This window comes from Ochotona curzoniae, unplaced genomic scaffold (genome assembly GCF_017591425.1).
Source record: "Ochotona curzoniae isolate NIBS_2020 unplaced genomic scaffold, NIBS_Ocur_1.0 contig_4516, whole genome shotgun sequence".
NCBI lineage: Eukaryota > Metazoa > Chordata > Mammalia > Lagomorpha > Ochotonidae > Ochotona > Ochotona curzoniae.
In genome coordinates, this window is record NW_024466313.1 from 1,076,714 (window position 1) to 1,148,132 (window position 71,419).

General features: G+C 48.3%; 1 protein-coding gene across 1 annotated transcript; it reads left to right on the forward strand.

Moving 5' to 3' along the window:
• The first annotated feature begins 31,972 nt into the window (after positions 1–31,972).
• Positions 31,973–32,902, forward strand: B3GALT5 (beta-1,3-galactosyltransferase 5). The gene has a single exon (XM_040986600.1). The coding sequence runs from the start codon at positions 31,973–31,975 to the stop codon at positions 32,900–32,902; it is 930 nt and encodes a 309-aa protein (XP_040842534.1).
• The last annotated feature ends 38,517 nt before the right edge of the window (positions 32,903–71,419 follow it).

Below are 71,419 nucleotides of genomic sequence, written 5' to 3' on the forward strand. Positions count from 1 at the left end.
TTTACTTGAAAGTCAATATGAGAAAGGGAGAGAGAGAGAGCTAGAGAGAGCAAGCTTTCACTCTCTGGCTAACTGCCCAGGTGTGTATGATGACCACTGCAGGGCTGGTCCAAAACTGGGAGCCAGGAGCTTCTTCCAGGTCTCCTATGTGGGTACAGGGTCCAAAGCCTTGGGTTATACTCTGCTGCTTTCTTAGGCCACAAGTAGGGAGCTGGATGGGAAGTGGAGTAGCCAGAACATGAACCAGCAGCCATATGGGATGCTGGCATCGTAGGTGGAGGTTTAGCAGACTATGTCACTACAATGGCCCAAACTGAGAGACTTTTTCTTTAACTACATAATCTTCTGTGGGATTTGCTCTGTTCTGTTGATATAGATGTAACAAGAGGGGTTTGCCTCTGCACGTTGCACAGACTCTTCCTTGTTGAGCTAGCAAATAGTCCAAAGCAAGTCTGTGGCCTAAGGCCATTTGTGTTAGTGAGTTGAGAGTATTTTTTTTAACTTCTTCTTCTTATTATTATTATTTTATGATATAGTTCTATAGGCTCTGGGATTTCTCTTGCTCCATTTTCAATCCCTTCCACCCTCACTGAGTTTCCTATATTATTACTATGGTATAGTTCTGCATAAACATTCATATGTCCATCATTGCGGATATGGACAATGGCAGAGGATCCAGCATCCTATTGTCAAGATACAGTAAACAGTTTCATTGGAAGTCCATCTTTGATCTGGAAATAGAGATGCATACTGCATTGTATCCTCATATTTGGATACGATAGTCTCCTTCACACAGTTACTATACATTCCCTTAAATGAAAAGCCATAATACAAAATCAACAACAGGAAGACAAATAGAAATTTGCAACACCTTGAAGTTAAATAACATGCTATTGAATGGCTAACATGTAGCTGAAGAAATGAAAATCAAGAAGCTTCTTGAAGAAAATGATGCTTCTGTATGATCTATGAGTCATTGAAGAATTTAATGAGAAGAAAGTGTTTTGAAGAGATGAAACTAACCAAAAAAATCAAAGTCCATGAGATATAGTTTCTGCTGATCTTTGTTGGTGAGATATGTTCCCTGTCGGAAACAAATAGATAGGTTCTGTTATTTTAATCCAGTCTACTAATCTATGTTGTTTGATTGATGAGCTCAAGCCATTTACATTCGGGATTAATAAAAATGTTGGTAAGTTGGTCCTGTTCTTATAACAATGGGTCGTTCGTTGATTTAGTCTTCTGTTGTTATTTTACTGGGATGCTCTTCACATTTGCCTTTGGTTTTGTTTGATGCTATTCCTTTTCTCTGTCAAGAGAACATCTTTAACTATCATTTGTAGGGCAGATTTGGAAGAGGCATATTCTTTTACACATTTCTTGACTGTGGAAGAATTTTACTTCATTTTCAAAGACAAAGAAGCTTTCCTGGGTACATTATTCTGGGCTGACAATTTTTTTCTTTTAGAATCTGGAATATGTCACTCCATTCTCTTCTGGTCTGTAGAGTTTCCTGTGAGAGAGCTCCTGTGAGTTTAATTGGTACTCCTTTATATGTCAATTGATTTTTTTCAAGTGCACATTTAAGGATCTTTTCCTTATGTTTGATTGACACATGATGATCATGTGTCAAGGTGAAGATTGCTTTTGGTCATGCCTGTTGGGAGTTCTGTGCCCCTGCTGGATATTGCTTCCCAATTCTTTGTCCAGATTAGGGAAAATTTCCCTTATCTCATTGAACACAGCTTTAATCCCAGTTTTTCTTTCTGCACCTTCTGGGACTCTATGTTTGGCCTTTTAACAGTGTGTTTCAATTCTTGAATACTTTTTTTTTTTTTTTAGCTTGATCCAGCTCTACTTCCAGCTTTTGTTTGTTTCCCCCTGGTAACAATTAAAATATCTTCTGTCTTCTAATTTTGAGATTCTTTTTTCTGCCTCCTTCATTCTATTTTGAAGACTCTCCACTGTACTTTTAATCTGCTCCACTGTATTGTTCATTTTTGATATGTCAGCTTTCATCTGAGTCATTGCTTCTATTTCCTGTGTAATATATTCCTTAAATTCTTTAAGCTCCTGCTTTATATGTTTTGCCTTGTTGATTAGAAGCTTTATAACAAGTGCTTTGAACTCTGTATCCCCCATTTTCTCAATGTTAATTTTGAGGTTGGCAAAGGGTTTTGCTCCTCTACAGGGGAGTCTTCAGTAATATTCATTGTGCCTTTTTTTTTCTTCTTCTTTTGCTCTTGGTTACTGTACTTCTAGTTATCAGTCTTCTCCTTGGGGTAGGTTTCTAAGCTGTGTCACCCACAGGTCTACAGTTTAGTATTGCTTACTGCGGTTGGTAAAAAGTTCTTTGTTTGCAGTCACTTGTGCCACTCCCTCCAATGAGTTCCAGGTCAGGGTTCTTACATTGAACTTCCACCATAGTTTCTGTAGCCCCATCTCCTGGCTCACCACTCTCCACTTCCTGTGATACAATGCTGAGACTACTGCACCATTGTCTGTGCAACCTTTTTCCGACTTCCGGTTGGAGCAGGTCCCAGGATTAGGGAGACACCAGGAATCCTATATAGCTAGATTGTTGGTGGTACTGATCTCACCAGAACCTATTGGCTATTGGGTCTGGGTGCCACGCGGACCTATTTTGACCCGTATGATGCCATAGTCATTATTATCTTTTGTGTGGAACTAGAGCAATGCACTGAATTTAGTGAATTCTCGCTGAGCTCAGTGCATGCGCAGCTCACTGTTGTCCCTGCAGTCTTAAAGCCTTTGCCACACTATAAAACGGCACTTGATGTGCCTCAACTAGAGTTCTTGATGTGCTGGCCATCAAGTTGGGTCTTCCCTGGCCTATCTTAGGTGGAACCTGTAGGATGCCACATTGTTGCAATTCACTGAGCCAGAAATGAGTTCACTCCCAGCTCAGTGCTTGTGCAATCCTGTCCCATAGCCCTTGACTCCTTAAACAAAATGGCGCCCAATTCAGCTCTAGGGGTGGACTGGGTTGTGAAATCCACCCTGTTCCCGCACTGCGCATCTGGGAGCTACTGCTCTGTCTCTGCTCCTGGTCAAATCGAACAGATCAGCAGGACGAACAGTTCTTTGTCTGGGTCTACCTCCTCAGCTACTCTTGAGCATCTCTTTCCACTTAGTTCCTGGTGCAGTTCTAGCTGCCGCTCTAATTCAGATCATTGCTTGCTGAATGCCGCTGGGATATCGGTCACTGCAACACCACATTGTTGTGTCCGCTGCTTTCCTGTGTTGTCAGTTTCCAGGTACCCCTCTGCTGTTATTCTGTCCTTGTCTGTTTCCTGGAATGCGCCCTCTTTGCTTCACACTGGCTAATGTTTCTCTGTTTATTTCAATATGTCTTTATCCTATTCTGTCGTCTTGATTCTCCTCTGAGTGGAGAGGTTTTATAGGTCTTGGGAATTCAGGCCTGCTATAGGTGTTGGTGACACTAGAGACTTGCAGATGAGTACTCACGACTCCGTCTGTTTAGTCCAGCCTGGACGGCCACCATGGCTCACTGGTTCTGGTCCTGTGGTCAGTTGTTAAGAATGAAAACTGCTCATCTGGCACTGCTTGGCCTGGTGTCCAACACTGTTGTGTTTTACCTTGATTTAGCCACCTTACCCCCTGTGCCCTTTTAGATTGGTTATTGTAACCTACAAGGAGCATAGCTTGTGGAATGCAAAAGCAGCTTTTTGTGGCTGTGTTGTTTGAGTGTAGATGGCCGGTGATGTGTTGGATTTGAGTAATATGATTATTAAGTGGTGTGTCATCTCTAGAGTGCTTTTAAGATGTTGAATCTCTCTCTCTCTTTTTTTGCCTTGCCTTTACTCATTTTTCCCTTGCTCTGTTGGGGCATGCTGATCACATATTGCTGACATATATAATATGAATTTTATTTTCATCAACTCCCCCTGCTGCCTGAGCCAAATATATAAGCATAATCAAAAGCCCTCTCAAACCTGTAGGAAGTTACCTTCCCCCGATGAGAGGTGATCACAGGGGGTGGTAGGGTTGAGGACGGACAGATCTTGTCACGTTATTATTGGTGCCGACCCATTTCAAATCTGAACCTTACACCCCTGAGGCTCAGTGTCTGTTTTAAAGAGAAATGCATTCAGCAATTTGTCAGGTTGGTGGCTGCATTTGCCAAGTGGATGAAAGAGCTGTGCTCAACTTGGTGAATGTGAAAAGCTGAGCCCATCAGTGCCATACACAACATAGGAAAAAGAGCCATCTCGCTGCGTGAATGAAGAGCAGTGCTGCTGGGGTCTGTTTATTGGCTGTCTCATCAGAGGGGTTTGCTACTCCCAGGTTTACTGCTCTTTCCAGGACTGCCACTGTTGTTGGTGATCTTGCCAGCGGAGGACCCTGATCTTGGCTGATTTTTCAGATCCTTCTGCTTTGAAAAGAAATATAAGATCTTTAATGGGCTCACAGGTGTAGTTGTCTGGGTGAGTTGTTTTGTCTGGATCTGGCTCTTGGTGTTTATGTCTATGTCTGTGGTTTTAACTGTGAGTGGTGGACAGGATCATGGTAGATGGTCCCTTCCAGATGGGTTCTGAAGAAGAGGGGAGAGGGCGAAGCCTTGACCGGTATGTTATCTCCTGGGTTACACAGTGGGTTTCCCTCTTTTCAGGGTTGAGAGTTAGACAATTGTTAGGCTGTTGGAATGTGATTAGGGAAACAGTGTCAGGGAGCAGAGCAGATGCTTCTTACTTGATGAGGTTGTAGGCAAGGAAAGGCGTCTCCTAAGGGCTTAACCCTGTCTCTGGGAAGTATTTCTAATTCTAATCAAACCATGGGAAGGAGAGGGCAGTCCAAGGAAGGTGTCTTCTGGGTTAAATTTTTGAGGTGTCTCTTCAGGATGCTGTGAGGACTGTGGCCTCCACGGTCAGTGGAAATGGTACAGAGTCCCCAGGACATTAGACACTCCCTGGGTAACAGTAACCTTGAATGAAGAACCATGGACACTCGGTAGAATTCTGGGACATCCAAATCTAGGAATCATGTCATGGGCCAGGGTTTTGAATACCTCTATGGCTTGCTTGGTTTTGCAAGGGGAGACCTCTACCTTGCTAGTGAGGGTGTCTTCCCAACCCAGTAAGAACTGGTATGCTCAGGAATGGGGCATATGGGTGACGGCAAGTTGCCAATCTTCTGGCTTCTCTCCCTTTCTCTGGGACTCAGGGGCAGCTGTTCCTCTGTTAGAGGGGTTGACAGACTTCACAGGCGTGAGCTCTTTATCTGAGGGTTTCTGCTAAGTTAGGGCCAGCAAGTTACCTTGGAGCCAGCTGGTGATTTTGTTTTTCCAGCTCCAAGGTGGAAAGCTCTAAGCATGTTCCTAGAGTCCCTGTTTTTGGGAGACGTGACCTGCCTTCCTCATTTTGCATCCATCTAGAGGACTACAGAGAAGTCCTCTGTTGCTCTGCATCTCTTTCTGTAGCCCACAACGGGGACTCAGCCCTTAGAAAGGCTAGGTCCTCGGGCTCTGGCTAGCTGCCTCTCTGGATTTTCAGTCAGCTCCTCTATCCACTCAGCGACTCCTCATGACCCCTTTAATGTCCCCGACAGTGGATAATGACCTTGGAACAAGGTGACCAACTAGAAGCTGATCGTCATTTTTCCTTATGATATCCAACAGTTGGCCCTGTGACTGTCTTTTCTTCCAAATGGCTGCTGTAGCACCAGAAAAGCAAAGTTACGCAGCGTGGAGGTTTCCTCTCTTGTTTTCAGTGAGCTTGGGAATGTTAGCAAAAGCTGTTCCACCAGCCGAGTTGGTGCCTGCTGGCAGGAAGGGACTTAATAAAATCTCCGAAGGTGTGGTGACCGCATAGCCTGACCTGCGTATCCCTTACCCCACAAAAGAACTGCTGTTAACTCATGAGATTAAGTCAGGGTCGAGGAGTGTAGCCTCTCTAAAGTGTTTTCAAGCTGCAGTAGGTATGCATTACCACCTGTGTACAGTCACACTTCATTATGTCTTTTTCTTCAAGCAAGTAGAATTTAAGGTACAACAGAGTTTAAGGTGGATAACAAGCCCTTTTCACAATAATGCATGGTCCTCTGGTACGTCAGGCTATTATCAGCAAGCCAGAAGCTCCCCCAGGAAGATTTGACAGTTGTGAGGAGTAGGCATCTAAGTCCCTCCTACAAAGCAGTTTGATTGTCTTAGGGTTTAATGTGAGAGTGGTTGCGAAGGACTTTATGTATGCCAGAGGTCCTTTTCCCACAATATTTAATTCTTGACTCAAGTGTGCTGTTGGCTGAAGGTCCTTATGGCTGAGCCAATACTCCCAGAGCTACCCCATTCCTTTCACTTGCATATAGATGAACAGTTTCCCCAGAGGGTAACCCTGAGACCCATGCTTGTAGTAAAACCTGTTTTAAGGAAGTAGAGGCTCAGGGCCACAGATGTTTGGGCATCCCTGATGGATTGACATGATGTTCTTGTGAACTGTCCATAACCTGGAATCCAAACTTCCCCCAAATCTACCAATGCCAAGGAGATCTTGTAGCTGTCCGAAGTTTCCTGGACCTTGGGAAAGAAAGGATGGGTGCTAGACTTTCTCTATCCATGGAGCAGGTCCCCTTGATAAGACTGATGTCTAGGTACTTAACTAGTTTTTGGCTTAATCGAACTTTGGACCTAGATAAATCATATTCCTTGGATGCAAGAAAAATTAAGCAGTGACTGTGTTCCACAGGGAGCCTAGAAGAATGTCATCCATGTGTTGAGTGTCCTTAGTATTAGGACATGGAAAGGGGGCTGGGTCTTTGGATAGAGCCTGTCCAAATAGGTGTGAACTGTTCTGAAAATCCTGTGGCAGGACTGTCCAAGAGACTTGGGAGGACTGGGTGGATGTAGAAACAGGAGTCTTCTGTAAAGAAATATGGAAGAAAGCATCTTTGCCATTTGGGACAGTAAAGCATTGTGATTCCTCGGGGGTTTCAGACAGTAGAGCGGTGATCTGGTCTCCCCAAACTCATTAGACTCTCAGAGTCCCATGATAGGAATATTACAGATGAGTGAAAGGCCTTGATCTTTTACATGTTTTACGGTGACTTCTAGTCCTTGTCTAGCTTTGGATCTTATGGTGGCTGGGTTAATGGATCGGGAGGAGTCTGGCTGGATCCCACTAGGACACATGTGCCCAGGCAGGATAGTGTGTCTCATGGCAACAAGGTGATTGAGCTTTATGGCCTGACCAGAAAAGGAACCTCTCCTCCCACCCCCACCCACAGCAGAGTGGGAAGGTGAAGTGCTGGGTGAGGGACTGACCTGAAGCCCCCTGACCTGTCACTGGGTGGGATGAGAGAAGTCCAGGACATCACAGGAGGGCTGAGGATGTTGCCTGAGGGTCTAAGAGGAAACAAGCTGTTTCCCCTCTGTCCTCTTGTAGATGGTTGTCTGATGGAGGGTGTCTTCAGAGGCCCCTCTTCACCGCAGGGCCCTCTGTCTATGACCTGTGCCCGGGAACCTTCACTTTGTAGATGGTTGTCTGATGGAGGGTGTCTTCAGAGGCCCTTCTTCATCGCAGGGCCATCTGTCTATGACCTGTGCCCGGGAACCTTCACTGCTGGGCACAGTCTGCCTTCCAGTGGTCGGCTTGGCACACAGCCGGGTGGGCAGTCTTTTCCTCTGAGGGCAGTCCTTTTTCGTGCCCTTTCTGCTGCAGAGGTGTGTGCAGGACCTGCTCTCTTTGCTTTTTCTCCTCCCCCACATGGCCTTGCTCACTACTTCTGCAAGGGCAGTGGCTTTCCATGCATTCTTTCATATTTTGATTCTAACCTCCTCTTACTGTAGAAAGTGTCAGTGGTCATATTGAGGAGGTTATCTAGGGTACCCTCTGACCCTGGTGGAAACTTCTGTCAGTTTCCCCTGATATCTTGGGGAGACTGAGTGATGAATTTATCCTTAAGAATCAGTTTGCGGGCCTGGCATGATAGCATAGTGGTTAAAGTCCTTGTTTTGCTCATGCCAGGATCCCATATGGCCGCCGGTTCTAATCCCAGGAACCCGCTTCCCATCCCGCTCCCTGCTCATGGCCTGGGAAAGCAGTCGAGGACGGCCCAAAGCTTTGGGAACCTGCACCCGCATGGGAGACCTGGAAGAGCTTCTGGCTCCTGGCTTTGGATTGGCGAGTACCGGCCGTTGTGGTCAGTTGGGGAATGAATCATCAGACGGGAGATCTTTCTCTCTGTCTCTCCTCTCTGTATATCTGCCTTTCCAATAAAAATAAATACCTCTTAAAAAAAAAAGAATGAGTTTGCTTTTGGAATGTCAGGGTGTGGGTTGGTGTACTGGGATTGAGCTTCTCTGAGCTACTGCAGAAACTCAGCGTGAGTTCCTCATCTCTTTGTTTTATCTGTGACTGTTACGTGTAGTTAACCTGCTCATTGCCTCACGGAGCTCTGCCCCTCTTTAGTTGTAGGGGACCACTCGAGGGCGCTAGTAGGAACTTGCTGGTCCCCAGTGGGGTAAGGGAATTGCGCTGCATGCTCTCAGTCTTCCACCCAATCATTGTCTCCTTCCTTGATTACGGCAGAAGAGTCTGCAGCTGTTGCCGTTCCGCCCATAGCCTGCAGTCAGTGGCTGCAGGGTGGGGTGAGCTTTCTGGGCCATGGCCCATCTGTCCTCCCCTGACACACATAGTCTGTATTGGTAATCTCCATAGTCTCCCTACCACTTCTCAGAGGCCGTCAGAGTCTGATGAAGGAGATGATTGTTTGTTTGCACGTGAGGTCAAGCAGCTGGCCAACTTCCATAGAGACTTCAGTATATTTAAAATATGGGCGATCGGAGACTTTTCCCGTATCTTTCTGGATTTGTTTCAAGTCTTAGAGTGAGGAGGGGTGGTAGACATTGTTTCTGTTGTCCCCTGTGTTAGTGCTTCTGTGCACCTAAGCTCGCTTTGGGATAAAAGCCCTCTTTTCTGCAATAAGCCAAAACACCAGACACAGCGAGGCACCTAGGAGGGCTTTTATTCCAGCAGGGTAGGGACGGGAACAGAGGCAGAGGGAGAGAGAAAGTAGGGGGGCATCTCCTGCCATGGTGGCCGAATGGCGATGCAAGGTAAAGGAGGACAGTGAAGGGCCAGGGAGGGGAAGGGGCAGCATGCCGGAGGAAGACACATGCTGGAGGAGCTTGTGACCAGGAGCAGGCGTTATGGGGCTGTGAGGGATTGCTGAGTAGGATTGTCAGGGCCTCAGGAGATTGGCAGGTGGGCAGGGGTCAGGGGGAGGAGCCACTAAGGGTTGGTGGGGAGGGCTGTCGGGTACAGCATCATGAGGTTACAATGCATTGGTGGGAACAGGGTTACAACGTTACGGTGGATTGACAGACAACAAAGTTTGCACCTGAAGAGCATGTGAATCTTAAGGAAGCTGACCTAGGGGAAGTAGACATTTAAAACAGTACCAAGTCCAACATGGCGGGGGCCTTTAGGGCCGATGTTCAAGTCACTTGTCCTGCTCCTTGAAGGAGAGAAGGGAAGGGGATTCAGGTTGATAAGAAAGTGGCACATTTGGGGTGGCAGCAAGGAAGAGTAGGCTTGTGAACTAAGGAAATAGGGGAAATTTGTTTTTCAGAGTTTCCTAGGGAGTGTCGCGGTTTTTACTTTTTTCCTTGTTTTTGAGCCATTGTCAGGAGCGAAGAGTGTTACAGACAGCACTGGCTTAGTCTCCTTATCCCTTAGTGCAAAGGGAGCCTGAACATATGGGATCCTCCACCCTGCAAAGGGGCAGTAACCTTATACTGCAGACTGAGGCCCATACTGGAAACATCCGATGAATCATGAGTTAGCCCAGTCTCGGGGATGGGGAGTCAGGTCGGGAGGTTTCTTGAGAAGTCAGAGACTTTGTCACAGCAATTAATTTATTTATGTTCAACAGCATTTGAGGTTATTGGGCCTGGTTTGTTGCCAGAAGCCCATGGGTTACAGCAGAGGCAGTGGCAGGCTTGCAAACCTCTCCTTCATCTGGAATTGAAAGCCTCAAAGAAAGTCAGACCCTGGTACCTGAGGAACCGTGGTGTCTGATGAAAGAACAGCCAAGGTGAGGACCCCGTGACGGACTCCTGGAAGAAGTCAGTGCGTGTTGGAGTGTTATGGGGTGATCAGTGCTAAGGATGGAGGCAACTTGGGTTCTTGTCTCATATGAAAGAAAAATTTTCACACAGAATTTTCAGTAAGCAAAGCACGAGTTATTAAAGACAGAAGTGTGCTGCTGCAGTGTGTTGGGGTAGAAAGGCTCGGGCCCCAAGAGAGGAAAGACATGAGGAAATGGTGGAACTGACGTCTTTTAAGCATAATCCAGGTAATAACAGCTGACAATCAGCAAGAGGGCAGGACCAAACCCATCAGTAGGCCAGAACTGTAATCCTGTCTACTTGCTCAAGACAAAGCAAGCAAGACGTCAAGGCTTGTGGCGGGTAACTTCTTCCTTCCATTCTCATGATAAAACCAGACACTCAGAAGGGTGGGGTGGCACTTTCGTGTTGCTAAAAGCACCTTTTGGGCAGCAACAAATACCTTGAACAGTTTTAAAGAGAGACTCCTCCTTTTCTTATTCTTACAGAAATATGGGCCTGACTAGCTGTTAGCTCATCCAGCTGCTGACAGGAGCATATGCTGGGAAATAGAGGCCAGGGGCCATTTAAGAGGCAGAATTCCAAGATGGGAATTCACCAGGGGAGTGAGCAGATGGACTCCCAGAAAGACCATGGGAGTTACTTCAAGGGAAACCTCCACAGATAGGAGGGCCCAGGAATCTCAGCTCTCCTCCTCCAACAAGAGGGAAGTGAAATTCAACGCTGGGATGTCACATTGGGAATTGGCTCGGGGGAGCTTCGGATTCCACCAGCGAGTGGGCTTGGTCTGTCACCATCGGTCCTCCACCAGGGTACCTCCAGTCACATGCATTCACGGTGTCGTTCTGGCAAGGAGGATGGAGGTGAGAGGAAACACCGAGCTGGAGCAGTAAGCTGGCGTGGCCTCTCGAATCCCCAGTAACTCTGCAGGAGGACTGGTGATGGCTCGGGTTCATGTCCTGGTGTTGACGATGAGAGCAAAAGTGGAATTTTGTCTAACTACAAGATAGGCTCTGAGCAATAGCATTAATCAATTGCAGGGCTGCTTGAAACAGACGAGCCACAGGGGCTTCCAATCTAGGGGTGTTTGTGGGTGGTGACCACATTATCTCCAAGGCACAAGGGCAGTGGTTATAGGTTAGTTACTGTGAAGGCCAGAGCACTCTCAAAATAGACCTTCCAAACTTGTTTTTGTTTAAATCTAGATCTTTAACGTCGTTGGTGTTTTGCTAAGTACTAGTGTGCTGGCAAGCAGCTGTAAGATGGAGTTGGTTTTGCTTCTTTCCACTCCTAGGATCCCTCAATAGGTATGACTGTACTCTTAAAATGTCTGGGGTTAGTTAAATTTAACAAGGTTTATTTGAACAAGAAAAAAATCTTAGAACCGGACAGATTTCCAGACCTGATTTTTTCGGCATTCCCTGTCCCACCACATGGGCAAACAAGATGATGCGGCTTCAAAAAAACTCATGGAATTTGTAATTAATAGCTCATGTGTTTATTTCCACATCTTGAAGCCTCTTCCTCCTTGCTTTCCTCTCTCCCTCCTTTCAATCTATTTAAAAAGCAGAATGACACACACACACAGATCTTCCATCTGCTGGTTCATTCCCAAAGTACCCGCAGCAATCAGACCTGAGCCAGGCCCAAGCCACAGGCGCCATCCTGGTCTTCCACGTGGATGGCAGAGACCCAAGCACTTGAGCCATCACCTACTGCACATGAGCATGAAGCTGGTTTTGAACTGGAGCTGGGATTCAAACTTGAGAATTGTGGCATCTCAAACAGCAGTCTCAGTGCTGGGCTACAGTGTTTGCTCCCGAAATCCCTTCTTTATAGCCAGAGAAATGCCAGGTGCCATCAGAGACAACCAGCTGGCCGCTGTGACATTTGCATGCTGTAGTCGTGATGTGCTTAGGCCTTTGAGTCCATAGACATGGTCTGCCTCGTTAGCAGCCTGGGTGTGATGCAGATGTCCTTGCTGGTTTCAAGAGTGTGCTCGTAGAGTTGGATACACATCAAGCTGGATTACAGAGGCTGTTTTGAGCCAGACTAACTCAGTTGATTCTAGATTGTGAGGAACTTATAGTCCTATCCGGCTAGAAGCCAAGATCCCAGACTGTGGACACTTTTCTTTGGATCACAGTGCTGGCTGGGACTTGGTTGTGCATGTGGCACTCCCTGGAATGAAGAGATGGTGGCACCACACTGCAGTTGCACAGAGCCCTTGGTTTTAAGGTTCTAAACTTTACCCAGATTTCAGGTGATTTGCTCCACGAGTAATTGTGCACTGTCAAGTATTTGGGCAGGGAGAGTGTTGTCCTGGCTCATCCAGACAGGAAGTGGCTGTAAGCAGGTGGCTCCCTCTGTTGCAAGGGGCGGGGTGGCGACTGGGGCTTGCTGTGGTTAAATGTCTGGACCATGTTCCTTTTGGAGAATCATGAAAGTAGAAGTGATTGGAGATCGTTTGTCTCCGCTGTGATAATGTGTTCCCGAATTTAATGCGATGGGTGTCATTTACAATACCTGGAAGTACGTGATAGATAACAGAATATGGCTACTTGGGTGTTGGGGTCCGTGCAGTGGGTGTGGGGGACATGAAGGTGTGAAGAGTATTGTTCCATTGCAGGCAGGGCCGCAAGGAACTTCCCGCTGTTTGGCAGGGCCCGGGGATGTCTCTACAACCACCTGAACTTGGCTCCACCTTCCTTTGCGTGGACACTGGACCACCCTGCGGAAGAACTCTAATCCATTCAGGCATTGTTTGCTGCTGTGAGGCTGGCCTTCTACTCAATGTGAGCTGGAGGTCAATGTCAATAATAACGTCTTACAAAAGGGCCTTCTATTATTCCTACTGTCTTGGCTGTCCCCATTGACCTTATGCTAATCAAGGGACCTGTATTTAGGCTTTCATTCTTTCCTTGATCTTTAGGTTCTCCTTTTCTTTGTGATACAAGATTGAGTTGTAGAATAAGAATTGTAACAGAAACTTCTAGAATTTTTTGGTGAAACAAACGGCAGAATTATCCTTGGAAACACCCACTTGAGCATAACATAAAAGTCTGAGGCAGAGTTTGGCTGCTTCTATATAAATAAAGCGGACAGCTTTCTCGCACTGTCCCTTATGATCATGGAATCTTAGTGGTCCATTTCTTTCCTCTTTACGCCTCATCCACGCACCCTTCTCGAACTCGGCTGGAGTTGGACTCAGGCACTTGGGCATCAGAAGTGTTTGTAATCAGCACGGTATTTATACTGACAGGGCAGCTTTGAAATTTATTTCTAGGCTGCTATGCTATAATTTGCTCTCGGAAATGGATGGCAATGATATCTACTACAATCTTTACTTCTTTTTTTTTTTTTTTTGCAAATGAAACAGGAACTTGACAGAGGTCCCAGGTTTCCCTTCCTGTTGACCCCTGATGTTCCTCCTGCTGAGAATGGAGCTTTGAAATCCAGAATGGATCTTTGTTTAAGATAACTATCAACATGTGCTAGCCTCTTCGTGTTTTACAAAGTTCTTTCAGATATGCTTGTCTCATGCTTGTCATTGTTGCCATCCTTCCCTGTTTGAATAAGCGGAGGTTTGGAAATTGAAGAAACATGATCAGAATCAAAAGCCTAGGATGGGGCGTGTGGTGGCGCCCGAGGCCAGGTGTGTGCGTCTTTGTAATAGTTGTGCACGACTGAGTGTGCTGCTCTAATTTTGTATCAGTGTTTCTCATTCTCTTTTGCCCCACAGTAAATCTCTTTCATGGGATGACTCAGACCACACCCATCATCCGTCAGTGTTTACCTTGACCATTCACAGGCTTTCTAATATTTTATTATCTTTAGTTCGGTTTCTTTCTTATCGGTGCTTGGTCTTTTAAAATTAATTTTATGATGCTCTAATGGGTTGTGATGCAATATTTGAGAAAAATTACGTTCACTCCCTTTCCTGAGAAGTCAAGGCGATGGAGGCTGATGGGAAAGGAATGGGGTGTGTGCGTACCTGGGATGGGTCGGAAGGGAAGTGCCGCTTCACAAGCCAAGTCTCCGAGAACTGGTTGCACCTCCTCACGGCGCTGTCGCAGGGTGGGAGAAGACAGAGAGCATACGCAGTACAGAGGGAGTGCCGCCCCGACCTCTCTCCTGTTTGGTCTGCTTTGTGGGCTGCTGTCTGCTGTGGTCTGCCTTGTCCACTCTGGTTGTGAATTCCCTACACCTGTCTACTGCTTTCCAGTAACTGGAGGTCTGAGGTAGGTAGTCTGGGAGGAGTGGGCGAGGCTTCTTGACAACTGTGCTCTTGGTAGGAGTCCTATCTCTCCCCTGTCAATGGGCCTCTGGTTCTTGGCTATGTGTTTGCCTTCCATGTGTTGCTCAGGGCATACCCAGTGCTCTGCCTCAGCCTAGATTACAGTGACCAGCAGCCGTGAAACTTTGCTGTTTCCACTAGAAAAACAACTCAAGGTTACTCCCCAGTCATGTCCCTTTCAGAGTCTTAGTTTTCCAAAAACAGTTAGTGGTAGAGGCCAGGGGAGGCTCTGTAATTGCTGTGGATGAGAAAGTGCAGGTGTCGGCAAGGTCTGTCACCTTGAGATTGAAGTCGCTCAGCATTTACACATGCTGCTGCGGCATTGAGGCCCCTGGAGCCCAGGCTCCGAAGACATCCTCGTCTAAGACAGAGGGTGGTAGCTGCAGTCAACAGCCACTGCTTGGCGACGGTGCCTGCTGGCACGGGCGAGAGGGCTGCTGTCTGACTTCGCCTTCAGGCTTGTTTGTAGATTTTGGGATCTTCTGTAGCTTGAGAGATGGCTGTGGTTGGTGAACTCAGAGCGCTCTCTCTGTAAGCAGAGAGAGCAGGTTGAGGGAAATCTCCTTGTGCCATAGAAAGGGGAGCTGTTTGGCTCTGGTTATCCTGGGGACATGTAAGGTTCCATTCCTTCCTCTGGGTTGCCAGAGGCCCAACTCCTGGGACCATTGGCTCCATGCTGCCTGTGGCATTTATTTTCTCGCAGCTTTTAATGCTATGGATGTGCTGTCTGGGTAGCTGTTGATGACTTTTGGCCCCAGAATTCCCTTCCCTTCCCTTCCCTTCCCTTCCCTTCCCTTCCCTTCCCTTCCCTTCCCTTCCCTTCCCTTCCCTTCCCTTCCCTTCCCTTCCCTTCCCTTCCCTTCCCTTCCCTTCCCTTCCCTTCCCTTCCCTTCCCTTCCCTTCCCTTCCCTTCCCTTCCCTTCCCTTCCCTTCCCTTCCCTTTCCCTTCCCTTCCCTTCCCTTCCCTTCCCTTCCCTTCCCTTCCCTTCCCTTCCCTTCCCTTTCCCTTCCCTTCCCTTCCCTTCCCTTCCCTTCCCTTCCCTTCCCTTCCCTTCCCTTCCCTTCCCTTCCCTTCCCTTCCCTTCCCTTCCCTTCCCTTCCCTTCCCTTCCCTTCCCTTCCCTTCCCTTCCCTTCCCTTCCCTTCCCTTCCCTTCCCTTCCCTTCCCTTCCCTTCCCTTCCCTTCCCTTCCCTTCCCTTCCCTTCCCTTCCCTTCCCTTCCCTTCCCTTCCCTTCCCTTCCCTTCCCTTCCCTTCCCTTTCCTTTCCTTCCCTTCCTTTCCTTTTTTCTTTTCTTTCAAGAATTTATTTATTTCTTTTTGGAAAGCCAGATTTGCAGAGAGAAGGAGACAGAGAGAGAAAGACCTTCCATCCGATGGTTCACTCTGCAAGTGTCCAGAAGTGAGCTGATCTAAAGCCAAGAGCCAAGACCCTCCTCCCAGTCTCCCACATAGTTGCAGGATCCCAAAGCTTTGGGCCATCCTTTATTGCTTTACTAGGCCACAAGCAGGGAACTGGATTGAAAGCAGAGCAGTTGGGATGTGAACTGGTGTACATATGGGATCCTAGCATGTTCAAGGTTATGCCGGTGAGTCATCAAGGTGGGCCCAGTTCCTCGTCTGGACACTGTGGCCCAGTGATTGAGTTGCCCCTTGGGATACCCACATCCCATACTGGAGTGCCTGATTTGAATCCTGGCTATCCTGCTTCCAGCACAGCTTCCTGTTAGTGCAGTGACTAAGGTGCTTGGATCCCTGCCATCCACCTGGATGCAGTTCCGGTCTCCTGACTGTAGCGTGACCCAGGCCCTGCTGTTGTGGGCAGTTGAGGAGTGAACCAATAAATGTCTGGAACATTCTGTGTCCTCTTTTTCTTTGCCTTTCATTTTTAAAAAGTAGGGGTGTAATGGCACATGAAGGCATTGTGGAGTCAGTTGAGAAGGTATACGTAGAGAAGTGGGCATGGAGCCTGAGTCATGGAGACCACTTTACAACTGTGTCCATGTTCTTTAATGGCACACAGTGCCGTAGGAGGTCGCTGCTGGCAGAGACCTTACCATGATGGAGAGTCTTGATGAGACCCAGAACCTAGGAGGAACTGTGGCTGCACAGAGCGCTTCAAGGACTTCACATAGAAACAAAGCTCAAAATAGGATTTTTGTTGAAAATTATGTTTGAAATCCACGCTTGCAGTTTCTTTTTGTATAAACATTTATTTATTTATTTGAAAAGGAGACTCTTCCCTTTGCTGGTTCATTTTCCTAGTGGCTGCAATGGTCAGGTTGAAGCCAGGAACTTAGAGCTCCATCTGGGCCTCCCACATGGGTGATAGAAGCCCAAAGCACTTGGGCCATTATCTACTGCTGTTCTGCATGCATCCACAGGAAGCTGGTTGTGGAGCAGAGCAGCCAGGACTTGGACTCGAACCAGTGCTCTGTTGGGCTGCTGGCGTTGCAAGAAGTTTAACCTGCTATAGCACCAGTGTGGCTGTCATGCTTATCGTGTTTTTCTCCTCCCTCCCTCCCTCTCTCTCTCCGTCCCTCCCTCCCTCTCTTTTCCTCTTTGTTTACTATGTTTTATTTATATTTGAAAGGCAGAGTTACAGAGAGTGAGGGAGAGACAGAGAGAAGGATCCTTCATTCGCTGGTTCACTTGCCAAATGGCTGCAATGACCATAGTTGAGCTTTTCTGAAGCCAGGAGCTTCTTCTGGGCCTTCTACGTGGGTGCAGCGGTCCAGTGACTTGGGCCATCTTCTGCTGCTTTCCCAGGCCATTAACAGGGAGTGGGATCAGAAGGGGAACAGCTGATAATGGAACTGGTGCCCACATGGGTTGTCCGCACCACAGGTGGAGGCTTAACGTACTATGCCACGGTGCCAGCCCTACTCTGTTGTTTTCATAATGCATGTTTTCTGTGAATATTTTGGGGCCCCCTCATGTGCACAGACTTCACAAGATGAACTTTTTGTTTCATTCTGGTTTTGCGTGGACATTTAGAAGCACCCTTTGCTAGAGTGGCTGTCTGACAGGGATTTAGCAGAGAAATATGGCTTGGATCCAGAGCGTACAGGAAGCAAGCGTGGGCAGTCTATGTCCTGGCCCCTTCCCTGCTCTCCAGTCCCCTGCTGCTGGCTCCAGTGGCAACCCTGAGCCACACTGTGCAGGAGGGCAGTCCCGGCGTGGACCCGAGGGCCAGGAGGGCAGCCCCAGAGTGGACATTTTAAAGGCTCATCATCTCAGGACTTTCTTTTTTTTTTTTTTTAACTTTTTTTTATTGTTATTAACATTGTATTATGTGATACAGTTTTATAGGCACTGGGGATTCCCCCTGCCCCTCCCACATCCCTCCCCCCATAGTGGATTCCTCCACTTTGCTGCATAACCTCAGTTCAAGTTCAGTTGAGATTCCTTCATTGCAAGCATATACCTAGCATAAAGTCCAGCATCTTATTGTCCAGATAAGTTCAGTGGCCTCTTGGGGAGACCTTCTCTGGTCTGAAGGTAGAGCTAACACAGTAAAGTTCTGGTCAGTTAAAATCTCCAACAAAACATCAGCATCAATATACAACATTATGGAATTAATTGACATAGTATTGAGTAAACAATATGTTAAAAATAATGCAAGTTCAATTCTTCAAAACATCTAGGTTGAGACAGTATCAATGACAGGTTCAAAAAATAACAAACCACCAAGCAAAAATTACAGGTTAAATCAAGGCAAACATGTGGTATCTAACCTTTTGGGCTTCACTCATTTCCCTTAGCATTATAGTTTCCAGTTGGGCCCATTTAGCCACGAAGAACTGCATTTTGTTTTTTTTTTAATAGCTGAGTAGTATTCCATGGAGTAGATGAACCAAAGCTTTCTTATCCGATCTTCTGCTGATGGGCATTTTGTTGCTTCCATGTTTTTGCAATTACTGATTGTGCTGCTATGAACATAGGGATGCATGTTGGTTTGTCGTGGAACAGGTGTTTTGGATATATTCCTAGGAGTGCTATTGCTGGGTCATATGGTATGCAGATTTTGAGTTGTTTGAGTGTTCTCCAGACTGATTTCCATAAAGGCTGTACCAACTTGCAGCTCCACCAGCAGTGGAGTAGGGTTCCCTTTTCCCCACATCCTCGCCAACAAGTGTCGTTGGTGTTCTTGTTTATGTGGGCCAATCTTACTGGTGTTAGGTGGTACCTCATCGATGTCTTAATTTGGATTTCCCTTATTGCCAGGGAGCTTGAGCATTTTTTCATATGTTTGTTTGCCATTTGGGCTTGTTCCTTTGTGAAATGTTTGCCCATTTCCCGAGCCCATTTCTTGAGTAGCATGCTTGTTTTTGATTTTTGGTTGTTTTGGAGTTCTTTCTATATTCTGGAGATTAGCCCACTATCTCCTACATAGTGCGCGAAGATTTTCTCCCATTCTGTGGGTTGCTTTTTTACTTTGCTGATTGTTTCCCTTGCTGTGCAGAAGCTTCTTAGTTTGATGAGGTCCCATTTGTTTATTCCGTTCTTAACTGCTATTGCTTTTGGCGTCCTTCTTAGAAAGTCAGGCCTACTCCTAGGTCTTGCAGGGTATTTCCAACATTTTCTTCCAAGAGTTTGAAGGTTTCTGGATGTAGGTTTAGGTCTTTTATCCATGTAGATTGGATCTTAGTATATGGTGACAGGTGTGGGTCTATCTTTTTGTGTCTGCAGGCTATCAGCCAGTTGTCCCAACAACATTTACTAAAGAGGCCTTCCCATTTGCTTGGATTGTCGTTGGTCTTTTTGTCAAAGATTAATTGGCTGTTTCTGTGTGGGTTCCCTTTTGGTGCTTCTATTCTATTCCATTGATCTCAGGACTTTCCAATATTTTATACCAAAATCAAATTATCTTTTGTTTTTAATTCATTTATTTTATTGGAAAGTCAGATTTTACAGAGCGAAGGAGACAGAGAAAAAGATCCTCCATCTGCTGGTTCACTCCCCAAGTGGCCGCAACTGCTGGAGCTGAGCTGATCCGAAGCCAGGAGCCAGGAGCTTCTTCCGTGTCTCCCACGTGGATGCAGGGTCCCAAAGCTTTGGGCCGTCCTCGACTGCTTCCCCAGGCCACAGGCAGGGAGCTGGATGGGAAGTGGAGCAGCTGGGACGTGAACTGGCATCCATGTAGGGTCCTGTCGTTTGCAGGGAGAGGATTAGCCAGTTGAGCCTTCACACCAGCGCCCGGATCATGTTTTAATTCCCTTTTCCGTAGTCTTTGTAGGTAAATCCCCCTCCCCATCCTCCAAATCCAGCAGGTATGAAAGAATAGCAAGGTCACCCGCAGGCAAACCTGTTTATATAAATAATTGTACAACTCATTCTTGTGTCAGCTGCTGAGTTTGATCGTATCGGTCACCTGAAAAACCTCCCCTGCTTCCCTGTTCCTGGAGAAGCATCCGGGAACCCCCCCAGCCTTGCCCTCTTCTTCCGTGCTTCTGAGTTCCTGGCTGTCCCCCGCAGGCCGGTCCTGGTTGCAGCTCTTCTGGCTGCCCAGGCCTGAACTGGCCACTGACCTCCGTGCTTTTTCCTGCTGCCGCACGCTGCCCAGCACCTACATGCTCTGCTCAGGCTCTCGTCCAAGACACAGCTCTGTGCCTTTGAAGGCTGTCTGTGTGTGAACTGGCTCCTGTGGCACCCATCTGTCCTGCTTCTTCTTGGAACATGAGTCTAAGGTGTTGTCTCCTGTAGAGGCGAAAGGCCATGGAGCAGGTCCGAGTGAGTTTTGTGGGGACACTGTAGTAGAGGAAGGCTCACTCGCTGTATGGGAGCAGGGAGTTCTGTGGCTGGCCATTTTTCCTGGAGCTGATGGAGGTCAGAGCGTTGAGTTTCAGGTACACTTGTTGGGGAACACCTGCTAAGTGCGGGTGACGAGCTGTGGTTCTGGCTCCTGTATCTGCTAACGTGGGGCTGGCAGTGGCGCTGGCCGGGTCACGTGCTGGCAAGGCCGACTCCATCATGTGTAGCTCTCTGCTCCTTTTGGTACGTAGCACAGCTGCTAATGCTAGAGCGACGGGGTGGCCGCTTTCCCACAGCCTCAACATCACTGAATCCTCATAAACAGGAATCTGAGTTAAAACTCTGTCCTGTAGACAGACTCGCAGCTCACAATGCATCCCGCTTACACATAGATGAAGTGCCAGCTGCCTGGCTTTGAGTTGTAAGAATGTTCCACCGGCTTGGTGCAGTAGCCTAGCAGCTAAAGTCCTTGCCTTCATGCCAGGATCCCATATGGGTGTTGGTTCTAATTCTGGCAACCCCACTTCCCAGCCAGCTCCCTGCTCATGACCTGGGGAAGCAGTCGAGGACAGCTCAAAGCCTTGGGACCCTGCACCCACGTGGGAGACCTGGAGGAAGTTCCTGGCTCCTGGCTTCGGATCGGCACAGCTCTGGTTGTTGCAGTCATTTGGGGAGTGAGTCATTGGATAGAAGGTCTTCCTCTCTGTCTCTCCTCCTCTCTGTGTGTCTGACTTTGCAAATAAAAACAAATAGATCCTTATAAAAAAAGAATGTTCCAGAAGTATGATTCTGGTCGTCTCCAAAGCAGCTTCAGGCAATTGCTGTTTTCCAAGCTGTGGCGTGAAGCAGGCCCAAGGCACACGAAAGGTGCAGCTATTGCAGAGGCTACACCTGCAGGACGCAGGGTTTGCTTGAGCAGTGTAGTCCTCTCACACACCCGGGGGGCGGGGAAGTCTCCCAGTGCAGACAGAGAGCCACCACTGCATGCGAGCGCTGCTTTCCCGCGGGCTCTGTGTCCCTTGGCCGAGCCCATGGCGTGGCTCATGGTGGAGGACACTCTGGCTTGCTACCTCGTGGAGTTGGGTCGATGTTTCCCATATTGCTGCCACTTGACAAGATGAATCAACTGAAGTCCCGAGAAGTTACATAACGTGCATGGCATTCCACTCTAAGGCAGAACCGGGATTCAAACGTCGGGTGGGGGTCTGGTTTGCAAGCTGGGTTCCTGTCCCTTTGGCATGACCCATGCCCCAAACCACGAGGGCCCCACCAGGACTGATGCAGCTGAGGCTGAGCAGAGTGTCCCTGGGTGACACTGCTTGTCTGGGTTGACTTGTTCTCCATCACGGTGGCCGGGGAGGCACCCAGCCTCACCCTTCCCCGCTCCCTGCTCCACGGGCAGTCTCTTCCTCAAACCTTTCTTCCTGGTCCCCGTCCCGCCTTGTGGCGTGCGGGGTCAGGCTTTTGTGTTTTGCTGCCACTGCTCAGCTTACTGTTGACGGCTGCTGCGTGAATCTGTAAGGTTTCCAGTGTCCGACTGTATCCTTGAACATTCTCAGATACGTTTTGGAGTAATTCAACAGGATTTGTCAAGTCTTTAAGAGCATTTCCAAAGTTTCATGAAAAGTTTAATTGAGAGATAAGCTGACTTTGGTGCAAAAAAGTCTTGACATCTATGTATATTGGGAGGGCTTCAGAAAGTTCATGAGATGTGTATATTGCATAAAAAAAGCCATGCATGGATTTCAGAATTTGTACCAAAGTGGACACCTTTGAATTCCATTTTGCATGAACTCAAATATGCTTGTATTCTGTACTTGAAAACCATAAGGGCTGACCAAAATCAATTTTTGGATAACAAAATTGATTGTATCAAGGAAGATAAAATAATTCCATTTCATTGTTTTAAATTTTTTAAAGGTTCATTTTATTATTATTTGAATGGTAGAGTTACAGTTAGAAGGAGAGCCAGAGATAGATCTTAAGTAGCCATGATGGCTGCGGCTGGGCCGGCCCGAAGTCAGGAGCTTCTTCCGGGTCGTCTACATGGGTGCAGAGTGGACCCTCCTCCACTGTGTCCCCACGCCCTAAGCAGGGGAACTGGATTGGAAGTGGAGCAGCCGAGACAAGAACCGGAGTCCATATGGAATGCCCATGCTGCAGCTGGAGGCTGAATCGGCTATGCCACAATGCCAGCCCCTAATTACTTTTAAACCTAAAGGTTAAGGAGAGATGTTACTTGTTCAGGAAGAAGATGATACAGACCCAGTCAGCTGTCTGCTTGGCTAGGACTGCATGTAAGGATGAGTCCTCCATTTGCTTCTCAAAGCTTGTGATAAAATCGTAGTCTGTAAAAGTAGTTGATAGAGCGGTCAGTTCCTAACGTATATTATATATATATAAAATGTAGCTCTTTGCAGCTCACACAACCGCCTTCTGTTTCACTTTCAAAAGAATCCCAAACATCGTCAGAGAGTGAAGGCGTTTCTTGTGTCCACATACTCCAAGGGAGAAGAGGAGGCATTTATCTAGCTCCTACTGTGTGCTGTGAACAGGATCTTGTTCACTGGTTCACATGAGCCTTTGGAGCACGTAAGCTCCTTTGGAGAGTGACAGGCTGAGCTGGGAGGCTAGAAATGAGTGAGTGCAGGATGGACCCTAATGCTGGCCTGCCCAGGTCCATACCCACCATACCGTAGTGACCCTTGCCAGTCTGTACCCTTCTCTCCTTTCTCTTTATCTGTTGCCAGGAGATTCCTGTTGTCAGCTGGTGTGGTCATGGGTGAGCCTGACCTCAGGGGTGCACCTGTCACAGTGCTCCCCGAATCACAGTGGGAAGACTCCAGGTCCTGACGTTCCCAGGATGAGCTGTATGTGCTCATTTTGGTGTCTGGCTCTGCCTTTTCTGAGATGGGCAAGCTCCCTTCTGGCTGAGGAATGGGTGCACCAAGCACAGGGAAGGAGGATGAAAGTGATCGTCCCTATTGTGCCCTAAAGGGTGCTTCCCATATCACCCTTGGCGTTGCTTGGTGACACCGGAGGGCAGGCACTTAAAGGTGCACCTGCTATGGCCACGCGATGCAGTCTGATGTTCTTCCAGTAGTCTACTTCTCGCTTCTGCACGAAGCACAACCTTGTGTTGCATGAGGCCTGGGAGAGACCCTGCTGGAGATGTGCACACCGAGTAGTGTCCTGTCAGCCACCCTTTGCTGGTTCAGCCCGCTACACACTTAGGCTGTCTGCAGGTGGGTCTGTCATGATCAGCCGCGACATCTGCAGGTGGCACCTGGCCCTTCTTTGCTCTCCTGTCCTGGTGAGTTCAGCCTGAGGTGGCATCCCCTTTTCTTCAAGTTCATCCTTATCAAAGTTTTCCCAGCAAGCTGTAGAAGTTCATGATGTCTAGTTTTGGCTCCTTGCATCTTGAAAACGCCCGGGGATGAACACCCAAGCTGAGCCTCTGCATCGTAGCTGACACCACATGCCGTCTCTGTTTCCACACCTGGACCCGGGGTCGAGGGGCAGTGACAGCTCCCAGGTTAGCTCTGCCCAGCGGCCCTGCTGGAGACCAGGCCTGCTGGGGGACATGGAGCCTGGACTTCTAGTGAAGATATTGGTTGTTTAACCCTGCTTTTCCAGCGATCACCCTGGGGAGGGGGCCATCAGCCCGGGTCCAGCCATACGTGAGAGGGGAACAAACTGGTTCACTGTCCTTGTCTCCCTCAGCCCGGCTGTGCTGACTCTGGAAGAGGCCTTTGCTAAGCCTTGGATGTTCCCCAGAAAATTTCAGGCTTGAATGCAGAGCTTATGGCTGCCCTCTGCATCTCAACACAGAGGGGCTCAAACAGTGCTGCTGGCACTGTTGGACTGTAGTCTTCATAAAAATGTGTGTAACGTTGATCTCATACACTTTGGCCCAGAGCAAGGGAAGGCTGGGAGCTGTTGCGTGGCTCTCAGAGGTGTGGGAGCAATCAGCTTCTATTGCTGAACACTTAGCATCACCTGCACCTCCTCCGTGTGAACAGTAGGGGGTAAAACCTCCGCCCTTGCTTTCCCTGCATCGAAGTGAGTCGGCTTTTCTTTCTCCTCAGAAGTGAGACTCTTATGAAAAATGTCCAATGCAACTGAGATGTTTGGGGAAATGATTTCATCCTGGGGAGAGGCCACGTAAGCCAGCATTTGCTTTCATGTGAGGAAATGCATCATTGTACTGCCAAAGGATACTTTGCTTTTAGATGACATGGGCAATCTCCCTTCTCATCTGTTTCGTTCAGAATTGCCCACTGGGCAGCGTGTGCCACCCGGATCTTACACTGGTTAGAAAAATACAGAAACAGTCCCTGTCATCTTTTGGGAACTAATTAGTGGAAATGTGAGTGGTACAAAGATTGAACAAAATAGAATCTCAGGGTTTATACAAAGAATGAATAAAATCTGACTGCAGGAATTTGAGGAATACATTCCAGAGCAGCAACTTCTGTGATGGTAAGCAGGTGGATGGCTCTGCACGGGACTGGCAGTTTAGAATGGAGCCAGAGTGAGGCGTGGTGTGGGGAGAAGAGAGCACACAGGCAGGGAGGGAATCAAGCATTGGGTCAAGGAGCTGAAGGGGCACAGCAGTGGTCTGCGGGCAGAAGGCGGGGTAAGCAGGGCACCCAGAGCCCCACGCAGGCAGGCCGTCACTAAGGAGGCCAAGCTCACTTGTCAGGAGCCTGGTGGGGTTCTGATGACTTCACATGATCCAGTCTAATCCAAGTGGTCAGTGTCCCTTTCACGGCCTCTTCTTTAGGTGCTTCATGGACCATGAACTCTGGACAGGCCCTTGTTTCTAGAATGACCTTATTTCCTTGCTTTGAATCCCCTCTCACTGTCTCTGGACCTGTGGTCTGCACCTGGGATTCCTAACAGTCTTCCGAGATCAGACGAGATCAGGCGCGTCCAAGGTGGTATGGCCACAAACCCTATCAGTCTTCAGGTCTGTGTAGGGGTGTCATCCGAGCCAGCACAGGCTCTGTGGCTCTCCCGTCAGGGCCACAGGCATCCAGAATTGCCAGAGAGGAGAGTCTCTTTAGGGTTTCTTATCATTGTTTTCAAGGTGTTCTACAGGGGGCTGACACCCAGGCCATCTCGAATTCTGCAAACTTCTAGGTTTTTCTGACCCAGTTAGTTGTCCAGGATAATCCACAGCCCTCCCGATGACATTCTCTTGACCTTTGGAGCTGTGTTATTAATGTTTTTTCACTTTCTGGCCAGAAGAAAGACACTCATGCTTTCATTATTAGTTTAGTGAATCATCCAAAGCTTGTGTTTCTAGAGAGCTTGTTGGCAGCAGGCTCCCCTCTGTCTAGGACGCCCTCTATTTGTTCCTTTAGACATGTTGGCTAAAAGTGTTCGGCAACACTGCACATACACACAACAGTTTCAAACAGTGTTGAGTTGTGGCTGTGCTCTTGGGGACTGTACATAAAGACACAGCTTAGAACTTTTTCAAAGAAATACAGAAAGCTTCAGCGGGGAGTCAAGCGCAGGGAGAGTACAGAGTCTGACAAGAGGGACCACTTTTGCATAATGTGCTTACAGCTCTCCCACTGCGTCCAGTGGGGGGATCCAGTCTCCTGCATGGTCAGGAGACGATAGGAGTCCAGAAGGTTAAATGCAGCCAGGGAAGCTGCAATGCTGTCCTCTGAGACCAAGTGCAGGGGAGATGAGACTATTCAGTTAGGGAAAGTCAGTAAGACCTCCACGACTGCTCACCATTCCCTCTGCAGGTGCTTCCAAAACTTCAAGGAAAGAAAAAACTGAAAGGCAAGTTTATTTCGGTGCCAAGAGTAAAGCCAAATCAAGTCAGTGCATAGATTTTTTTTTTTCAAGATGTGCATTTTCCACCAAGTTGTGGAAGACACTCTAGCGTAGAGGAGGCTCAGTAACTTGGTAACAGATCCCTGCTGTGCACTGCATTGTCTCTCTCTCTCTCTCACACACACACACACACGTTCATGTGCTGAGTCGTCAGCACGTGGAGCAGGAGGGAGTGATGTGAGGACGGACACTGCATAGCGGCCTTAGGGCTTTTATGAGAAAAGAAAGAGACTGGAGCTTGCTATGTCCGTCGTGTCGGCACGTGGGATCAGATGGCCATATGCAGGCCAGCAAGGGATCCCTCGCAGAATGCCCACATCGGCCTCTAGCCTCAAGAACTGGGAAGAAACACATTTCTGTCATTGCTCCTACCAAGGCTATGGCATTTGGTAATGACGGTCCATGCTAGGACGTTTCCTCCAGTACCTTCAGCCTCTCAAGTCACCCTTTTGGAGAGCAGCAGTTATTTGCATGAATCTCTGGCTCTTTCCTTGACTGGTCCAACTGGAGCGGCCATGTTCAGTCTCCAGGATCTCATCTCTGCTGTACTGTGGTGGGGAAAGGAGCCCAGTGTTTCTGGACTCCGAGAACTATAGAATCTAGCTTAGGTCAGCAGGCACTGTGCTGTGCTCAGCCTGCAGGCGCCTGCGTGGGCCGGGAGACCTTGGTGGGCTTGGGCCAGGAATCCTTGTTGGGGCAGCAGATCCGATGATGTCCTCAGACTCTGGTCACACGCTCATGGGGCCTTTGATGCCGCTCTGAGCCTCCACATTCGTTTCTGGCCTCTTCTCCAAGCTTTCCTTCAATGTCTTGTGCTGTTTCTGGAACCTGCTAGGTCCTCCTGGATTCTCCCTGTTGGCCTCCTCAGAGCACCCCTAGGTAGGCTGCATGTGTGAATGGATGGAGCGTATTGTGTCAGGAGCAGAGGAGATCCCAGGAGAAAACTGGCCTTCTGCAGCCAGTGTGGATGTATGAGGGGTTTTAGCCAAGATGTGGGTACAGTGCCACCCCGGGGAGGCTGGTGGGAGGCAGGGATTCTTGCTGAATGCCGACCAAGGAGATGAGATCCCAAGGATGGAGGATGGGGGTCCTAGTTGAACCCGCCAAACTGGATTCTTGTTAAAAATCAGGCTGAATGAAGCCAACCAGGACAATGCTGAGGTCAGGGAAGAGGGGCAGGGGAACCCGGGCAGTATGGTTAGTGGCCTTGAGGGCTTTTGCTGCTACTGAGGAGGCAGTCGGAAGAGACTTTGAGGTAGTGGAAGGGTCTGGGAAGAGGCCCAGGGCTCTCTCTGTAGTGGATAGACATGGGCCTCATAGGCAGCCCTTTGAGCAGGGTATTCCTGTCTGAGCGGTCAGCTTGGCTGCCGGGGCACAGTCCCTCCCTTTGTCCCCCCGGCAGCCTTACCTGGTGGGCCGTTCCCTCCCAGTTTCCATAGCAGCTGGTGATGAGTGGTGAATGAGCATTTTGTCCACAGTGCTTGGTTGGGTTTCCTCAGGGGCGTGGAGGAGGAGGAGAAAGAGGCCAATTCTGGTTGGGTGGGGTTACTGGCCATTCTCTTCTCTCCCAGTGGGAGGCACAGGCGCCCTCCCTGTGTGGATGCCCGCCAGGCCCAACGAGGCCCAGGATGCCTGCCATCCTGTGGTCTGTGGAGCATTTACTAACGGGGGAGTTGGTAGTAGACTGTGCTGAGCAGGAAAAGCAAAATCATGAACATTATTAACCACAGTCGCCTTTCTTCTTCATACAACTGAAAAATGAATTTTGCCAAAATGCATAATAAAAACATAAAATGCACCACTGGTCCAGTCAGTGGCTTCCCCACCTAGTGCCCTCAGGCACTCACAGAGAGGGTTTCGATGATGAAGACCCAGAAGGCCAGACTGGATAAAAGCAAACCAAACAGAAAAACCTTCCATAAGTGATAGGTGGTGGGCATGGGGGAAGCGATCCTGGTGACCCCTGCCATCTTTGTCCTGAAACCCTGTGACATCACCCAGCACAGGGGCTCCTGGGCTCTGAAACTGCCCACTCCTGCTTTGCTGTTGCTGGTACAAGATTTTGAGAGCCTGAGGCAGAACTGATTGGTCTGGGCTCCAACTCTTTGGGCAGGGAAAAAAACATTCCATCCTGATTCTTAAACAAGTTGAGCACCTGCTGCTGTTGTCAGCGTAGGCACCTGCTGTGTGATGGGAAGTTCGTTGACACAGTCAGGTGCGCAGCGGTGCTTCCCGCCGGGGTAGGTTTGCTGCAAAGGTGAGCTCAACCTTGCCTTCCTCTCCAGCTCTCTCACCCCTCAGTTTTCTGCCTTCCCCGTGGCTGATGTGGCATGACACTCCTCATTGGATGTGGGAGGGAGGACTTGATAGCCTCCTGCACTCTCACTCACCGGCCTCTGTCCTCCTGAGTTTCCTCACCTGTGGGATTCTGGTGGGAGTGGTGCACATGGGGTCGCGACAGCTCTGGGATGCTATTTCTGGGGTCACTGTTAACCAAGCTACACAAGCAGTGTGACTGGAGCCTCCTGAAGCCCGGGAGACCTGGGGCCATGAAGGAGAAGCCACTCTGGGCCTCTCTGCTCATTCTGATGGCTTCTGGTGATCTTTGGCTTCTGGACACACTGCACATCAGTTTGCCTTGTTCTTCAGGCCGCATCCTGTGTGTGTGTGCGCAGGCTTCCCCTTTTGTAAGGTTGTTATTCACACTGACTTCGTGGTCAACCTAATGACTTCCTTGTCGCTTGGTAATGACCCCATCTCCAGTAATCTGGCTGTGTGTATGAGGTGTCCACAAGACACAAATTAATTTTGTCCCCCCTCCCCACCCCACACCTGCTTATCTCCTATGCTTGTGCATACATTCCTGAAACCTTCTGGTCCCATACGTTTTGGATATGGGACACTTGGTTTGGCCTACTGTATACAAGCATCTCCTTCCCACTCCAGGAGGTTGGCATTTCCCATGCCCAGTTTGTAGATAGAGACAGGTGTGAGGTGTGCAGACACCTGGAGTTGTACCACACCTCTTCTGGAATATGAACACGGGTTTTCTCCATCCAGATTTCCCATTCTTTTCCTACTTAGCAGGCTACCTGGAGTGAACATGGGGGCTCCTGTGTCGGGCTGAGGTGCTGAGGTTCGTTTATGGTGGAAATCCTAGCAGGAATTGGTTTGACAAGTCAGGGCAGAGTCCAGAAGTCCTCATGGCAATTGTCAACATCGATCGAAGGTGCTGCCTCCCATGTCTGGCCATCAGATGTGTCCAAGCAGCCATCGGCACTTTGAAGGTGATGGAAAAGCAAGTCTGGACTCTTTCCTGGGGCCATTCTGTGCTGGGTGAGCCCACGAAGTGTGTTGCAAGAGAACTCACACACACAGAGAAAATCAGTCCTGTGGTGAGATCGTCTGGGGCCATCCTATAGAAAGCCTCAAAAAATTGTTCTTAAAATTATTTGGAAACACAAACATGATCTTGAGTGCTGTGTACATTGTTGACCAGGTCCTTGTGTGTATATGCAGGATTGCCTGGCATGTGTGTCTGCCCGTGCCAGGTGCTTGCCTTCATGGACACGCACACTGGTGAGGGGAGAGAGAGCAAGCTGTGGTGTGTTCTCAGCAACACTGACCGCCACACGTGTGATCTTTTGCCATCAGCTCCTCTACCCCCGTCATGTCACTGGAGCAGCTTCTTTTCTTGCTGGTCCCTTGTTCTCTTACGTAAGGTTAACATTTATAAGACACAGTTGTAGTATTGGAAATTGATGGATTTCTCCTCTATGTTAAATACTTTTAATGTCAGGTCCTAGCACAGTGGTACAGTCGGTTAAGTTGCAATGCTGGTGTCTCATTTCAGAGAACCGGTTTTAATCCTGGTGACTCTGTTTCAGATCCAGCCCTCTGCCAGTACACCTGGGAAAGTAGCACAAGATGACGCAAGTATTTGGCTCCGTTACCCATGTAGCCGAGTAGGGTGGAGTTCTTAGTTCCTGGCTTCAGCCTGGCCAAGCCCTGCTTGTTGCTGCCACTTGGGGGAAATGAACCCACAGATGGAAGATTCTCTGTTTTCTGAAATTCTTGAAGCACCAGCCACAGATTCTGTTGTTCTGATGAAATAATTATCAAGGTGAGAGTTTGGATCTGTGAGGTTCAGAGGCATTTGAGAGTGAGAAAGAGGCTTTTGGTTCAGGCAAAGAGTTTTATTAATGACAGGAGAGGGCCTGACAGACCACTCCCTGATGGGAGACAGCCCAGGACCACTTCCATAAAATGGGATGAACACATGAGGGAAGTGGCCCCCCAGGGTATAGAGCATTGGACTTTTACACATCTTGGATGTGGGGGGTGGGAGAAAGCAGCTTGTGTATGCATTTAATGGCAGGTGCTGACCTTCTGTGCAGAGGCAAGGTCAGGGTGAATTGGCAACGTTCCTGGATGGGAGTGTCAGCTTGACTTTGGCAGGGTGCTGGAGCCACCTCTGCTCTGCCCAACCTAATGGAACCATGACTTCTTTATCAGCTCAGTCCCCTTAACACTCTGAGGTCCCACTAGGCCCACAAGAATTCTCAGGTGCCTGCGTGCTCCTGTTTTGTGGACAGGTGAATCAGGTGGCTTTTCTTTGTCTTAATCAGACCTATTTCACAGATGAGTGAATCTGGGAGCAGGGGCCAGATGCTGGCTCAAGGTCACTCGGGTGGCAGGCTGGGTGGTTGTGCAGGCACAGTGAATCGGGATGGCCTGCTGGGGGCATGAGTGGTTGGAAGGATGCTGCTGTTTTTGTCTTCCCAGTGATTCCTAAAAGAAACGTCATTTTCAGTCAACAACCCATACCTACCACCTGACAGTTCTCAGAAACGCCTCTCCTTTATGCTATGGCCTCATTTTTAATGGAGTTTACTCTTCCATAGCAACAACAAAGTTCTCTGGTTTCCTTGATGGCGCAGTGTTCACATGACTGACCCTGACATCGCCAAGGAGAGCAGGGAGGGGAGGCAAGAGGTGGGAAAATCAGATAGGAGGTTGCAAAATGGAACCAGAAGAAAAGAAGGATGGAGTTCTAAGGCAGAGATGGACTAGCTTCTTCTGGAGCTTATTTCACCAAGTCAGAGGAATGTACCTGCCTGCAGCTCTGGACAGGGTCACCGGAGAGGCACACAGGCTGTCCGAGGATCAGCGGCAGTTCACCATGCGTGCTTGCAAAGGCTGAGCTGAGAGATCTGGCCTTCTGTTCTTGTGGACGATGCTTCTGGCACTCACAAGGGCATGGGCTGGCTGGATTAGGATCCCCGTACTGCTTGACACCATGGCTCATGGGGAGATATTCGTCATCACCATGCACCACCACGCTCCACTGCCACACACTCGCACTTCAGGTGCTCAGACACAGGCCTCTTTCCTCATCTCAGCCATCCTCAAACTTTATGAAAACTCGTTTAAACATTTCTGAGTGTTGATGGAGCACAGTGTGAAAATTTGATGCAGACACACAACGTGTAGCAGTCAGATCCAGGTAACTGGCATTGCAGTTTTCTTTTTCAAGAGTTATTTATTTATTTATCTATAATTTGAAATGCAGAATTGCACAGAGAAGGAGAGCTAGGGAGAGGACTTTCTGTTTCCTGGTTCACTCCCCAAATGGCCACAACGACCAGAGTTGAGCAGATCTGAAGCCAGGAGTCAGGAGCTTTCTCTGGGACTGTTTAAATATAGGATCGCAAGCACTTGGGCCACCCTTCACTGCTTTTCCAGGCCATAAGCAGGGAGCTGGACAGGAAGTGGAGCAGCTGGGACATGAACCGTCACCCAGGTGGGATACTGCACTGGAAGGAGGAGAATTAACCAGTTGAGCTATTGCACTGGCCCCCATCATCTCTGTGTCAGGAGCACTGGTCTTCCCTGCTTCTGGGAGACTGTGCTTTGGTGTCTGCAGGCTTGTGAGATCTGACACTTGCTTTTGCTCCTTGCAGATGGCTTTCCTGAAGATGAGGGTGCTGTACGCCTGCCTGCTGCTCGTGGGTGCACTCTGCATCTACTTCAGCATGGACTCCCTGATTGCTTTCAAGGAAATATCATATGTATACAAGAAGGATGAGGGGCGGTTCCTCCAGCTTCCAGATGTCGACTGTAGACAGAAGCCGCCCTTCCTCGTCCTGCTGGTGACTTCATCCCACCATCAGGTGGCGGCCCGCATGGCCATCCGGAAGACATGGGGCAAGGAGAGGACAGTGAGGGGACAGCAGGTGCAGGCATTCTTCCTCCTAGGGGTCACAGCCAATAAGGCAGAGACGGCCACTGTGGCCCAGGAGAGCCAGCAGTACCGGGACATCATCCAGAAGGACTTTGAGGATGTCTATTTTAACTTGACTCTGAAGACCTTGATGGGCCTGGAGTGGGTCCACCACTTCTGTCCCCAGGCAGCTTATGTGATGAAGACCGACTCGGACATGTTCATCAACGTGCACTACCTGACCGAGCTCCTGCTCCGGAGGAACCGGACCACGCGCTTCTTCACGGGCTACTTGAAAATGAACGAGTTTCCCATCAGGAAGAAGTTCAACAAGTGGTTTGTGAGCAAGCTTGAGTACCCATGGGACAAATACCCGCCCTTCTGCTCTGGCACCGCCTACGTGTTCTCAGCTGATGTGGCCAGTCAGGTGTACAATGTCTCTGAGCTCGTGCCCTTCATCAAGCTGGAGGATGTGTTTGTGGGGCTCTGTCTGGCCAAGCTTGGAATCCGGCCTGAAGAGCTGCACTCAGAGCAGACCTTCTTCCCCGGGGGGTTGCGCTTTTCCACCTGCCGCTTCCGGAAGATCGTGGCCTGCCACTTTATCAAACCTGCTGACCTGCTCATCTTCTGGCAAGCCCTGGAGAGCTCCCGGGAAGAAGACTGCTCATAGGAGGCATCCGGGGGCATAGCCAGACCAGCTGCAGATGACCCGTGGGGATGGCTTCTGGGAGACTATGAATGGCATTGCTGAGTCACAAGGGTCGGAAGTCTGGGAGAGGGGGATGCGGGCCTTCTGCCCCCACTAGCAAGAACCTCCATTGGGCAGGCCCAAGTGTTTGAGATGAAATGCACCTGTGTTTCCTCCCTAAGGGCTCAGTGGCCCTTAGTGTCCACAATTTGCTGTTGGGGACACCGCAGCTAAGAGAAGAACAGGAACACATCCTGGGCCTTCCAGCCAAACTGATGCTGGGGCACAGATGAAAGTAGGGTTGTCAGAATCTGCACCCCAGTGCATGTCTCTTGTGTTGCCTCTCCTGGGAACCGGGGTGATGTCAGCACCTCAGGGTGGGGAGCCAGGCATTTTTCAATCCTTCGCAGAATCCTTGGCTCCCATTCCTTGCTACCAATTCTTGCACTTTGCAGTATTTGAGAATGCGGTGACTAAACTCAGCCCCACTCTCTTCGCTTGCTGGGATGGACAGAGCCAGGCTTGGAGGCTGCCCTTGAGGCCTGGCGCTGGACATGCCCCCCGAAGACAGAGGTGCCTGACGTGGCTGCAGCTCACACCCAGTCCCGGATGGAAATCAGCTTTCACCGATCTGTCCATTGTGCCCACTGTGCGGGCTGACCTTGCTGTTGCCTGCCCCCTCCCCTATACCCTGGGAGTGTGACGTCACCACTGAGCCATCAGTGGCTCCTGGGCTCTTGGCCCCAGATGCCTGTTGTCTTCTGTTGAGATGCTTTTGTGAGAATCAGCTGTCTCTAAGTCAAGAGCTTGTCAAATCCCCAACCTTGAGCACCCAAACCCAGGTGAACCCTGGCCCAGGAGGGAGCCCAACCTGACCCATGCTCATTCTCATTGAAGTTGTCATTTGACCAAGGAACAACAGAGGTTTTGTGGTTTGGAGTTCAACCTTCCATTTTCTTATTCCCACAGGGGATGGCATGAGCCAATTTTTCAGGCTGCTATGAACACAAGGCAAGGGTTTTTGCCTCCGCAGCCACTGCCGTGTGATGTGCAAAGGGGAGCTTTGCTGAGCACTCGGCAAATGGTCTGCACAGCAGGTGAGCGTAGGACTGGACTCAGGAGAAGCTCTTCACTGCAGAACACGACGGGTGCAAATGGTGCCTAGCAGCCTTGTTTTGCACAGTGACTCCTGGGTGTGGGTTGAGCTGTTTCTGGTAGACGTGTTTCCATGCCCTAAATGCATGGGGTCAGGTTCACAAACACCTTCTCAAGTGGGGAATTCAGGGACTGAGCTTTTTGGAAGCCCAGATTTTGCAAGAGCCATATCCTTTGGTTCTATAGTGCAGGTTCCTCTGACTCTGCGGCTTATGGTGGACTTTAAGGGGGAAGTGTTTAGCTGATGTGAGGCCTGGGTCTGGGTGTAGCTGACCACTGTGTCCAGGGTGTTTGTGGCTGTTGGCTGAGCTGAGTGACCTGGGACTGGGGCCAGTCAGACCGGCCGTGGGTCAGCGCAGAGCACCCAGCACACAGGAGTCAGGTCTCTGCCTCCACCTGCTGTCCCTGTGTGTTCAAGGACTTGCTTCGGAGACTGTTTCTGCCACTTCCTTTTTTCCCAAGCAAAATATGTTCTGTGACTCTCTGGTTGGAAGTGAGCGTGGGATTTGTCTGGTTCTGCCTCCTTTTTGTTGTTTTTCATGTAGGATGAAAGCAAAGCTGAGGGAGCCAGACGGTTGCCGGTGTGTGCCTGGCAGCTCGCTGTTGATTTGGCTTCCTGCTTGCTTCTTTTTGTTCCGACATACCATCTGGCCTGGATGTGGGGAGAGTCAGCAAATGTGAGAGTGTGAATTAGGGGGCAAGGTGGGATTTTCTTAGCATGGAGTTGAGGAAGCGCTGTCTCAGTGTTGCATGGCTTTGCCCACAGGCTTCATGCCATGGATGGTTCTGAAAGCAGCTGCTGTGAGCCAGGACCTCCTTCAGATGCTCCTGGGCGAGGTGACGTTGGCGTCTGTGGGGGCAGATGAGAAGACCGAGGCAGACGCACCAACTCTGGCTGGATGTGTCCATGGCCGCCACGTAGTACGTGACCTCAGGATGTTGGGAGCCCTGGGGGGCTCTCGTAGGCTGCCAGCTGACCCAAACCTGGTTCCCAGGGCTGGTCCAACTGCACTTCTGGGGAATGTAGCACACCCCAGTCTCTTCATACCTTAGTCTGTGAGCCCCATTGTTCACCTTCCTCCGTGATCATGGGGGAGGAGCCACCCTCATGATGCGCTGGCTCCTCAACTTTGGAACTTGATTGGCAGCTCTTGTTACCTCCTCCAGAGCCTGCCTCCTGCCCCATCCTCACCCTCACTCTTGCTGGCCCTTCCCCCCAGTGCACACATACATGTGGGCACACACATGCACACTGTCATACATACCCTGATTGTCCATCCGTACTGTGGCCCCTCACCTCTCCTTGACCCGGTCACTCCAGCTGTAAGACCTCCTGCTTCCTCTCACTGGAGCTCACACACCTGCTGTCTTCTCCTTTCCTTCCATTCATTCTGAAATCCCTTCTGGTTGGACCCTGTGGACCTTCTTGAGGTTGTGGGCAGGCTGGGTCTCTAGGGAACATTCTCAGCCCTCCTCCAACAGCTGCTTCCTGGGTGATTCTCATGACCGGCTTCCTGGGCCCCCTTGCACCTGCCAGAGCTCCAGACTGGCTTCCTCCTCGCTGGTGGCTTCTTCATCTCCTTGGCTTCTCCTGTTGACTTTGTTTCTGTCCAGGGCTGGGGCTCTGTCTTGGCCTTGCCTCCTCCCGCGGTGACCCCAGTCCCCTAAGGAGTGCTCCTGTCTTATGTTCACATCTTTGTTATGTACTGGATGGCGCCATCCATGGTTTTCATGGATGGTGATTTTTAGAAGGGAAGGGGTGACTTGGGGCTTACATAGCACTGAGCCAGTCAGTGGGGACAATAAAGACTGGGTTGTGAGCTAAAGGCCCAGAGAGGCCATGAACAAGGCTTCTTGGTTCTGTGTCCCACTCCTTGCCTTTGCAGAGTGTTGCAAGGCCACGTTGTCTCCCCCAGCCCTGGTGTGAGAAAGGCGAGTGGATCACAGAGTATCCAGGAAGGATGCTGCTGGGCAGAGAGTCTGGTGTCTGAACTTTGGTGAAGGGACATTGTGCAGGATGCAGCCTCCTTCATACACATGCCTGTTGAGTGGACTTTAGGGGCTGTGTGAAGAGAAACTAAAGCTCCAACGAGGTTCTTCTTGCTTGCAGAGACTGCATCTGTGAGGTCTTCAGAAAGCCTCAAGGAGGAAGTGACGATTGACCAGACCCTCAAGGGTCAGGATGCAGAGCCTTGGCAGTAGCCAAGGTCAGGACACCCCAGGCACAGGGAACAGCTCGCGTGAAAGCCCTGAGGTCCTCACAGAGCTTATGCATAATAAAAAAAAGAAGGCTTTGCACGGATTTCAAATTTAAAAATGTGCCCTCACAGAAGAACCTGTGAGTCCCTTCACCATGAAGTGCCCTCCTGGGGACTGTGGTTGGGAAACCAGTTCTAAAGAGAAGCATTTTGTTTGAACTACTGCAGTTCAAGACTAACCCTCACTGCTACCAGTCGGTCTGGTCTGCCACAGCCTTCAGTGGAGGTGTCCTCGGAGCCGAGCTGTTTTCTGAGGGCTGGGTCTAAGTCAGCGAGCCTCGCCTCTGCCCATCAGCTCCCCGCTCTCTCAGAACTCTAGGGTTTTACCTGTCCACACCTGTATGTCAGGGGTGTGTGCTTGTCCCGGGTGCAGACCAGGGCACTGCCCCTCCTTCACCTTCTTCTGACTGGATGTTCTTGACTGGGCAGGGTGATCTATGATTGCCGCCACTCCCTGTTTCTACCCATTGACCCTGGGGTTCACTTTCTCTACTTTTCTTCAGGGGACAACTGGAACAAAAAAAATGAGAAATGGATTTATCTATCTGTTTATTTTTTTAAAAAGATTTATTTATCTGAAAGACTTAGATACATCTTCCACTTGCTCATTCACTCTCCAGTGGCCTCAGTGGCAGGGGCTGGGCCAGACTGAAGCTAGGAGCCTGGAACTCCAGCTGGGTCTTCTATGTGAGTGCAAGGACCTGGGCGCTTTGGCCATCTCCTACTTTCCAGGAGCATTAGAAGGATTGAAAGTGGAGCAGCGGGGGCTTGAACTGACGCTCCCGCATGGGATCTGTTGGTGGAGATGCAGCCACTCAGCCATCACATCTCCTGGGGACAGCCTCGCCCTCCACCAGAGCAGCCCCCTCCCTCCAGAGCAGTCCCCTCCCACCAGAGGCGCAGGCCTGGAGCTTCTGCAGGAGGGGCTGCCATCCTGCCCCTCTCTCGTTGCAGTCACCTGCACTGTGAGTTGACCCAAATCCCATGTGCCCATTCCTGGTCCTGACTGACAATGCTGCATTTGACCCATTGCCACATGTGGCTTCCCAAAGCCTCCTTGTTAGCTGCCCCCATCCTTACCTGCCCAGACCTGCTTGGCCATGTCTGGTGACCACTCTGATTTCCATCTTGCAGCCACAGCCTGTGCCTGGCGTCGACACACAAACCCCTCAGCCAGCCCCTGTTCCTTCTCATTCTTCTGACGCTCGGCTGCCAGGCTGCCAGGCTGCCAGAATGCCAGCCTCTGTGGGTGCTGTGTGCATTGCTTGTGCCTGTGTGTGTGGGTGTGTGGGGTGTGCCTGTGTGGAATACGTGCTTAGCATGTGTGTGTGTACGGTGTGTGTGTATGACATGTGCGTGGTGGCTGTGATGTGTGTCTGTGCAGCCTGTGGTGTATGCGTGTGTGTGTGTGTGAAGAGCAGGGAGTCTGAGGCCCACTCTGGCTGTGCTGGTGAAGCGCCTGGTGACTGACTGTCACAAGCCACAGCCCTACACGTGTGTGCTGAGTGACAGCTGACGAGCATCTCCTGGGCAGGTGTGCTGATGTTCACAGGTTTTCACGTCTCCCCTCATTTGGGCAACAAGAACATGGAGCGGCTTAAAGAAGGGCCGACAGGCAGTGCACCCCAGGGTCCCTTTCGATCCCAGCCCCTGAGGCCTTTCACTGAGTGTTGCTGCCACTTTATTTTATTTCCATTTGGGTCACCAGGTCTCCCATGTCTGTGTATGCCATTGGGAAACCGCAGCAGTGGTCCTGGGGTCTCAAAGCCATGCTGCCTTGGGTGTCTGGGTTCAGAGGGGTGTGCGCTACAGTTCTCTCTTGGGGATGGAGCTGGGATGATCTGTCAGTATTAGGCGTTTTGTTGAGACCCTGTGGCCTGGAGCCAAAAGGTGGAGCTGGCTGCAAAGCCCCTGGTGTGAGGCCCAGAGCCAGGGAGTCTCGAGATGAGATGACCGAGGCTGCAAGATGCACAAGCAAACCCTGATATTCATCCCTGTTTTGCAAAGGCTCTGCTGCTCCTTCTCAGGCATAGCCACCTTTAATGCAAGCAGACAGATGAGTTGCATGGCTGCATGGAGGGTCTGTCACCACTGTTTCTGTCCTCTCCCTCACCCATGTGAGAGCTGGCATGTAACGAGTGCAGCTGTGTGTGGCCAGTGCAGGGTCCAGTCCTTGGGTCCTCAGGTAGAGGCAAACCAGAAAAATGCCAGAGTGGCCAGGTTTGACCCAGCTAGCTAAGACAGCCAGAAAAATACACTATGACCTGCAGCTGCCCCATGCCATCTGAGGACACTGTGTGGCCAGTCTTTAATTTTTTCTATAAATCCAGACATTAAATTTTTAAGTCACTGAATGATACTTCAAACTGTCCTTCCCTTGTACACCCCAGGGCCCCACTAGACCCTTAATTTGTCATATTTTGAGAGTGGATGTACCTATTTATTTATGTCTTTGCTGGTCAGGGTATTTATCTTAGGAACAATTAAATGATTGAAATAGCATGGTGATTTCACTGGGTTACGTGTGTTGTAGATGGATGTTCTTTCCGAAGTGCTGGGCGTGCGTGTTCTAACTGAACTGCATGATATTTTTTCCCCCACTTGGTTATTTTCTCTATTTATTTTGAATTTGGGAAAATAGTTTTAGAATTCAACTGTGATTTTATATGTTTAACTTGACAGGGGTGACTGTGGGAAGTGGGGACATTTTGATGCCCTTGATTTGGGTGAGCAGAGCATTGGCACTAGAAGCCTGGGGCACCCCAGGAGGTGTGCGTAGGGCGTTAGTGAGGGGCAGGTGTCACGTTGGGAGCTGTGAGCCCAGCACCCCGAGGTGGGCCTCCTTTGGACTTTCCGTCTCAGCTGGATGTTCACTACAAGAAGCGTCCCTGTCAGTTCCGGATGTCTGGTCTGCACTGTTGTGTCCTGACTTCAAGGTGCCTGTTGGGGTCTTTCCCCTGGAAATAAAGTGGCAGAAATGGATGTGTTTGTGTTTGACTTTAGCTGCGTCTGTCACAATTTTCCCTATTCTGTGGACCTGGTCCTTCTCAGGAGGAGGAGAAGATGGTAGGGGAGAGGGTGCAGGGCGTGTGGGGACATGCCTGAAGAGTGCGCAGGAGGGACAGCGTCCACCAGCCATGACTACTCCTCCTTTGGGTCCTCCGGCTGGGCCTTGCCGTCTAGCCTGCACAACAGGGAGGCTGTCCATGGCCCTTGGGAGCCTGGTCCTGCCTCACCATTGTCTGCTCCTGCTCCCACCTATGGCTCCACCACACCTTACCTTCTAGAACTTTCGTCCCTGGCTACCCACTCAGACCTCTTCCTCCTCCAGGGATGTGCTTTTCCTCTTACTTTTCTGTCCGCACCCTCCAGAGAGCAACCCTCACCGCTGCCACTCCCTCGGCTCCTGTGCCCTCACCTCTGCCATCCTACACTCTCCCTGGGTGACAGCCGTGTCATCTTCAGAACTGCTCTTGCCAAAGTCCTTGCACCGTGGGACACTCTGAGCCGTTGGCTCCAACCCCTGGACATTTCATCTCATACCTTGGTCTCTTCCTGGGCTCCAGTGCTCATGGTACCTTCTCTTCCCACCCTCCCATCAGTATATTGCAGGGCTAGGATTTCAGATTTCATTTTCCCATTGACACTTTTCCTTTTCCCCCTTCCCTCCCTCCCTCCTGTCCTCCCTTTCTTTCTCTCTCACCAAAAGAAGATTTATTTATTTATTTGAAGGCAGCGTTACTGAGAGAGTGAGCAAGCAAGAGAGAGATTGTCTATTCACTGGATCACTTCCCAAGCAGTCACAACAACCAAGGTATGGCCAGGCCAAACCCAGGAGCCAATGACCCCATCCAGGTCTCCCCAATGGGTGGCAGGGGCCTATGTACTTGGGCCATCACCTGCTGCCTTCCCGGGTGAGCTGGGTCATAAGTGAGCATCTGGGACTTGAACCTTTCTCTGAGTCAAACTAGCCATCTCTGTGTGCCCTCCTTTGCCAGGAATATCAAGTAGGGTGGTTGGGGTTGGAAAAGCTGAAGCAAGAGATGCTGCTTGTCTAGCGTCCTGGGTGCTGGAAGTCCAAGATGACGGTTCACAGGGTGTTCCCCCTGCGAAACTGTGTTCTCACAGGTTGATCCTGTATGCGTTTCTGTGTTTCATTTTCACCCCTATTTCTTTTCTTCTTGAAAAAAATGTTATTTGAGGGGCAGAAAGACAGACTAAGCTCTGTCTTCTGGTTCACTCCCCATGGGCTTGCAAAGGTGTGGGCTGAGGGGTTGAAGCTGGGAGCTAGGAACTCCACCCAGGCCTCACAGGTGGGTGACCCAACCATCGCTTGAGCCATGGCTGCTGTCTCCCAGGGTGTGCCTTAGCAGGAAGCTGGGGTCAGGAGTCTGAGCCGGGTATCACACCGAGTTCTCTGACATGGCACATTGATGTCATCACAGATAGGACAAACATCTGCCCTTCTTTTTTAAGCCTGCAGTTATGCTGAATTAAGGCACACTCTAATAACCTTGCTTGTAATATAATCTCCAAGAATGCTTGTAAATAGGGTATGTGGGGTTAAGAATTCAGCATGTAGGTGTGGGCAGGGTGGGGAGGCACCTTTACACCCCCTATCAGCGTGCGGTTTCAATTGCATCTCTGTTGCTCCCTAGAAGTTCCTGTAGCTGGGCCTTTCCACCATGGCCTGCACTCAAATTCCTTCCCATCAATTGGTTTCAGGGTGAAATGAGGAAAACAAAACCTTCAGGCCTGGCTCCCTCCCATCCCCCTTGGTGACATCACCATTATTCCAGTGTCGCAGACTCCGAGCTGGGGAGTTCTCCACTCCCTTCCTTCCTGCGCTCCTTCTGGGGAAGCCTGAGTTGTACTACTTTCCTCTAACCTTTCCTCTCCCCTGTGCCTGGGTGGGATCTCCCTGCACGTTCTCTGGATCCAGAGTGGGCTCTGGAACACAGCTGCATGTCCTAGAACTCGGCTGCTCATGGTTCCAGAAGCTTCTGTTTCCTTCCATGTGGTCTACAAGTTCCTTTCCGTGACTCACGAGGCTGTGGTGCCTGAGGACCCCTCTGACTTCCCACCACACCCTTGCCTTCTCACAGACACCAGGTCCTGTTCTTTCGGTTAGCCATGTCCCTTCTTCCTTGTTTCTCCAGATCTTTGCATGGCCACCCCCCACATCACTGATGGTGCATTCACATGTCCCATATCATTTTTATATGGCCAAAGCCAGAGGCAGCTCATACCACAGACACCCATGGTCTATGTTTAAGATCCAAGTATGGGCAGATTGGTTTCTTTTTGGCTGATAGCCAGGGTCCTTTCCGTGGCCATCCCGCTGTGTGAGTCTGTGTCCTCTCACCTGTCATAATCCATGTGATCACATTTAATCTTGATCCCCTCTCTGAAAGACACCCCTCTCCAAATACAGCCATACACAGTCTGTAACCGGGTCCCCTCTGGAAGCGCTCTCCCTCACACCCCTCCCCATTCCTTGTTTCTTCTCTACACTACACTTTTCCCTATGTCATGGATACACAGGTGTCTCTCTGTTGATCATGTCTCCCCATGATCTTCCTCCTCCTTTCTTTCATAGCAGATCAAGCACTGGCCCTCACACAGGAATTTGCCACAGTTTGCACAAATAAATCAGCCTGTGATTTGAGGAAGCTGAACCAGGGAGTGCTTGATTTAATGAACAGGAGGGTAGTCCTGTGACCCCAGAGCTAGGTTAGCCTCCCTCCCCACCACTGCCACCACATCAGGAGAGGGTAGAAATTCCAAGAGCCTCTGTCTCCTGCCCCAAACTGTGGGCTCCTTGAGAGGGTATGGCCTGCACTGGGCGGTTGAGCTAGCCTTCATGTCTCTTTGCCTTGCCCTAAAGCGACATGGCTGCCTCAAAGGCAAGTGGAGACGGTGTTGTGGAGTGTGAGAGATCACACTGGACACAGTGTAGGATTTAGGAAGTCTTTATTGGCCAAGCTTGGTGACAGCAGCTCCTGCCACACTCCAGGAGCCATTTTTTTAAAAAAAAATTAGTAGTATTTTTTTATTGGAAAGGCAGATGTACAGAGAGGAGGGGCAGATATACAGAGAGGAAGATCTTCCATCTGATGGTTCACTCCTCAAGCAGCTGCAATGGCTGGAGATGAGCCAATCCGAAGCCAGGACCCAGGAGCTTCTTCCGGGTCTCCCATGTTGGTGCAGGGTCCCAAGGCTTTAGGCCATCCTCGACTGCTTTCCCATCCACAGGCAGGGAGCTGGATGGGAAGCAGGGCCACCGGGACTAGAACCAGTGACCATATGGGATCCTGGCATGTGCAAGGTGAGAACTTTAGCTGCTATGCTATCGCACCGGGCCCAAGCCACTGGGTTTATAACCTCTCACCCTCCAGTCACATTGAGAGCCATACAGTATAAACTTTCCATGCATTCAATTAACTAAGTGGCAGGAAGAGGGCTGCCAGAGTCCAAAGTTTCCATGTAGCTAATTAACCTAAAGCAACATGATAGGAGCAGGAGGGGCCAGGTGCATGGAGCCTCTGGAACCATTTCCATTCTGTCAACTAACGAGTGGCATGGGAGGCAGGCTGGGAGAGGCGCACGCAAGGGGCCGCCGTAGCTTGTTTTGTGCACTCAGTTAACTTGAATGGCTGAAGAGGAGGCAGGAAGGGCAGGTTGTGGAGCCTCCTTCTCTGTGCTGCTCCTGCTGTGTACTAACCAGCAGGATGGTGCTAGCTCTCAAACAGTGGCACCCCATCACATCGGTCTCTTCCGCTTTTCTTGAGACTGGGTGGGAAGGACGGGGTTGTCACAGCAGGAAGCAATATGGTCTCTCTCCAAGGCCACCTGCAGGGCCAGCAAAGGAAGCAAGCTTTTGTTTTTCTAATAGGACACCCAAAAATCTATCTCTGGGGGCCAGTGTCATGGCCTAGTGGGTAAAGCTGCCCCCTACAAGCCACAGCGGTAAGGGGGCAGAGGCTGCTGGGTGCTGTGCCATGGGTTTCCCTCCCAGGGAGCTGTCCAATAACCAGCTGATCACGACTTGCTCTGTGTATTTTGTCTAATGCCCATTTTAACAACTGTAGAATTATCCCCATCTTTGCAACAGACACAGTGGTCTGTATCAGACTATGAAGACGCTAAAGAGGACCAGGGCAGTGGGACCGAGGGCTAAGCCTTCCCTTGTGCAAGCATCACATATGGGCACTTGTTAATGTCCACCTGCTCAACTCTGCCCCAGCTTCTTACTAATGTTCTGGGATAGCAGTGGAACATGGCTTAAGTCCTTGGGCTCCTGCAACCAGGTGGGAGACCCCAAAGAAGCTGCTCTCAGATCCCAGCTTTGAATCGACACAGTTCATCCATTGCTGCCATTTGTGTGAGTAAACCAGTGGGTGGAAGATCCCTTTCTTTTTGTCTCTCCCAACTAACTCTGCTTTTCAAGTAAAAATGAATAAATTCTTAAAAAGGAAAATAAAAAGATGACAACTCATCCCTGTACCTCAGCCTGATGATAATTTTGTCTGGGCACACAGTGGAGATTGAATTATCTGATGCTGATATCATGTGCTTACTCAGCACTCAGCGATGCTGTTCCATGAGCCGGTTCTCTAAGGTGGGCAAAGGTGGGCTCAGGTGGAAAACCACCACAGCCACACCCATACCTGTAATAGTGTTCTAAGCAATCCCAGTGGTTCTGTTCAAACTTCATGGTCAATGTCTGAAGCGTGACCCAACCTACTTTCATCTGGCACCTGTGGCCAGCAGGCCACACCCAGCTCTTGGATGACCAGCCCTGCCACTGTTGACAGTCTTATTGGCAGAGGAGAGCTGGGTCTTGCTGACTTCCTGGGGCACTGTCATTTGTCTTCATTGAGATGGAAACAGGCACTTAGCAATTAGATTTCTTGCAGGGATGAGAACTAGGCTGCGGAAAATTAGATAATGTGTTTGTGAGTGTGTGGAGCGGTGGCACTTCTGGTCATGTTGACTCATCCCAGGGAAGCGAGGCAGAGAAGGGGACCTGGGAAGTCAACTGGTGCTGCATCCACTCTCCGCAGACGGTAAAACTAGGTCTCAACAGAGGTGTTGTCATACCTGAAGCAAGGCTTTCCTTGCCCATTTGTTTAGGGGTTGGCACTGTGGTGTTAGCAGGCTAAGCATCTACCTGCACTGCTGGAGTCTTCTATGGGTACTGGTTGAACCCTGGGTGCTCCAATTCCTGATCCAGCTCCACACTCGTGGCATGCAAAAGCGGTGGAGGACGGCTCAAGTCCTTGGACCCCTGCACCTGCACAGGAAACCCAGAACAAACTCCTCACACCTAGCTTTAGATCAGCTCAGTTCTGGCTGTTGCACTTATTCAAGGGAATAAATGATCAGATGGAAGATCCTCTCTCTCTCTCTCTCTTCTCTTTAACTCTGCTTTTCAAATAAAAAGCACTATCTTTCTGTGTTACATCCTGGAAATGTGTGAGAGAATATCTAAAACATGAAAAGCAAAGAGTCAGAAAGTCTGGAGCTCCAGGGTTCTAACCCCCAACTCTGCTGCATGGAAGTCTAGCGGGAGGAACACTCCCTGCAGGAGGTATAGTGCCGTGGGTCAGTCACTTACACTTCGCCCGGAAAGTGCTGCACAGGCAGGTCTTTGTTGAACACTATCGAGTTCCAACCTTCCTGGACCCTTACTCGAGGACTGAAGATGACGGGGAGACAGGCTTCTGCAGTGCCAGGGGATGTCGCTGCAATGGAACAAGACTGAAAAGAGACTGATGGTGCTCTTGTGACATAAGCAGAGCTTTCCAGACCTTGACGCGTGGCAGTGGCAGCCCAGGGCTCCTGGGAGACAGGAAATGCTAAATGTGGACAGGAGCCTGGTGGGTGGGTAGGAGACTGTTGCTCGACACAAGAGGATCATACAGTCCAACGTGGCAGGATGGAGAGACAAGACCTACAAAGGATGAACATCTGTGTGCTTCCGGAATTCTTGTCCTGAGGCACCGAGTGCCAACATAGATAGCATTTGAGAGTGGGGATTTTGGGAGATCAGTAGGTCACAAGAATGGAGCTCTTATCAGTGCAATCAGTGTTCTTCAAAGAAGAGCTGTGGAGCTGTCCTTGTGCTGCAGCTTGGCAAGCTGCTTCCTATGATGCCACTATCCCATACGAACATGGGCTTCCCCACTTCTGACCCCACTCCCCACCAATGTACCTGGGAGCCTGCTTGCCTTAGTCGCTTTTCAAAATCCCTTCCCTTAAGATCATGATGTTGGCAATGCCTGAATTTTGGAGAAAAGATATGCTTGAGCCACAGCATTTTACCCCTGGCCTCCCAAGATCCATGCCCTTCTCCTACACTGAATGCCATCATTCCATCCCCATAGTCCCACGTTCTTACCTGGTTCCACATCAGTGTTGAAGGCCAAATAAGTCTTGTTTAAGCATCTCATGAATGAGACCCAAGGTGTGTGGTTTGTCCTTAATCCCCTCAGCCCTTTGTGATTCTATGGCATCAAGCATGCTAGGTGTGTCCAAGAGACCATGGATACTCCTGATTGAAAAGGGATTGGCTGGCAGGAAGGAGCAAGTATCAGGTCCCAAACAAGCCCCAATCTCAGCAGGTGACAACAATATTAGACTTTTTAAATATTAAATTTATTTGAAAGTCAGAGAAAGAGAAAGTGATCTTGCGTCTGCTGGCTTACTTCCCAGATGACCCTAACTGTCAGCTCTAGGCCAGGACAAAGCCGAGAGCTTCCGGTTGCCCACCAATCTGCTGTAACCTCATGATCCTGTGCCTGTCAGCCCCAGCCACCAATCCCTTGTGGTCCCTTTCCCTAATCCCTGCCCACCACTGAACCGACCATTTCCTTCAGCCCCCAGAATCCTATCCACCAATCCCTCAGGACCCACCTTATCGGCCAATCCTGCTCGGTCCTCCTGCACTCTCCAAGATCCACCCTGAGGATATAAAATGGGCTGTGCCGAGTCATGCTCTCTGCCTGCACTCCCTCCCGCCACCCTTACCCATGTTGGAATAAAAAAAAGCCTCCTTCTTGGCTTACTGTTCCTGGTGTTTCAGCTTGTTGCACCAAACTGAAAAGAGCTAAAAGAGTTCACATTAGCTAAATAGCCGACAGATGGAAGGTGGCCCACGCGCCTGAGTCCCTGTACCCACATGGGAGACTCATCAGTCTCCGGGCGATATTTGAGTCAGTCCTCACATTCCTCCCTTTTGTGATGTATAAAGGAAAAGAGGCACTGTTCTGTAGGGTTTTCGAGCTGAATTTGGAGGTAGTGCTCTCTAGGCAGGGTCTCAAAGTGGCCGGGGGAGACATCAGGAGAGGCTCATAGCCCTGCACCCCCAGGAGTGGGAAAGATCAGGAGGGGCTCGTGGCCCTGTCCCCCCCCCCAAAAAAAACGGTTAACGTTTGGCAATCTTTGATGTCTAATAAGTTTTTCACGTTTGGCTCAACAACCTCCTGTTTATTAACGTAAAAGCAACGCTCCTCTTGGAGGAACATGCAGGCGCCTCCCTCTCTTGCAGTAAGGAGGTCCAGGACCCTTCTGTTTTGGAGAGTTACCTGTACCAGAGGGGTAAGTTGGCAATGGAGAGGCCAGCGAGAGAGCAGTGTTATCGAGGGCTGATTTATGCTTGATTGAGGTGATCCAGTATCCAAAGTTCCCTGCTGCTGCCCCGACAGAAGACAGGGAAGTGGCCATGGACACCCCAAGTACAGGGAGGACAGCTCTGGTAAAGGACGCTTTCATGAGAGTTCTCCCCACTCAGGAAGAACAACTGGGACACAATGATTGGTGCTGTGACTGCTCAGCTTTCCTGCCATCTGGCTCTGTGCCCAGGGAGGGCCATTACCAGAACCTGGCTCCATCCAGCCGTGAACCCAGAGGTGTGCTCATGGAAGCCGTCTTGTCTGTGTGGAGCAAGCAAGTCAACCCCTATCCTTCTGAATGCTCTAAGTCTCATGCACATACTAGGATAGGTAAATTCTCTGTCCCTCGGCCCTGGGGGTTTTGGGAGCGATTAGTGTATCCGCGCTCTCCCAATCGGGTGTGGTTTCCACTGTTTGGGGATTGGTTCCATAAACCCCGGCAGGGTACTGCGTTCTCTCACTGGCTGGCTCCTGTTCCTCAAAGTGACAGCTTCTAACTCAGGTTGCCTTTTTGGGGCTTTAGCTGCTCTCTGACTCGTGGGGTGACAACCCTCTGAAAACTATTCCACTGTCACTATCCTGACCTGAGAGAAGCTAGGGGACATTCTCATTTCTCTGCATGTCAGGCCATGTTCCATTGTTACAATGGGACTTGAGTCTGTTAACCATGGAAGCTGCCTCTTCTTTGCGCATCCTGCCCTGGCCCCGACAGCCCCTTAAGCTGTCTCCTAGCCAAATTAAAGACCCTTCAATTGAATGGTTATTTAAAACGTAAAGGTCTTTGTGTGGAGTGGAGGACAACCGGCATGGTGTAAAGTCTGCAGGTGGAGCCGCAGGAAGGACAATGAGATCCAAGGGAAGCAGGTGTCCAAGGGGGCACAGGATCCAGAATGGCGGGGTCTCACCAGTCTCCAGGGGATATCCAAGTCACTGGTCACACCATCAGTTTTCCCAGACAATTAGCAAGAAACCGGATTGAAAGTAGAGCAGCTAGGACACTAACTGGCACCCCTAGGGGATGCTGCTGTGGCAGGAGGTGGCTTTACCCGCTATGCCACAAAGCTGGCCCCACACAATAGACTTTAAGACTTGAGAAAAACTTCTTCCAGACATATGGGAGCAAGGGTCTGGTTCTCATGGTTCTAGAGGCTCCTGTCCCTTTGCGTCTTGTGGGTTGCCGAGGGGATCTACAGCTCTGTAAGTTGGTGGCGTACAGTTACAGCGTCTTGGAGGTGGTTCTGCCTCCAAAGCTCCACTACTCATTGCCCGAGTGCAGGTTGTCTGTGGCGGCTTTACCCCATGGCCGCTGTCTCCCTGGGTCCCTGAGCTGTCTGACACACTGCATGCCCCCATGGTTCCTGCGCCCTGAACTACGGCAATGTTGGAACAAGATGGTCAACTGGCACGGCTTGCTGCTGTGTCCTCTGGAGCAATGGCCTGACCTCCCCAGCAACCTGGGCTCACTGGAGCCACAGCGGAGGGCTGTGACGCTGGATGCTAGCTGAGACAATGATCCAGACTTCTAGCAGTGAAGAGCCTGGAAGGGCCACAGATGGCCCAGCTCTTTTCCCCCTGGTCCTGTGGTCCTGTGCTGGGCGTGGCATCCACAGATCATGACTACAAAGCCTTGGTAGGCACCCTCTCACTGTCTCCGTGAGAGCCCTGGCCCTCTGGTCCTGTGATGGGCATGGCAGCTGCTGACCGTGCCAAGACAGCCTTGGTGGGCACCCTCTCACTGTCTCCATGAGTAGCATCTGGCTTTCCTCTGTCCTCATTAATCACATTATCAAATGCCTGCCTGGCCGTAATCTTGGTTTATTTCTTAACTGTGCCTCTTGTTCTTGTTCTTCACTCGGCCAAGCTGGCAGTTTTCCAAGTGTTTCACTTTTTTGCTTTTTTTAAGGCATGAATTCTCCAAGAATGGGTTTCTCTGCTCCTACATTTCCCTATTGACACTTCAGAGAACCCAGGCAGCTTGCCGCACGCTCACGGAGCTCTCCTGCCAATACCATAGCTCGCAGCTGCGCAGTTCTGTCTTGTGCCCAGGGCTGGGCTGGGCTGGGCTGCTGTCCAACGAGGGTGGCCTTTCCTCCAGTGTCCAGTCCTCTGCTCCCTGGGCCTGTGTCAGCTCTCATCCAAATAACCTCCCCATCATGTCCAGCAAGCAAAACTTTCGCTCCGTCTGTTGATCTCTCGCAGTCACCCTTGTCTCACGGCCACACCATCATGGAGCGGGCAGATTAGCTGTACTAGAGAGCAGCTGGTGGTTGACTGGATAACCAGAGACTGGTCCAGCTAAGTGGACACATCCCATTCGGTGCCATACATTTCCTGCTGCAAAAGCAATTGGGAAATGAGAAATGGGGTGGATGTTTGTTGCAGAGCTTGAGTCACCCCTTGGGATGCTCGTATTCCCTATCAGAGGGTTTCATTTCAGGCCTGGCTGCAGCTCCTGCCTGGAAAGCAGCATGCGATGGTGCAAGAGCCTGGGTCCCTGCGGCCCAGGAGGGAGACCTGGACTGCATTCTGGGCTCAGATTTCAGTCTGATCCAACCTTGTAGGCATCTGGGGAGTGAACCAGTGGATAGGAGATCTCTGCCTGGCTCTCTCTCTGCCCTTCAAATGAAAATAAATATACAATTTTTTTTTGTATCAAGGGTCTGATAAAAATTTGTTTACCCTTGGGGTCTGCACATTGACACAACCGGCTAACACTCCACCTCCAAGTGCCAGCATTCCATTTGGATGCTAATTTGAGTCTTGGCTGCTCCGCTTCCCATTCATTTGCCTGCTTATCGCCCAAAAAGCAGAAGAAGATGGCCCAAAGCCTTGGGACCCTGCACTCACATAGCAGACTCAGAAGAAAGTTCTGGTTCCTGGCTTTGAATCAGCTTAGCTTGTCATTTGGGGAGTGAGCCAGCAGATGGAAGATCAAGATTTCTCTCTCTCTCTCTCTCCATCTCTCTCATCTCTCTTTCCAGTAAAAGTACACAAAATCTTAAAAAAATGTATTGCTTGCCCTCCTGAGAAAGGCCATGTCAACACTGCTCAACTCCTTCCTCTATATTTGCACACGTTTTTAGGCTGCTAATTGCTGAACCTTCTTCCTGTTTGGGGGAAGCGTCTTGGTAGAAGTCCAATCCCATCTCACTCTACAAACTCAAAGGTTCCTTCCTTTACTTCTTTTCTAGCCACCGTAAGGCCCAAGGGAAGCCCATCAGGGACTCCAATCTTGATCCTGGTGAATCATGGGTGACAAGGGCAGAGCGGCTGGGTACTCTGGCTGGGCTGTTTTCACACACTTCCCTGTGCCCTGGGCTTTGTCATGGCCTCCTTCTCATTGATTCTGTCAGCGATCTGACATCTTCCCGCTATTGCTGCCTGTGTCTCGTGTTGTAAGTTTACCCCGAGTCAGTGTCTGTTGATTGTAACCGTAAGCCCTAATTTGTATCAGCAGGAAGTTGACAGCAAAAATCAAATGGTGAAATGTTAGATGCATTACATTCTGAGCCAAGGCTGATTTTGTTCTCTGGGTATGTTTGCCAAGTCTGAGCATAGCTTAGGTTTTCCTGGCTGGAGGAGAGGGTTGTGCTAGGGGGTAGAGGCTGGGAACATTTTCAGCTTTTTACACAGTACACAAGGCAGTTTTCTCACTGTTAGAAAGAAATTATTCAGTCCAAAATACCAATAATGCTAAGATGAAGAGACGCCGAAGAAACAAGATAAGGGGATCAGCACTGTGACAGATTGGGTTAAACTACTGCCTGCAGTGCTGGCATTACATGGAAGTGCTGGTTCAAGGCCCAGCTGCTGCACTTCCAATCCAGCTCCCTGCTGATTTCCCAGGGAAAGCAGCCGACCCAAGTGCTTGGGCCAATGCTCCTTCCTCCACACCCCAGCCAGCAGCAGTGCTGGGAGCACTCCTAGCTCTTGGCTCCAGTTTGACATAGTTCTGGCTATTGTGGACATTTGAAGAGTGAACCAGCAGATGGAAGGTCTCTCTTTCTTCCCTTTTCTTTCTATAATTCTGCCTTTCATCAGGAGGGTCTAAAGAGCATAATAAAAGGAGTGGAAAAGCAAGGACTGGAATGGACAAAATGAGATGTTTATTATTAACAGGCACTAAGGATGACTATCTGAAAATAATATTCAGGAAAGCCATTAGAACCATAAATAGCTCGTTAAGGATGCTGGATATAAGATCAATACACACGAGTCAACAAGACACAGACATTAGCCACTTGAAAGGGAATTATATCAGTTGTTAGATTCAGCAAGGCGGCAGCTGAGTGAGCGTCTCCACTCGTCTTGTGCTCACGGAGACATCAGCCTGCCAAGCTGTGGATGCACCTTCGCAGAAGCCAAGTGAGAGGTTACAATTCCTCAGTCGAACAGGAAGACATGACACATTGAAGAAAGCAGGAAAGTGCCACCTCCCTGCTTTCCCACTCCAAGCAGCACAACCTGGAGAGAAACGTTCCTGCTTGGAGGAGGGAGAAGGAATTAAGTCCAACCCTCGTAACCACTCCCAGTACCAGGCTCATCACTGAAAGGCAGCGGTGGGCAGTGCCCCTGTCCAACCAGGGTATGAAGACCGAGCCTCTGGAGAACAATATCATTCAGCACTCTCCCACAACCCCAAGCTGAGCAGGCAAAGAGGAAAATCACCCACTGGGACCCTTGGGTGGCACATTCTCAGTGGCTTAACCTAACCAGACCTCTCTTACCCCAACTACAGGGTACGAAGCCTGTCCATTTGCTGACCCTCAGCCTGGGAAAACAACTAGACAACAGAGGGAGTACGACCCTGAATGCGCACCATCTTTGAAATGTGATGTCGTGCTCCGTCTGCAGCAGCTGCAGCCCATGAAGCTGCATCCCAACTGGCAATGTTCCAGGGGTTTGGTGTGGTAGCCTAGCAGCTAAAGTCCTTGCCTTGCACATGCCATGATCCCATATGGGTGCCGGTTCTAATCCTGGCGACCCCACTTCCCATCCAGCTCTCTGCTTGTGGCCTGGGAAAGCAGTTGAGGATGGCCCAAAGTCTTGGAACCGTGCACCCACTTGAGAGTCCCGGAAGAAGCTCCTGGCTTCTGGCTTCAGATTGGCGCAGCTCCAGCCATTGTGGCCACTTAGGGAGTGAATCATTGGATGGAAGACCTTCCTCTCTGTCTCTCCTCCTCTCTATGTATCTGACTTTGCAATAAAAATAAATAAATCTTGTAAAAAATGAGGGCAAAGAAGCAGAAGTTTACAGATCACCTAAGTTTAAATGAGTAATTTCAAGGAAGCATAATGAGATTCTAGAACATTGCACAGACAAATCAATAACACCAGATGGACAATTCATGATATGAATAAGAAATTCTGCTGAAAGGATCCTGAAAAAAGAACCAGCAAGATGGTTTGGAACTAAAAACTCATTAGTTAAAATTAAAAATGTAATTGAGAGCCTGAACAGCAAAATCGGGCTCATTCCCTTGTGGTCAGAAGAGATACATGATATGATTTCAGTTTAAAAACAATTCGTTGAGACTGGCTTTCTGGCCTAGCATACAGTCTATCCCGATGCAGATTCGCTGATGGAAAGGCTGTGCAATGAAACGCTCTGTGGATACCAATAAATCCATTTGTAGTACAGATTAGCTCTGTGGTTTCTCCACTGATTTTTTTGTCTAGTTCATCTGTCCATGGATGAAAGTGGGGGTGCTGAAGTTCCCCCATTTTATTGTATTGGAGCCCATATCCCCCAGCAGCCCTGGGGACACACACACATATGCTGTGTTAACATCTTCTCATTGAACCGATTCCTTAATCATTACATGGTGCCCTTTTCAGCGTCTTTTAGCATTTTTGTGTTAAAGTCTATTTTTTTTTTCTGATAATAGGGCGGATACTCCTGTTCATTATTATTTTCTGTGAGCGTGGGATGCCTTTCTCTGCACCCCCTGCCAACCCTTCATACCAGACTCAGTGTCCGTAGGAACCATGGACTTACCCCTTCGATACAAGCGCCCCGTGCTGCAGGCCATAGCAGCTTCCACTCACCCTGTGAATCACTGGACACCATTGTAGGGGCAAGGGAAGAAAGCAACGTGCCCTTCCCATCTCAGAGAGCCAGGGGTACTCTGCCACCTGCTAGTGTTCCAGGCTGGACTCTTTCACATCAGTGGGGTCTGTGAGGTTCTCCCTCAGGCAACACCACCAGTGACCTAGGCTCCCCCCTCACTCCAAGAAGACAGGGTCTTCTCTAGCCCCCTGATTGTACGAGTCGCTGGCAGTGTCCCACTCCTAGCTGCCGTGTGACTGTACCGTCTCCACTGCTCCAGCATCTCTCCTCTGTCTGCAGAATTTTCACAGCAAAGGTCTCTCCACGCATCCCCTGGAAATGTGGATTCCTCCCTTTTATGTCTGTTGTTTCTGGCAATCACCAGACACTATGTCAGCCTGCCTGTTCCCCAGCAGCTATCAGCAATGGCAGTTGAGACAACCCAAGATGCCCAAATGAGGAGATGCTGTGAAAGCTGAAGGCAGCATTGTGCCGAGCTGCGCTCTGTCAGAATTCTAAGAACTCCAAGTGGCCCATGTCAACTTACTTGGATACTAATGTTAAGTAGCAATCAGCTGGAGCCTTCCGGGCAGGAGAGAAACAGGATAAATAGTCCAAATCTTAGTCGGCTAAGATTGCTGTCTCCAACAAGTTGTCCTTCAGAGCCAGGAGAGAACTCAGAGACTTCCCCTTGACCAGCAAAAGCGGAAGGAATCCTTTGCTGCTAAGGTGGATCCGACAGGAAATATTTCGGGGACTCTTCACATTTGCAAACGTGGATAAGTGCGAATCTCAACAGAGCAGAAGCAAAAGGCGGTGAGAAGAAAGACCTCATGTTCACATGTTCACTCCTTTCCTGGATTTAGTTTTAGGGCATTAGACTTTCTCTTTTTATACCTGTGTCAGTTAGAACTACAGTTCTGTAAATTGTTTTTAATATACTCATTATGTTTTAAAAAAATATTTAGATATTTTTATTGGAAAGGCAGATATACAGAGAGAAAGATCTTCTGTCACCGGTTCACTCCCCCAGTGGCTGCAACAACCAGAGATAACTGATCCGAAGCCAGGAGCCAGGAACCTCCTCCAGGTCTCCCATGCAGGCACATGGGTCCCAATGCTTTGGGCCGTCTTTGACTGCTTTCCAAGGCTTCAAGCAGGGAGCTGGATGGGAAGTAGAGCAGTCAGACACAAACTGGTGTCTATATGGGATGCCAGCGCATGCAAGGAGAAGACTTGCACCACTAGTCTACCGCGCCAGGCCCACTCATTAGGTTTTGAGGTTAAGCCTACTTGATCTCCTGAAAGAAGTTGGAAAGACTTTGAACCTTCTGTGTCTTCTAACAGGACATGCTATTGTGCCGTGAGTTTTCTGGAAGTGTTTAGCAGAACTCGCCAGTGGCACTGAGGCAGCTAAGGGTTTGCTGGGGAAGCTGAGACAGATAGATTCCAATCGCGCTCTCAGTCTTTTTTCTTTTCTGTCTCTGTCTGCCTTTACTTCTGACCTTGAGGCAGGAGATAGAGAAAAAGGAATTGGTGTGTGTGTGTGTGGGGGGGTGTGGCTGAGAGAAAAATCTGCAAGCTTAAAAGTTGCAAGATGGCGTGCACATGATGGAGATGATCTCAAAAGCACCCTACAGGGCCCTCACCCATTACCTGACCGCCGTATAAGAAGTGTAACTACCAAGGCAGAAGGGCCGTCCGATCTCTGACCTCCTGCCCAGATCCTTAACTCTCCAGCCAAGTGCATTCTCTCCTGTGGTAACTGCTGTTCACACTGGTCGTGTGAGCCTTGTCCACGTCATTGCAGAGACTGAGAAGCAAGGGATCCACGCCTTGCTACTCACCACCTCCGCAAGAACCCATTTAGGCCTTTAGGGCAGAATATTTGTAAAATACTTCAGCTTTTAAAAACAACTAAGGGGCTACTTAAAACTTTTCTTTTTACATTTTGTCCATTGGTTTTATTGAAGGTACTTTCGTGATTCACAGCTTACCTTGAGCTTTGGCATAAAACTATGTAACATTCTTTAAGAAAACATTCTTTTTTTGACATTTCTATTTTTTATTATTAATAATTACATTGCATTATGTGACACAGTTTCATAGGCTCTGGGATTCCCCCAACCCCTTCCCGTACCCTCCTCCCATGGTGGATTCCTCCACCTTGGTGCAGTATTACAGTTCAGATTCAGTCAAGAGTCTTTCATTGAAAGCATATACCAAGCATAGAGTCCAGCATCTTATTGTCTAGATAAATTCAGTGGTTTCTTGCGGGGACCATCTCTGGTCTGAAGGCAGAGCTGGCAGAATATCATCCAAATAACCTCTTTTCGCTAGTCGAATTAATCATGTGCTCATGAATTATACACGATGGCATAATTTCCCCAAGAGACTTCTGTGTTTCCTTTTTGTCACTTATGTGTTGGTTACTCAGTGGTGCATTATTTTTTTTCAAGGGGCTATAATTTGTTGTTGATGTTGTTGTTGTTGATGTGGCTGTTCTAACTCATACCGGTTGTTGACCTTATTTCAGGACTTCTCACTTATGGTAATGTATAGTGATGGAGTATTGGGGTCTATCATATACAGATGTGAGGGTACAATGGAACATGCATCCCTGCATCCAGATGAAAGATGGATTCCCAGTGAAACTGTTGGACATGTGTAGAATCAATAATTGCAAAAATTTGAAAGCAACTGAAATGCCCAACAACAGAAGACTGGATAAGAAAGCTATGGTTCATTTACTCCATGGAATACTACTCAGCTATTAAAAAAAAAATGAAGTGCAGTTCTTTGTAGCCAAATGGGCCCAAGTGGAAACCATTAAGCTAAGGGAAATAAGCCAATCCCAAAAGGTTAGATACCACATGTTTGCCTTAATTTAAGATGAAATAATGTCAATCCGAAGACAACTTTCTTTGATGCAGCAATCCACTGCTGGGGATGGAACTGTTGAGATAATGTTTGTGAGACACAGCTTGGCACTCTCATGTTTATTACAGTGCAATATGCGACAGTCTGGCTGGGAAGTGTCCTTAAGAAGATGGATGGATTAAAATATTGGCATATGTGCATCTTAGGGTACTCTCCAGTCATAAACATGGTGAAATCCTGTGGCAATGTATGTGAACTCTAACAAAATAGAGACTATTCACCCAAGAAATGATTAAAATCTTGTGACGACTTAGATAGCCTAGAGAATATTACAAAAGGTAGGAAAAAAAAAAAAGCCGGGCACAGAAAGACAAATACAAAGTGATCCTAGGAAGCTGAAAGAGAGATGGAGGAGGCCAGAGGGTGAGGGGTTGGATTCGCTCATGGGTCCTCAATCTCCCAGTTAAGTGGAAGAAACAACCTCTGGTGCTCTGTGGGGCAGTAGAGTGATTCTAATTCATAGTATTGTATATTTCAAAATGGCTGAAAGGAGGATCTCTGATATTCTCATCATGAATAAGTGATAAATGAATAAGGTATGGGTATGCTAATTACTGAACTATCCCACTCTACTCTATAAGTACCTAAGTGTCAGTGAAAAGGAACAATACTTCTGAATGAGTCTATAACTATTCAAAAATAAAAGGTTTGTGAAAAAGATAATAAAAATTAAATGTTAATTTTAATTTCTATTATTAAATTAAGTTTTATTTAATTTTAATTACATAAAAAAACAAATTAAAAATTTTGTTTTGCCAGAGCAACAAAAACCATGAGCTACCCAAGAGCAATTCAGCATCAGCAGCAGTAACAAACGTGCAAGGACTGTATGAGGAAAAATTCAGATCTTAATGGAAGAACACAGTAAGACGACAGGAGATGTGTGTCATGGTCGTGACTGGGAGAACTTAGTCATGAAAATGTTGCTTCCCATGAAGCACAGGTGTTATTCGGTGTACTCCGACCAGGCATCGCAACACGGTTCATTGACCGGTCTTGTAACCCAGACTGCAGGATTTGAGCTAAATGGACACAGGAGCCCAGGCAGGGAATCAGCACCAGTTTGCCCCTCGAGCTCATTCTTCAGCGGCTGCTGCAGGGAAGTTCACTCTGCAATCTTGCATTCAGAGGCCCAAACCATGCTGACAGCTCACCAGTTCAAGCCAGACTTGACTGTATGAGCTGTACTATGTGTTACATAAGCAGGAAGCTCTCCTTCATGCCCCCTCCACTCCTACACCCCGAGTGTTCCCTTCATCTTTGCTGTGAGTACCCTGGCCTCCTGCTTCTTAGAGAGCTGGTTTCCACGGGACTCTGCCTCTCACGGTAACTGCAGTTTTTCTCCACCAACAAGCCTGATCATCCAGTGACACTCCCAGTCAACAAACCCTTATGCCTGCTAAGTATCTTAAATGACCACAAATATCGAACAAGATTTTGAAAACATAAAGCTGACCTCTGGGTAGAAAAGAAGAAAAATAGGGTTTGGGGACAGGGAAGGAAGAAAGCCAGAGACTCCTGAGTAGCGGTTGTAAAGCAAATGTGTCATGTCTGGGTAGTGTGTGCGTAGATGCTGGTTAGCTTGACAGCTATTAGAGAACAAATCTTACCCTGGCTGTTATATGAAGGGGGATTCAAGGTAGATAAAGACAGGACCGAAGATATCCAGGACAGTCGCCCAAGAAAAATAAATAAAAAAGCTCTAGTTGATTGGAGTTAAGAGATATATAGGAAGTGAGAGATACAAAGCTTGGGAATTAATGAATTCTATATAGGGGACAAGGAAAGGAACCAGATAGGTTGATACCAGGCTGGAAGGCTTCGGATAGAAAATAGAGGAGCAGGACTAGAATTGGGCATTGATGCTGTGTGCACAGGTGGACAAGAAGAAGTTTTGTAAATAGTTGCTATTCAGGGATGTTTTCTAAGCCCAAACGCAGCATCTGTGAGATAATTCGGTACTTTTCAATCTGTAGCAGATACATGATGATTTATTGCCAAGCCTTGGCTGTGGTGGTATATTATGATCTTGCTTAACAGCCTTCTATCACCTGAAATACTTGTGGATTTCAGGATGAAGTGTCTGAGATCTGCTTCAAATACTTTGACATAAGTGGAGGTGGGTATGTTCGTGAGGGGAGGTGAGTTGATGAAGACATCTAATGACTGCTTGCAGGATTGTTCAGCTATTTTCTCTGCTTTCATCCACAAACCCATTTCCTTGGATGTTGTTGGAGACAGCCATCAACTTACAGACTTCAAGCAATCTTACCCTTCCGTGGGTCAGAAATTTGATGTGAGTCTCACTGGGCTAAAATCAGTGTTGATGAGTGTTCTAGTTGGCTTTGTGTGTGTCTAACCGTACACCCACGGCTGGATACTATAAACCAAGCAGAAATGTATTCCTTACAGCCCTAGAGTCTGGGTTGTCCAGATCTGAGGGGCTGAGAGCTGAACAGGGCCCTCTTGTTGCAGTGCCCCATGGCAGAGAGAGAAAGTGGGAGAGAAAGCGCGAGAGACCCACAACCCCCTCCCCCATTTCTCATCTACTTTCATTCACCCGTGAGGATGCAGTCGTGATGACCTGGCATATCCTTTTACTGTTAGGCTCCACCTGCAGCACAACTGCACTGGAGACCAAGCTTCCAACCAGACACTCTTTGGGGATATGTTCAATTCAAGGCTGTTGCTGGTCCTGCACTCTTTCCTGCAGCCTCTCTGACAGAATGGTTTAAAGCCTTTCCCAGCTCCCTACATTCCTAATGCTGAGGCACCTTCCTTCATCTTGGAAGCTCAAGGGTTTGTTGAGTCCTTCTCCCTTTACCTTTAACTAGCCACACCATGGATGTGCTCTGCTATTCAACACTCACATGGTCACCTTGGACCCATGGTTAGTGCAGGATGGTTGCTCGTCTCCAAGTCAGCTGATGGACAACCTTAGCACTCCTTGGCCACACCACTAATTTGGTCACAAGGCTCAAGATCAAGGTGTAGACTTCTTAATCCAAGGTGTGGAGAGGAACATTATTCTGCCTATATCATACAAGTGATTTTGTCGTAATAAAAAACATAAACCAAACACCCAAGAAACTCCCAAGGAAAAATATTCTTGTCTGTTCATATGTCATCAGTACAACAAAGGAGGCTTGGAGCCAAACCCTGTGTTGACCTTGGTCCCTGTACATGAGGACGGTCATTTTGTCTGTTACAAAGCACCACCATGGAGGAAACACAGATAGTGCACCATCACTCAGTAAAAAACATCCAAGCCACCAGGGGCAGATGCCACATGGGGAGTTTAGTTGGCCTGATTTATTGTTTTCTTTTTTAAAGAAAAATGTGAGGTGATGGTGTGTGATCAAAGAAGCACTTCATGGATAAAAAATAATTAATAAAAGCAGCACTTGGCCATGGAGAAACTCTTTGGTATGCATTCGCTCCTGGCTTCACAGCAACCTTGGAATTGGGCAAATCAGATGTGCTTTTTCCCCCTTTTGTGGTTGTCAGGTTCAATGGTGACTGCTGTGACTTTCCCAAGTTCATTGGCCAGGGTGGAATGAGGCCCAGGTGTGCTTTCACTGCACCAGGCTTCCTGCACAACCATGGAGGGCAACTGGACCATGCTGAGCAGGCTCTTAAGACAAACACAGATGTGATCTACACTAAGTGCTTCCATATATCGGGGTCCCTCGTCCCGCGAGCAAGACCCCAATACGGTAAAGACTTTTTGAAAAGTTTATTGCTTAAGACTTCAAGTGTAGCAGCAAAGCAGTTACAGCAGTTGTAAGATTTATTGTAGCAAAGTGAAAGCAGCTACAGCCTAGCCCTAGCTATAGCCTTGGAGCGATAGCCTTAGCTCTAGCTGCACGCCTGGGAGAATCTTCTCATTTAACTCTTTTTTACCCACAACCTTTCTTACATTACACAAACCAATCCATACACAGCTCCTCACATCATGCGGCGAGCACACCAATCATGACTTAGGTCATGTAGCTTCCCTGCGTGCTCGGCCCAATCGTCAGTAACTTCCCAAAACCTGTTTACCACCTTTGTGCCACGAAGCAATCATCAACAAGTGCCATCTTTGAGACATGACTCCGCTCTCCACATCCATAGACACTGGATACCTCAGGGATACAATCCAAGGCAGACATATGCCCTGGAATTCCTCCTCTGAAACCCTCTCATCCATCTACTGACTCTGACTGTGAGTTCGTTCGTTGTGTTTTCACAATGAGGCTGTGGTTGTGGCTGTTGGCTGCAGCACTGGCATCCTATATGATTGCTGGTTTGAGTCCTGGCTGTGTTACCTGTGGTCCAGCTTCCTGCTAATGCTCCTGGGAAAACAGCAAATATGTCCCAAGGACCATGTGGGAGGCCTGGATGGAATTCCAGCTCCTGGCTTATCCTAGCCCAGCTCCAACTGTTGCTGTTGCCAACTGTTGCTGTGGAAGATCTCTCTCTCTCTCTCTCTCTCTCTCTCTCTGTCTTAAAATAAAAGATTGAAACCTCCTGGCACAACAGAAGGCTGCCTTTCCCAATCTCCTCTGTGCCGGAGTCCAGCTCCAGCTGAGTTCGCAGCTCGAGAAGGGTGTATGAAATAGGCGTAGAGAGAAGAAACGGACCACTACAATGCCAGGATCATCGTGGACAATGTGAGAAAGCTGTCTGCTTTATTTATACAGAAGCAGTACAGGTTTTCTTTTAGGGGCAATTTAACATAGCCTCAAGGGGGGCACAATTTACAGCAGTTCGAGAGATACACATTCCTTGCTTATTTTGGCTTGCCAGCCCCCACCTGCTCTCCTCAAGTCTGGGCTCTATCCTTGGTGCCACCCGTGACAACCAGACCCTACCTTAAATTATCTATGGGCTGATAAGTCTGGGGCCTTGGTTTATGGGAACTGGGGTCATTGGCATTAGTTGACCTTTGGGCTTACAAGCTCACACAGTTTGTTAGCTAAGCTAGTAAAGCAGGAGTTATGATGGCAAAAAGAATTGCAGTTAGCAATTTTTACAGTTAGCCATGTTTACTCTATTTTGGTTTCAACTCTACAATGGACAAGTGGGTACTTCTAATTCTGTAAATTGTTTCACCTTGAGACAGGGCATTATCCATTCTGACTTTGCAGCCAGGAATTCCTCAGCAGGCAACACATCTTAATCAGTAATACACTCCTACCGCAATTCTTATTCTACAACCGATGCATCACTTAATGGAGAAATGCATCAAAAGAGAAAAAGACATTAAGATCTAAGACAAAAAGCTTCAAACATTAAATCCCCCTACACTGCAGGCTCTACAACCTCATAAACGATCAAACAATAATCAAAAATATATCTTTATGATGTTAGTAAAATCGCCCTATATTTCCTCTAGTCAAAAAATTATGAAAGCAGCTAAAACAACTACATTTTCTATGTTCTAAAGAATTGCAAGGACAGGCTAACATTTAAGGTCACAGCACCTATGTTTTTTTGCCATAGCAGGACAGCCCTTAGGGTCACAGTAGCTATGTTTTTTGTCATGGCAGGATGGCCTTTATGGTCACAGTAGCTACAGGATAGCCTTTCGGATCATAGTAGCTATAACAGGATAGGCTTTTGGGTCACAATTGATATATTTTTTGTCATAGCAGTTTCAGCGCATACTCCCATAACTTTCATTAGTTTGTAAAATTCTTATCAAGCCATTTCCCAGAAGGCGTGGTATATGTCTGAGCCAGATTTCAGGTCAATGAGTAGGCACACAATAAGGTGTCCAGAAACGGCATGGGTTTAATTGTACTCCTGCGCACAGTTAAAGGCCCACCCACCAAGACATTATCAATAACGTTAACTTTCAAGCTCATGTTGGTTGCATCTCACAGGGACATACAATGCCTCAATAGATTACAAAATTCTTAGTGGGGTGGTTGAGTGTCCATGAGAAAGGGGGTGAGACTGCGTCAAGGTGGTCAGAGAAATCCGCAGGGTCTTGCCAAACAGCTGGAACCTCCCCCGGGCCCTGCCAAGCAGGGCAGCTGTTCTCTTCACACCTTGTGCCATCCATACCTACTGCACGGACCCTGCACCTCTGCTATTAGGCCATGCGACCAGTTTTGAATCAAGAGGTTGTAAACAGAAGTTTTAGGCGGGTTCTGGGGTGAAGTGTGAGTGTGCAAGCATCAGTTCTGCATGGTGACATTTTGGGGCCACTTGTTCACACGGCAAAGCCCCAAGTTGTACCTGAACCCCAGAAGCGCACTGGCATCAGAGCCGTTGACACCATAATCAGTGTGTTTCTGCACAAACGTTAGACTATGGCAACTGGCAAGGGTGTGTATTTAATCAGAGGTTCCTTCTCTGCAGTCTGCTGCTAGCATCTCTCACTTTCTTCACAGAAACTACAGTCCCCTTCAAAGAAAAATATTATTTGGCCAAGCTGAAAATATTGGAGACTAAGCAATATTCGCAACTTTGAGGACTTTGAAAATGGAACTGGATTAGAAAGCTAAGAAGGTTTGTCGGGAGACTGGCCTCAACCTTCGCAGCCATGCCTAGGGAGGCAGGCCAGAAAAGGCCATGTTGGCGTTGGCCTGTGCTATCCCACCTGCTCTCAGCACAAGAGAGGCAGGTCTTCGACTGTGTCATTCAAGGAATTGAATCAACTGTTGAAGTTACAGTACTAAGGTTGATACCTTTGAAAGCAAAATATACGATAAGGGAATTTTCTTCCAGCAATAATGCAATATATCAGCAATAAGTGGATTATGAAATTTGACCTGGACAAGGAATGCACAGTTCTCGTTATTAGGTATCAGTTATTAGTTACCATTGCCTGGAATTTGTGAAAGGTTAATGATTTCCAGTCGTTTTCTCTATTGTTTCTCCGCAGGGTTGGGTAAGGCTGGCTACGTGTCCCCAGCTGCTGGTCTCAGTGCCCTGCTGTCTCCTCACTTGACCCATGACAGGTGATGCTGTAGTCAGTTCTGCAGCAGAGCACACTGCTGCTCACCCAGGCAACAGGACTTCTTTTAGAGCGCCCCCTGCTGGCCCTCCAATGATTCTGTATCTGAGATGGGAGATCATCAGAGAGCGAGCCTTTTGATAGCCTGCCACCTAGTCCCCTGGTAGCTCACGATTTCCATCGGATTATCTGTGAGCAAGAAATCAGTCTTAACCATGGAAAGTTTAGAGTTGGTTGTTTACATTTCTTATCATGATGAATAAGCTTACTTTCAAAATTTTAGTGGCATGAGGCCTTGCACAATGGCTCACTTGCCTAATTCTCCCTTTTGAAGCATAGGGATCCCGTATGGGTGCCAGTTCGAGTCCTGGCTGCTCTACTTCCCATCCAGCTCTCTGCCTGTGGCTTGAAATGAGTAGAGGATGGATCAAGTCCTTGGGACTTTGTATCTGCGTGGGAGACCTGGAAGAAGCTCCTGGCACCTAGCTTTGGAATGGCAAAGCTCCTGGCATTGTGGCCGCTTGGGAAGTGAACCAGCAGGTGGAAAATCTTTCTCTCCCTCTCTCTATAAATCTGCCTTTCCAATAAAATAAACAATATCTTATAAAATTAATGATGTAATCATTGCACGTTTTTAAGGGGTATAGTGTGACAATTTATTAATACAAGTATGCAATCTGTAGCAACCAGGTAATGGAATGGTCATATCTACCACTTCATATATATATATATGCATTGGGTAAATTTAGAATTTTTTCTGTTAGATGATTTGAAGTAAGTAACCGACTTGTTCCATAGTCACCTTCTGTGTCATGGCAGATAGGCAGCTACTGCTGCTGTCGCATTGTCTTCCTGCACCAATTGTCTACCCTTCCTTCCCTTTCCTCCAGCCCCCTGTTAATGTCCTGGGCCCCTGGACCCCTTGGAAACCTCCACCCTTAATCCAGTAACACAAGACTTGGGGGACCAAACTGTTACACAAAGCCATGACACAGCATAATTTTTGAATTAGTACAAGACTTCTTAAAAAGGCATTAGAAAATATGGTAAATAAAACACAAATTACTCTGAAACTTACCATGTATTATATAATCTTTAACATAGTCTCAGTTATCTGAACAACACTTTTTACGTGAAAATTTTCTTTTTTTAAAGATTCATTTATTTTTATTGGAAAGCAGATACAGAGAGGAAGAGAGACAGAGAGGAAGACTTAATGTCAGCTGATTCAGTCCCCAAGTGGCTACAATGGCCAGAGCTGAGTTGATCTGAAGCCAGGACCCATGAGCTTCTTCTGGGTCTCCCATGTGGGTGCAGGGTCCAAAGGCCTTGGTCTGTCCTTGACTGCTTTCCCAGGCCACAAGCAGGGAGCTGGATGGTAGCTGAGCAGCTGGGGCATGAATCAGCCCTGATATGGGATGCTAGCTCTGTAGGCAGAGGATTAGCATGCTATACCACTGTGCCAGCCCCAGAAGGGGCTCTTCCTTCCTTTTCTTTTCTTTTTTCTTTTCTCTCTTTCTTTCTCTCTCTTTCTTTTCCTTCCTTCCTTTCTACATTATGGTATGCTATAATACCAAATGACAACAATTTCATGATTTAATGGAAATGCATAATCTTATCTCAGAGCTTCCAACACTCTGAAGAATTGAAAATTTCAAAGGAAAAGAGATATTAAGACTGAATTTTGGAAAATTGATTTTGTATTAAAGGTGTATTTTATTTATATGAAAGCAGAGTTACAGAGAGGGGAGAGGGGACACAGACTCACACACAAAGAGAGTGACGGGGGTGGGGGGCAGGAAAAAACATCTTCTATTCACTGGTTCCGTAAAGGCTGCAATGGCCAGGTTTGTGCCAGACTGAAGCCAGGAGGTTTGTTCAGATCTTTCCGTGTGGTTCAGGTGCCTAAATACCTGGGCCATATTCCATTGCTTTCCCCTGGCTGTCACCAGGGAGCTGGATTGGAGATGGAGCAGCTGAGACTCAAACCCATGCCCTTTTGGGATGCTGCCATCAGGCATCAGGGCCAGCAGCTTAACCTGCTACACCACAAAGCTGGCCCTGGTAAAATAATTTTAAACAGTCTCTTCATGTATCAAAACACCTGCTACCTGCCACCCAGTACTACACCAAACAATACCCCAAACCATTTTCACATAATCTGACTTACTTTCAGCATGCTTTGCTGACCCTTTCAGAGTTCAACGAAAGAGAGACTTCATGGAAAGAGCATATTTGGGCTGAGAGTGGTGGCTCGATTGGCTCATCCTCACCCTTCAAGAGCTGGGGTCCCATATGGATGTCAGTTTTTGTCCTGGCTGCTCCACCTCCCATCCAGCTCTCTGCTTGTGGTCTGGGAATGCAGTGGAAAACATTCCAAAACCTTGGGACCCTGCACCCATGAAGGAGACCTAGAAGAAACTTCTGCCTTCAGATTGGCCCAGCTCTGGCCATTGAACCACTTGGGGAGTGAACTATCAGATGGAAGATCTTTTTCTCTGTCTCTCCTTTTCTTTGTGACTCTGATCTGGCTTTCCAATGAAAATAAATAAATCCTTTTTTTCATTTTCTTAGTCTGTTGTTAGACAGGAAAGGCACTGTAATTATGGGAACATTCATTCACTAATCTTTCTTACTAGTCTTGACATTTATGAAAAATTAGGCCAGCAAGGAGGCAGTAGTGCACACACACACTTAGATGCAAAAATGTTTTGAAGTGTTGACCAAAAAAAAAAAAATAGTTCCAGAGAATCAAGATGGCAGAATAGGGTAAGGACATGTTTAAATGGACAGAGAAATATTACCCAGTGTGAAGCAGAGAGGACATATTCCAGGAAACAGGAGAGGACAGAACAACAGCAGAGGGGTGCCTGGAGATTGACAAACACAGGAGAACAGTGGTCACAATAGTGTGTTGTTGCAGTGACTGATACCCCAGGGCATCCAATGAGTGGCAGTTCGAATTGCACTGGCAGCCAGAACTCCACCAGCAACAAGGTGGGAAGGGTCTTTCACTGGGAGCTCAGGAGGTAAACCCAGACAAAGAACTGCCTATCCTGCTGGTCTGTTTGATTTGACCAGAGCAGAGACAGAGCAGAAGATCCCAGATGGGCAGTGTGGGAACAGGGTGGATTTCACAGCCCAGTCAGTCCTCTAGACCACATCAGGAGCCATTTTGTTTAAGGAGTCAAAGGCTATGGGGCAGTACTGAGCATGCACTGAGCTGGGAGTGAACTCATTTCTGGCTCAGTGAATTGCAACAATGTGACATTCTGCAAGTTCCACCCAAGACAGGTCTCGCTCAGACCTGATGGCCAGCAGATCAAGAACTCTAGTAGTGGTATGTGAGGCACCATTTTGTACACTGTGGCAAAGAATTTAAGACTGCAGGGGACAACAGTGAGCTGCGCATGTGCTGAGCTTGACAAGACCTTGCTGAGCTCAGTGCATTGCACTGGTCGTACAGGAAAATAATATCTACCTTTCACATAGGTCAAAAATGGTCCATGTGGCCCTGATACCTAACTTCCAACAAGTTCTGGCAAGATCAGCACCACCAACAACAATCTAGCTATATAGGACACCTGATGTCTCCCTAATCCTGGGGCCTTCTCCAACTAGAAGTGGGAGAAAGTTTGCACAGATAACGGTGCAACCTCAGCACGGTATCACAGGAGGTGGACAGTAGAGAGCCTTGAGTTGGGGCTACAGAGTTCTTTGTGGAAATCTAACATAAGAACCCAGACCTGGAACTTGCTGCAGGGAGTGGCACAATTGACTGCAAGCAAAGAGTTGTATACCAACTGCAACTAGTAAAATCAAACTACAGACCTGTGGGTGACACAGCTTAGAAACCTGCCCCACTGAGAAGAATCTGATAACTAGAAGTACAATGACCAATAACAAAAGAAGAGACAAAGGACAATGAATGTTACTGAAGACTCCCCTACAGAGGAGCAAAAGCTTTTGCCAACCTCAGAGGTAACTGAGGGATACATTGAGAATATGGGGGATACAGAATACAAAACAATGGTTATAAAACTTCTTATCAACAACAAGAAACCTGTAAAGCAGGCACTCAAGGAATTTAAGAAATATGTCACACTGGAAATGAGGCAAATGAAAACTGCTATATCAGAAATGAAGAATACAGTGGAACAAATTAAAAGTACAGTGGAGAGACTCCAAAGTAGAATGAAGGAGGCAGAAGAAAGAATCTCAAAATTAGAGGATATTCTAATTATCACCAGGAGGAAGCACAAAAAGCTGGAAGCAAAATGAATCAAGTTAAAGAAAGCATTCAAAAATTGAAAGATACTGTTAAAAGGCCAAATGTAAGAGTTATGGGGGTCTCAGAAGATACAGAAAAAGAAACTGAGTTTAAAGTGTATTTAATGAAATAATAAGGATAATTTCCCTAATCTAGAGGAAGAATTGGGTAGCAACATGCAGGAGGGGCACAGAACTCCCAGCAGGCTTGACCAAAAGCGATCTTCACCACAACACATGATCATCAAGCTCTCTTCAATCAAACATAAGGAAAACATTCTTAAATGTGCACATGAAAAAAATCAACTGACATATAAAGGAATGTCGATTAAACTCACAGGAGACCTCTCACAGGAAACTCTACAGGCAAGAAGAGAACGGAGTGACATATTCCAGATTCTAAAAGAAAAAAATTGTCAGCCCAAAATAACATACCCAGCAAAGCTTTATTTTGTCTTTGAAAAGGAAGTGAAATTCTTCCACAGTCAAGAAAAGTTAAAAGAATTTGCCTCTTCCAAACCTGCCCTACAAATGATACTTCAAGATGTTCTCTTGACAGAGAAGAGGATAGCACCTGCCAAAACCAATGGCAAATGGGAAGAACATCCCACTAAAATGACAACAGAAGACTAAATCAATGAACAACCCATTCCTAAAATGACAGGACCAAATTACCACCCATTCATATCAACACTGAATGTAAACGGCTTAATAAAGAACAAAACCCATGTATTTGTTTCCTACAGAAGACACACTTCACCAACAAATATTAGTAGAAACTGTATCTCATGGATTTCTTCTGATGAAATTCTTCAATGACTCAGATCATACAGTAGCATTATTTTCTTCAAGAAAGTTCCTGATTTTCTTTTACATTTCTGCAGCGCCATATTGGTCTTTCAGTAGCATGTTATTTAACTTTATGGTGCTGTTAATTTCTTTTTTCTTCCTGTTGTTGATGTTGCTTTGTGGCTTTTTATTTAAGGGGTGTTTACTGTATCTTGCATGCTAACAGCATGCTAGACTCTGCCATTGTCCATGCCTGCAATAATGGACATATGACTGTGTATGAAGAACTATACTACAGTAATGATATAGGGGAACTCAGTGAGTGGGGAGGGAAGTGGGGAAAGGATAAGGGAAATCCCAGGGCTTATGGAACTTTATCATAAGATGATGATGATGATGATGATGATAATAGAAGTAGAACTAAAAAGGATAAGTTCCCATGATCATGAGACTAGCCCAATGTAACCTTCATGTTTCTTTGTGATCATTGCGGTTCTGGTGTAATTATCTGTGGACCTTTACAAGCAGCAACGCTCTGGCGCCTGAACAGATTCCGGTGTTTGGTCTGGCTAGACCATAACCTGTTAGAGTTCTGCATGTGGTTTTAATGCACAGCCTGGCCTGAGAGCACACTGCCCTCTAGATGTGAAACGTGGAAGAGGTCACTGTGGCTTTCCCCTGGACCGCTGATGGCTACCTCCAGCCCTGGCAGTTCTTTTCTGTTGTCATGTTTTCCCTTTTGTAGCCTTATCCAACACACAGCCTTCCCCCCCCCCCCCCACCGCTCGTCTGCACCCCTCATCACAGCAGCCCCTTTTCTGCAGTGGGTGAAGCCACACCTTCCCCCCCACCCCTCGTCTGCACCCCTCATCACAGCAGCCCCTTTCTGCAGTGGGTGAAGCCACACCTTCCCCCCCACCCCTTGTCTGCACCCCTCATCACAGCAGCCCCTTTCTGCAGTGGGTGAAGCCACACAGATACATTATTATCACCCAGGCCACATGTTACATGAGGACCCATGCTGGGTCTTAACAAATATCTAGTGATGTGTGCACATTGCAGTCTCACGCGGAAGTCCATGGCTCTGCAAACACTTTGTGCTCCAATTAGCAATCCTTCTATTTTCCCTGCCCTTTCCACTAGCCTTTACCAGAATCCCACAGTGTGTGACCTTTTCAGAATATATTCTATCGGTAACGTGCATTTTCCCTCTGTGCGTGTGTGTTTGCAACTTGTTAGCTTATTTCTTTTCCTGTTAATGCTGGATAATATTCTCCTATTCATACCAACTCATTTTCCCATTCACCTACTGAAGACATCTTAGTTGCTTTCAAGTTTTTGAAAGCTAGAAAGAAAGTTGCTGTAGTCAACTGCGGGCAAAATTTGTGTGGACAGAAATGTTTGGCTCCCCTGGGTAGTCATCAAGGTGTGTCACTGCTTGGTTGCATGATGAAGCAGATTTAGTTCTCTAAGAAACTTCTAGACTGCCTTCCAGAGCGGCTGTTCCACGTAACATGCTGCCAGCAATGGGCGAGAGACCCCACACTCTACACTGACACCCCAAGTCCGCCAGCATCGGGTATTGTCATTATTCTGGATTTTAGCCATTCCAGCAGGGAAGTGATAGTAGTATTAATATTGTACTTGTTGGTGTTTGTTGAGTACTTGTACTTACAAAAGTAATGTATGCTAAATTCTCCCAGACTTGATTATTATTGAGTTTTTTGGGAGTATGTTTTTTGAGTTTCTTCTACTTTGCATATTTTTTAAAAATTGAGATTACATCACTTAAAATGTACATGAGTTTAAGTGAACTCAGGAAACTCCAACACTGAATGTAAACAAACGGCTTAATAAAAAACAAGGTAACCAGTGTTCTAGAAGCTTCCTTTATACTCCATTTAAAAAAATAGCTCAGTTCTGTTGATAACCACATTCCTGTCTTTGCCGTTGTACCTGTGTGTATTTCAAAGTAGGATAGTTGAGTTTGCTTTTGAAAAACTTTGCTAGTTGTTAGCAGTGGTTGCGTTCATCACCTTGTGTGTTTCCCTGTGTGATGTTGGGATGGACCAGTTGTTGTCTGGTCCTTTGGCATCAATGTGTCCTGGAGGCTTTTGGTTGCATCCTCCAGGGCTCTTAGTTTCTATTCTTAGTGCAGGACTGCTGGCTCATGTACTTTTCAGCATTAATAGAAAATATCAAAGTGGCTTCCAAAAGGGTTGTACTAGTGCAGTCCTTAAGCTGTATGCATGAGGCCTCATTGCTTAAAATACTCCCACAACGCTTGGTTAAAACCAAGTTCTCCAGTGTGTAGCCATGTTGAGAGGGAAGGTGATAGATTTAGGTGGGTTTCCTCAACTAGGAAAAGAATGGGCAGCAGGTGCTTCTGCAACATTTGGCTACATCCTCTAGGCTCACCATTTTTTTCTTTGGATTTTATTTGATGTTCCTTTTCTTATTCCTTAGATGGATTCTTGTTCTTATTTTTTAGCTTTTCTTTGTTTCTGGGTATGTATGCTTTGTCGCTGTTATAGCCCCCCAGAGACTGTTAAATAAATAAATGGATGATATTCATTTGAAAGGCAGGAAGAGAGATAATGGAGAGTGAGAGAACTCATGCCAGACACCAAGAACTGGATGTAAGAAAGAGTACTAGCCTGCTACACTCCAGGAGCCACTGCACTCGCTGCATGGCCAGTCAGGGAGTTTTAAGCTCTCATAAACGTGCAGCAGGCAGGGATTGTCCAATCAACTCAGACAGTGAGGGTTACAAACCAATCAACTCAAGCCACACGCAATCCAAGTAACTTACACCTTAGGCCAATCGGCTAACAAGTGTGTTCACAGAAGCAGATAGCTGCTAGAAGCCTAGGACAGTGTTATGGCAGGAGTTGCCATCACCTGGCTGCATGCCACGAGAGACAGTGAGAGAGAGAGAGAGAGAGAGAGAGAGAGAGCAGGAGGTGCCATCACCTGGTTTCATGCCACCAGAGACAGTGAGAGAGAGAGAGACAGAGAGAGAGAGAGCGAGAGAGAGACAGAGAGAGAGAGAATGAGCCTTTTGGCTGTTGATTCAGTTCCTGCAACACCCAGGCTTGGGCCAGCAGGAGCCAGGAGCTAAACGCCCCATCCAGGTCTCCCTGGTGAGCAGTGGGGACTGAAGCATTTCACACACCTGCTGCTGTACCCCAGGGTGTGCATTAGCAGGAAGCTGGATTGGAAGCAGAGCTGGGGCTCCACTCCAGGGACTCTGATGCACATGTCCCATGCAGTGTCGTCAGACAAGTTTTGATCTGTAGTGTTTTCATAAACTCTCAGTTCAGGAAATTATTAAAACCATGAAGTCAATAATATGGGAGGATTTTTGAGGTATGTCCATTAAGATCACATTCATTATTCGTTAAACTTTTCCAT

What these genes read in the sequence shown, in the direction of transcription:
- B3GALT5 (XM_040986600.1), top strand. Translation starts at nt 31,973, where the DNA reads ATGGCTTTCCTGAAGATGAGGGTGCTGTACGCCTGCCTGCTGCTCGTG.